At 39.8% G+C, this 69,547-nt stretch overlaps 7 protein-coding genes and 1 pseudogene across 18 annotated transcripts in view; 3 read left to right on the plus strand and 5 right to left on the minus strand.

Annotated features, from left to right (window-relative positions):
* LOC103703804 (homeobox protein knotted-1-like 6) overlaps window positions 1-6,349 on the plus strand; it is an 8,231-nt gene extending 1,882 nt beyond the window's left edge. Inside the window, exons 4-5 of the mRNA XM_008786794.4 lie at window positions 5,393-5,631; window positions 5,970-6,349. Coding sequence (XP_008785016.2) covers window positions 5,393-5,631; window positions 5,970-6,128 — 398 coding nt within the window. The 3' untranslated portion in view covers window positions 6,129-6,349. The remainder of the gene's footprint in view (window positions 1-5,392; window positions 5,632-5,969) is intronic.
* A 2,687-nt stretch (window positions 6,350-9,036) lies between these two features.
* Window positions 9,037-13,001, plus strand: LOC103703803 (2-phytyl-1,4-beta-naphthoquinone methyltransferase, chloroplastic). Of its 5 annotated transcripts, XR_005509133.1 has the most exons (9): window positions 9,037-9,238; window positions 9,306-9,373; window positions 9,546-9,636; window positions 10,697-10,785; window positions 11,115-11,248; window positions 11,335-11,396; window positions 11,718-11,817; window positions 12,372-12,539; window positions 12,677-13,001. XR_005509133.1 is itself a non-coding variant. In XM_039120428.1 (8 exons), exons 1-8 carry the CDS (start codon window positions 9,119-9,121, stop codon window positions 12,470-12,472), a joined length of 765 nt encoding a protein of 254 aa, XP_038976356.1. In that variant the 5' UTR covers window positions 9,037-9,118; the 3' UTR covers window positions 12,473-12,635. The 5 variants fall into 5 exon arrangements, 4 of the variants coding, with proteins under 4 accessions (XP_038976356.1, XP_038976357.1, XP_038976358.1 ...); XM_039120428.1 differs by lacking the exon at window positions 12,677-13,001 and having other exon boundaries at window positions 12,372-12,635; XM_039120429.1 differs by lacking the exon at window positions 12,677-13,001 and having other exon boundaries at window positions 9,309-9,373; window positions 12,372-12,635.
* Window positions 13,002-13,500: 499 nt separating this feature from the next.
* Window positions 13,501-22,347, minus strand: LOC120107237 (cysteine-rich receptor-like protein kinase 3). Its single transcript, XM_039120427.1, has 8 exons — window positions 21,617-22,347; window positions 21,073-21,452; window positions 15,797-15,901; window positions 15,562-15,701; window positions 15,274-15,481; window positions 14,945-15,179; window positions 14,513-14,669; window positions 13,501-14,260 (listed from the first exon to the last, which is right to left on the minus strand). The coding sequence occupies exons 1-8, from the start codon at window positions 22,132-22,134 to the stop codon at window positions 13,940-13,942; spliced, it is 2,064 nt and encodes a 687-aa protein (XP_038976355.1). The 5' UTR covers window positions 22,135-22,347; the 3' UTR covers window positions 13,501-13,939.
* Window positions 22,348-25,091: 2,744 nt separating this feature from the next.
* On the minus strand, window positions 25,092-31,522 carry LOC103703797 (vacuolar protein sorting-associated protein 20 homolog 2-like). Its single transcript, XM_008786787.4, has 6 exons — window positions 31,230-31,522; window positions 29,048-29,200; window positions 28,739-28,891; window positions 26,097-26,180; window positions 25,517-25,715; window positions 25,092-25,344 (listed from the first exon to the last, which is right to left on the minus strand). Exons 1-6 carry the CDS (start codon window positions 31,329-31,331, stop codon window positions 25,319-25,321), a joined length of 717 nt encoding a protein of 238 aa, XP_008785009.1. The 5' UTR covers window positions 31,332-31,522; the 3' UTR covers window positions 25,092-25,318.
* A 1,127-nt stretch (window positions 31,523-32,649) lies between these two features.
* On the minus strand, window positions 32,650-32,885 carry LOC103703799 (putative cytochrome c oxidase subunit 5C-4). Its single transcript, XM_017841959.1, has one exon. It carries the CDS (start codon window positions 32,883-32,885, stop codon window positions 32,682-32,684), a length of 204 nt encoding a protein of 67 aa, XP_017697448.1. The 3' UTR covers window positions 32,650-32,681.
* Window positions 32,886-36,551: 3,666 nt separating this feature from the next.
* LOC103703800 (NEDD8-conjugating enzyme Ubc12-like) lies at window positions 36,552-42,154 on the minus strand. 2 transcript variants are annotated; one of them, XM_008786789.4, is made up of 6 exons: window positions 42,088-42,154; window positions 40,865-40,977; window positions 40,159-40,267; window positions 39,488-39,566; window positions 39,261-39,377; window positions 36,552-37,043 (listed from the first exon to the last, which is right to left on the minus strand). In XM_008786789.4, exons 2-6 carry the CDS (start codon window positions 40,971-40,973, stop codon window positions 36,906-36,908), a joined length of 552 nt encoding a protein of 183 aa, XP_008785011.1. In that variant the 5' UTR covers window positions 40,974-40,977; window positions 42,088-42,154; the 3' UTR covers window positions 36,552-36,905. The 2 variants fall into 2 exon arrangements, with proteins under 2 accessions (XP_008785011.1, XP_026659099.1); XM_026803298.2 differs by lacking the exon at window positions 42,088-42,154 and adding an exon at window positions 41,369-41,391.
* Window positions 42,155-50,833: 8,679 nt separating this feature from the next.
* Window positions 50,834-66,620, plus strand: LOC120107243 (serine/threonine protein phosphatase 2A 55 kDa regulatory subunit B beta isoform-like). Of its 7 annotated transcripts, none has more exons than XM_039120446.1 (15): window positions 50,834-50,933; window positions 51,068-51,282; window positions 52,129-52,232; window positions 52,368-52,463; window positions 52,576-52,695; window positions 52,847-53,041; window positions 53,489-53,580; window positions 53,799-53,917; window positions 56,619-56,712; window positions 56,825-56,948; window positions 61,383-61,451; window positions 63,501-63,592; window positions 63,707-63,784; window positions 66,256-66,328; window positions 66,402-66,620. In XM_039120446.1, exons 2-15 carry the CDS (start codon window positions 51,204-51,206, stop codon window positions 66,450-66,452), a joined length of 1,386 nt encoding a protein of 461 aa, XP_038976374.1. In that variant the 5' UTR covers window positions 50,834-50,933; window positions 51,068-51,203; the 3' UTR covers window positions 66,453-66,620. The 7 variants fall into 7 exon arrangements, 6 of the variants coding, with proteins under 6 accessions (XP_038976374.1, XP_038976372.1, XP_038976373.1 ...); XM_039120444.1 differs by having other exon boundaries at window positions 50,835-50,933; window positions 56,589-56,712; window positions 61,383-61,488; window positions 63,395-63,592; XM_039120445.1 differs by having other exon boundaries at window positions 50,836-50,933; window positions 56,589-56,712.
* Window positions 66,621-68,210: 1,590 nt separating this feature from the next.
* LOC120107242 overlaps window positions 68,211-69,547 on the minus strand; it is a 6,828-nt pseudogene continuing 5,491 nt past the window's right edge.

Raw genomic sequence — 69,547 nt, forward strand, 5'->3', positions numbered from 1 at the left:
CCCTCACTGCCTGCATTGCTGCCTTCCACTTCTTTTCACCCTTCTCCTTTGCTTTGTCAGTATCGCTTTTCCTCAAAATACATACCTGCAAAGAGAGCCTGTGGTTCCATATTTTTCCTTTCTATTTTCCCCCTCTCTGGATATTTTCATACATAGGTTCCGTTGGAGTATTTGTTTTCTACTCCGATCTATTATGCAAGGTCTTCTATAAAGAGTTCGGTTTTGCCTAGGGAACAAAGGGGGTTCTTCTCCTAGTTCCGAGTTTCAACGGATTACGTCGATGTAGGGATGATGATGCCTTTGCCTGGACGTCGCGTTGGAAATTGGGGCAATGGGATCCTCGGGAAGGTGCCATCTTCCCGAGATTAATCGGCGAAGGATCGACCATCATATTCATCTATGGGCTGCAGTTAGCAAACCAAGCATCATATAGTATTTCTTCGATGAAGGCAAGAACCTCCTAGGAAGTCGTCCAATCTTCTAATTGCAATCTATTTTAACTTCCTTCGTGAATACCGGCATGGCGACAATTGCGTTAATAACACGACGCTCCAATACGGGTAGGTGGCTTTGGTTGCGCTCGTGGTCGCGAAGCGCATTACTTCACCCGGAATTGTCTTGTCTTAAGTACTACTTTGCTGCTCGACAGACTTGCATCTTTGGCCTGGGTTGGTTTTGAATCAGCTGGATTAGTTCGAACTGCTGCTGCTTTCTCGGAAAGAGCCATGGGTGACGAGTTGGAGTCTCGGTCTAAACTATCATATGCTTATTTTGCATTACCAAGGCTCGAGTACGAAGACAGATAATCAAATCTCTGATGCTCATCGCGCGGGTGGTGAGTTGTTTATTGCTAACCGAATTTTTGTCGCTGTCTTATGCAATATTTTTTTCCCCTTCCGTCTGCCATGCTTTTAGACCAGTCCTCCTTCAGCAGAGTTGTTTCTTTTAATTATTTTCTTGCCTCATGGTGATGCTTTCGCTAAGCCATTGCCTCCGGTGAATGGTTCTGTGTGGTTCGTGCAGTCGATGCTCTTCCATGTGGTGGGTAAATGTAGACGGAAAAATTGAAAACAAAACCACCTTTTCCTGCTGCCCTGCCTTTAGGTCTGGTACGCCCCGTTGTGCTTGTCTATAGTTGTTTGCCTAGACTCCCCCGACCCCGTTGTGCTTGTCTATAGTTGTTTCCCCCCCACTCCTTATTATCAGGGAATACGTACTGACTGGGAATGCTAAATTATCAGCAAAAAAAAAAAGCCTTCATGGAATCAAAAGATGTATTGCTTTGCTGCCTAAATTTTTTGATTTGATCACTCATATAACTTTTGGTGCGTTTGATAATTGCGATGTTCCAGACTTTTTTATGTGCAAGTTTCGTGCCACACGGGTGCCCCAGCTAATAAGATCGTACAAATGCTGGAAATTTCAGGTGGGTCGCTGCAGGTTTGGTCTGGTTCAGTTTTCTTAGTATACATTTCCTGTAGAAGGATGGTACTTTACGAAGTCTAGTTGTCTGAATCAAGACAGAGACTGGTTGAACCTATGAAAAATAGGTTCTATGCTAAAGCTAAAAAAAAAAAAAAGAATAGGTTCTATAGGAAGTGCGATGTCATAAACAGCAAACATGTCAAGCATTTAAATGTTGCCGCCAATGGATATTTCATGTTTCTGCGACTTTCTAATCTGTCATTTTCTATTTTATCGTCGCGGATTTTTTTTGCATTGTATCTATCTCAGATTAAAGAAGAAAGATATAAATTCTAATCAGAAAAAAAAGAAGTTACTGATAAAAAAATTAAAAATAAAATTTATGTAGAAGTCAGAATAAAATTTATGTAGAAGTCAAAGTCTGGTTTTTGTCCGGCTTTGAAAATTTGTACTTTCTTTTAATTAGGAGGAATCCAACCAAATTTTGGTCGGATTTGACTAGCTCAAAAATAGTAGAAAATTTGTTATAAAGTTATATGATACGTTAAAAATTTTGATCTCTTCTGATCAGAAAGAAAATCCGGCATAATTTAAAAAGTTATATCTTTATAAAATAGTAGAAAATTTGTTTTTTTTTTAACTAAAGGAATCTGATTCAAATAAAGAGAATCTCACTAGTTTAAGCAGAAAGTATATGCTATATATGGTTTTGGAAAAGAAGAACAAAGGGAGTTGAATGGAAAAACATAGACTCTACTTTCGATACTCTAGAATCCCAACAAGTGGATTAAAAGCAAAGAACTAAACCTTATTTTCTACCTATGATGTGTACCGCAATATATGGATCATAAACAAGCAATAAAAGCAAATGACTTGTAGGTCTGCTTTCGAAAATTGTTATTGTCATTTTATTCGAGAGAATCAAGTTTAAGAGATTGAAGGAATACCTTTTTTCTCCCCAGTAGGATCAGGTAACCACCATCTGGTTTTTGTTTTTGTTTTTTTTAATGGTTAGAATTTTCATTGGACGGGTAAACTGGGGCTAGCCCCCATGACAATACACGTTTCCTTAGCAATGAGATGTCCTAGGTTCCATGTTTGGGCTGGTGTGCCCAGGTAACTGTAGTGGAGGCGGGTTCTCTCTCGCTCGCTTGCTCGCTCGCCAAGTTCTTGGTTGTTGTAGGAGTGATCGGTTGCTTGCTGAAGTGGTGGTTGGTTTTACCTAGCTTTTCAATAGGCCTATCAAAGAGCTAGCTTGTCGATTTTGAAATACGTTCTTAGCAATAGATTGGCAATGAAAAGAACACGGAAGATCGAGATAATGATAAAAAGGCACTATAGTTCATGATGCTGCAACTTCTGTATCTAGTTCCCCGGTGAGAAAATCATCTCTTTCTAGTCTGGCTGACCTAATAGATTTGTTTCTCGTGTGGATTTGCATCAGTTACAGGCTGTGCGAGTCATGGTCTTGTCTCTGATAAAACGAAACCAAGCTAGGTGCTCGGTGCGGCTAGGTGGGCGGGGCTGGTTCTCCTATATATTCTGAACTGACGCGTTCTCTTGAAATTCTCTTGCATCTCTGTCTGTGCTGCGTGCATACATCCCATGGTCGTTTTGTCATGTTACTTTGCCTCCATAGTTCATGTTGGCATCTAATTTTCTTCAGGGTTATGGTGCACCGGATTTCTCATGTTTGCGTCCTTTCCATGTCCAGCTCATTATTTCATAGAATGCTCTTTGAATGTAATTTAGTTTAAGGTAGCTACAAAACTACAATATGGTTTTGCTTTCTCGGGGATTGGTTTCAGTCGACACGAGCATGAATCATCTAGGCACTGCAGCTTCCCCATGGCTGGGTAGTCCGAACGTAAGCTGTATCGATTAATCTAGGAAGGCTTTAACGAATTTTTTACGAATATTTTGTGTGTTGGACAAGAAATATACTTGCGCTTCAGTCTGCGGGCATTATTCACATTGCCATTTGGCCGGTGCCATATTATCCATCATGTTTGCCATTTAAGAATTATTTGCTGGTCGTATTAGCGTTATTTGGGGTTACCTTCCTTTACCTCTCCATCCGTGTTTTCTTATAAACTCTTCAAAAATAGATAATTTATGATTATTTTTTAATATTCTATATTAATTTCTTTGCAAATAATTGTTTTTTTTTATTTTTTTAATACAAATCCGATCCTACCCAGATCTTTAATTAGGTTAGTCTTCATGCTTGTTCAATAAATATATCTTAGCTCTCTTAGCTATGTGTGCATCATGTGTGTGATCTAGATAGTAGATTATGTTTTTGTCCATATAGAATTAATGTTAGTTTTTATTACTAAATTTAACTAAAAATCCGGTTTACTTCTGAATGACATCCTATTTATATCTAGATTTAGATAGAAGAAATATGGATATAACTATGGATGTCTTGTATTGTATCTATTTAAAGTAAATATGAATAGAGTTTATATTGAATTTACATCTGTATTAATTTTGAAAAATTATTGATAGTAATGATAGTATTTATTTATATCTGTATCCATTCATCGAAAATATATGGATACAAGCCGATTTTTAGCTTTATCGTTTGCAGTAGCGCTTATGTTCTCACGTGCTGTTCGTCGTGATCTAACGAAGCATTAATAGTTTGTTCCGGAGCTATGTGCGGTGCCGGTGGGAAATTAAGAGAGTGCACGATGGTGGTGGGGGAGGCCTCCGCAATTCTCGCCGGTCCTCTCCTTGACCGTGGGGCGCCCTGGCCCCTCCTGCCCGTTAAATTAAGTCTGCCGTGCCCATTAAATTCCTCGTTCGCATTGGCGTGGAGGCTGTTATAGTGCCTCTATATCTTAATTTCTTTGGTTCTGATCTCTCAGAGCCGTCGGTGCTGCATCCAGAGAATTCTATTATTAGATTTGTGTTGCGTTCGCTCTCTCTCTCTCTCTGAGGTGGACTGTCTAAGTATACCAGATTATGCGCGTCGAAATAATATTCTAGATAGGAAGCATTATTGACGCAAGGTATATTCTGATCTAATGCTCTTTCATATCTTAAACGAAAATTGTATCTGATGGCTTGATCTGCGCGCGTTGGTCCGGTTAAGAGGTGCATTCTGAAAGACCGGAAATAATTTCATAATTATTGATGAGTAATAATGGTAGGTTTTGTGATAAATTTGCTTTAATTAATTAATCTCCAGAAAGAGTTTTTTTCTTTCACGTGCGCAAGTTTTGTTGATATGGGCGCTTATGTTTGGATGGCATGTTTAAAAGTGCGTATTTTTTATAAGAGCAAACTATTCTTCACAGGGAGTGTTTTCTTATGAGACACTCACAGATAGAGAAATAGGTGAAGGGAGATACGCGATCATTAATTTCAATATGGAAGCTCTTGGCAGATGCTAGGAGACTTGCTCGAAGGGTTTTTCCATAAATGAGAGAGATTGATGTTTTATTCATATGGATCGCTGAAAATCAAAAGAAACCGGACACTGGAGAGGGACGAATGCCAGCACCGCCGCAAAAAAAAAAAAAGAAGAGGGATACAGATGAGTGTTTGCGGTGGATTCTGTCCGAGGTACGCGCTCCAATTATGGGGACCGACTATGGATGCACTATTATCTGTTTCGTACGTGGAGAGATAACATCGACAGATTTGTTTAATTTTTGCTACTTTGATGGTGGGAAAGAGTGAGGGAGGGTTCGGTGGCTGGATTGAGTGAGGTGGAGGGTTTCTCATATACCGCTTTCAAAACTCAAGGATCTGAATCCATAGTCGATCTTATATGTACAAGCGTACGTGCAGCCAAGCCAAAGATTGCCCCTCCAAACAAGTTGTTTTTCAGTTCCAAAGTCGATCTTATATATGTGTGCTTCTGTATTCAGCTGAATTGCTTCTTTTTGCATCTCATGTCGACCTAGACGATTCTTTCTTTGCCATGCTAAGCAAGTAATGTGTCTCATCCGAACAGACGAGACTGCTGGATCATCGGAGGAGGAATTCAATGGAGGGGAAGTAGAGGTTCAGGAGTTACAGTCAAAAAGTGAAGATAGAGATCTCAAGGACAAGCTTCTTCGCAAATACAGCGGTTATCTAGGCAGCTTGAAGCGGGAGTTCTCAAAGAAGAAGAAGAAAGGAAAGCTACCAAAGGAGGCACGGCGGAAGCTGCTTGACTGGTGGGAAGCGCACTACAAATGGCCATACCCAACAGTAAGTATGAGCATCTTCTTGTCAAGCACTGAAACTGAGACTGCTTAAAAACATACCTGTGGTGCAATATGGCCGTCACCAAGGAGTTGTGATGAGAAATAGGGTAACCAGCTCGCATATTTCCGAGAATATGCGGGGCCTATATGTTTAACATAATGTTGAGTTAAATATATAAGTCCTGCATATTTCTGCGGGCTTTGTTCTAAAAAAATGTGCGGCCATGTTGGAGTGCAACAGATTGGCTATTGCCAAATTTAACATGTGAAAGTACCAAAGAATTGTATCTATCGAAGCAAGGGCAATAAACTAGTTTGATCTGTTTTGCTTATAAAATTCAGGAAGCTGATAAGATTGCGCTGGCCGAATCAACGGGACTGGACCCGAAGCAGATAAATAACTGGTTCATAAATCAGCGGAAGAGACACTGGAGACCGTCTGAGAACATGCCGTTTGGTGTCATGGAAAGCCTCCCTGCACCCTTCTATGTGGATGACTGAGGCCATGTCGACTGAAAGAAAAACTGAGGTGCTTGACTCGCAACTCCACTAATTTCTCGCCGGGGATGATGTCAAGGTGGCACCATCCTCGATGATGTAATTAATGATTCCCAAAGACAATTATATATTTGACGGGGACGTTGCAACTGCATTGCAGGTTTGATTAAGATATTATATATTGATCCCAACTGGCTTAATCGCCCCTATTTTTCAGTGTTTAATATCCTCGAACCTGCCTATGGTTTGGAGGGGTCTATTGTTCTGCAGTCTCGTCTAATATTCTGGACGTTTTTCTCTTCTGATTGTCTAATTTTTGGGTATATTGTTCGCTCGTTACGCACATCAGTCAGCTCTCTGGGGTGTTATTCCACTCATTTTGAACTTAGACGGCTCTTTCAATAGGCAGCGCAGGTCCTATAAATTGGGGATATTACTATTAGTTGATTTTCTAAATTTCAGTAGACGCCTGTCGATTATTAAAGCAGCATTCGTTGAGTTGGCAGAATTCGAATTGTTGTAGCATCATCTAATCATGCTACCTCGCCCGCTTTCTCAAACCGGAAATGCAAGCGCGTCCTCGAAGGTCCTGACGCGTCTTTGAAGATGATATGAGCCGAGAGCTGATGTAACGTCTCACTAATTTCGTTCGTGCATCGACAATGCTATCACTGTCCGCGTGCATGCGGTGGACAAGCATCACTTAACTCGTATTATTATTATTATTATTATTATTATTATTATTATTATTATTATTATTATAAGAGAGAAAAGAATATGTGATTGATAATTGCATCGCGTCGTAAAATGAAGGGAAAAGTAATTATACTAGATTTTAGTGGTGGAAGTGGGGCCGTTTAATTTCTTCGATAATTAAGATCCTATAGTTAGCATTGGCTTGATGCACAGCTGCAGTTGCATGTCATCTGGAATATGTTAAATATAACTTATTTGATTTAATGACATAGATTGAACATTTGCGACCAAAGATTGAACGTTTGGAGACTGCAGAATGATGATGCGAATTGTCCTATTTTCAAGTAAAAAGCTGTCAGGTCATAATCTCAGGAAACCTATTGTGAATGAAGAGATTGCATGCGCATTAGAAGATAGATGCATGTCGGAAGCTCGGAGTTGATGGATGGTTTTTCTATTTACTTTTGTAGTTAAAATTTCCACAATGAACAAGAGCACGAGCAAACTTCGGCTGCTGGTTTTGGCTTATGAGGAGCATTGCTTAGAGGAGATCCCGGACAGTGTTTTGGCATGCTCTTTCTGATAAAGTTCTGGAGCATTATAAGAACAAAGGAGCTTGAGAATGAGCACACTGAAGGAATCTCATGAGCACATTGAAACTGATTGAAGGCGAGACATTGAAAACCTTAGCATGTTGATGAAAAACTGATTGAATTGTTTCCATCATGTGCCGCCGAGGGCAGAGATATCACTTATGAGGGCAAGACATTGAAACTTTAGCATGTTATGTAATTGGATGCCATGAATGGCAAGACTTTGTGTTTCTAGCTAGCTTGCCATTGTCAATTGGTGGTTGTGGTTTTTTGGTACGGAATTGGTGGTTGTGGTTATTTGTTGCATTTCAGTTCAGCTCAGCACATTTATTTCCATACGGTGTTATAGTCTTTTCTTGCCCCCTTTAAGCAGAGATGGCTACCATCCACATTTATGGCCAAATAGCAAACACCATCACTTAATTGAGAACATAGACTATGTTTTCAGTATGATCAGTATATTACCTCCTGTGCACGCAAACATGTACCAACAGTTCAAGCTGTAGGCTCAAATCCAGCACTTGCGTTCTCTTGAATTCGATTCAATGTAATATAGCATTATTTGTTGTTGGTTTTTACAGCTTTCTTATTGTCCTTTTTAATGAATATGAAACATATGTAAAATTTAGCATTATCTTAACAATTGGTTTCATACATTGCCCATATTTGTCAAATAAAATTTTCAGGTTTCTATATGCGTATCCTTTCTGTCCTTTTTAATGGATATGAAACATATGTAAAATTTAGCATTATTTTAACAATTGGTTTCATACATTGCCCATATTTGTTAAATAAAATTTTCAGGTTTCTATATGCGTATCCGTTGGCCAGGGGTATCATCAAACTGTCTCCAAAGGCTACTTCTCCTTGGACTACATCTGAAAAAATGAGTTGGGAGAGTAAGATTTTGTTCCTATACATATATAAAAAAAAGTCTTAAGATTTTGTTCCTAAAAAAAAAAATGTCAATGTTTAGGCCTGAGAACGTGCCAATTGGCTAAGAAGACGAAGACAGTGAAGACGAGCCTGCACCAAATTCCTTCCCAGTAGAAGTAATCTAAATTTTTGCAGGATGCCAAGCATAGGATATTGCTGCTAGTGAGCATTCCCTCGAAAAGGGATGATGTCATACCTCCAACCTGAGATCACGAGCCACGGGTCGCGGCAACGACCGCATACTCATAGAAAGCTTTCCGATAAGCATGCAAGGCGTCTCATCATGATATCATGATAAATACGCAATAAAAATAATATATATAATAACATTTAAATTCTGATTAAATAACAAAAGTAAAAATTTTAACCAAATTAATAATATGCTAAAGTCTTGCATCAACTCTAATCCATGCCTTATACGTGCTGCACTGCTTGGCGCTGTCTATGCGCACGAGGATCGATCCCTTGGAAAATTTTGTGCTTCACCTCACGTGCATATATATATATATATATATATATATCCTAGAGAGAATCCGTTTGAAAGGCTTACGTGTAAAGTCGAGAGGTGGTCCGAAGTTTCAAGACGTGTCCCTACAATTTTTTCTTCTTTTTTTTTTTGTTTTGTTTTTGCTTCTGGCCCTGACAATTATGACATGACCGCCACCTTAGAATTATATCCCATGGATGGATTTGCGGCTGCTGCGGCTCCTCTCTTCCGATAGCGTTATCAGTGTGGGTCCGTGACGAACTCCAGCCGCTTCCTTCGCCATGGCTTCTGCCGCTCCACCTCCCGCCTCCTCCTCTTGGGGGTGCGGTCGTCGACGTCGAGTCCGGTGCTCCGCCGAACGCCAGGGGCTCTTTAGCCGCATCGCTCCCGTCTACGACAACGTACGCACCACCTCCTGCGAACGCGATCTCTTTCATTTTTGTCTATTAATTCGTAAAATTATTGTAGCAGCTGAACGAGGTGCTGAGCCTCGGCCAGCATCGGATCTGGAAGAGGATGTCCGTCTCTTGGGCCGGGTAACGGCACTTACACCGCTCCCCCCCCATCTTTCCTTTCCCTTTCCGGCCTTTTTCTTTCTTTTTAATTTTTTGCTACCCCTTCTCCCCCTTTTACTAAAAAAGAAGGAGAAGACTATTTACTAGTTTTTCAAAAGAAATAGCAGTCATAATAGCAATAATCCTAATACAGAGCGAAAAGGAGCGATCGAGTTCTAGATTTGTGCTGTGGAAGCGGTGATCTGGCGTTCCTCCTGTCCCAGAAAGTCGGACCTGATGGCCAGGTGCTGCTGCTTCCGATTCTCTATTTTCTCCGCTTCCCTTTCTTTTCCTTCTTCTTCTTCTCAATTATTCTAATAATAGGTTTCGTACTAAGTTGATCCCTGATAAAGTTGCTGGGGGCGCTGGAGTTTTGCTCTGTGCTAGTTAAATCATGTACATAGCAGCTATGAGAATTTCGTTTCTTGCGCCCGAATTCGAATTCCCCCTTGGCGGCCTGGCGTTCCCCAGTAAACCCTAAGTAGCGTCCGCCTTACCATTTTGCATCACGGTCGGGTATGGAGGCTTATTTATACGATTTAGCATTGGATTGTTGCCGAGTTAAGAATTCGATTTTTTTTTTTCAAAAACAAAAAGAGGAACTTGGTGTACATTTCATTTGATACGTCGTGTTTCGTTCTTGGATGGTAGCTATGTTTTTAGGGTCTCCCTTTGTATTTATTATCTGTTCTCAATCTATTTTTGCTCTTAAGTTATTAAGACTGGGCGCCTAGAGCCCCTGGCTGCTTGTCTGCCATGTACAATCTCTTACTAACATCAGACCTGGGAGTTGTTGCACCTTTTTCATATCAAGGTACCAGCTTAACGATTCCTTTACGGACGAGGGGAGTGGAGGCCTTGCATTTGCCTTGGAAAACAATCTAATTAGCGAAGATCTTACATTTATGCACGGAACACAACGAAAAGAACCTGTATTTCTGCCCCCTGTTCATTGGAGCCTCATCCCTTCTCTGCACTCATTCCTCCATCAATCTAGCATCTCGTCATCTTTTTCTTTTTTTTTTTACCTCGGTTTACCTTGTTTACATTTCCATTCTATAGTAAAACTTTTGCATGTTTGCACCGATGACTGGATAAACTGGTGCCTTTGAAGATAGTGTGGGTGGTCATAGAGGATGCAATTGCAAATATTCCTGGTGTACTTGATATGCACTTTTGCTCTTTTCCTCTCCTTCCACTTACGTGTTCAGGAGAAGAAGAAAAAGAAAATGATAGATATTAAAAATGTTTTGAGCTGCAATTTTTTTAGTTGGCGGGTCTTATGTTTCACCACAATTCCATCAGGTGAGCGCTCTTGATTTCTCAAAAGATCAATTGTTGATTGCCACGGCTCGTCAAGATTTGTACTGGAAGGCTTGCTACAAGAACATCGAGTAAGCATCAATTAAACTGGAACAGAGAAATATTTTTGAAACCTAAAGGTTTGTAGGTCTGCTTGTTTCATTGACACCTTAGGATTCGCTTCAGTAATCTGGGTAATTTTGAGCAATCTACTCTTTACTTAATGTATGAGAGCCATTTATGGTATCTAATAAACATAGCTGAAATTTCATGGCTCGCCATAGCACTGTACACCAAGTGCTTCTACTTGGATCTTCTGAGTTACAGATAAACTCTGTATAAAGTTTTTGTCTGTAGCAGTGATAGGACATTGTTTCCTTTATATCCTTCTACTGATATCCATATGTGCTGCATGTTGCAGATGGATTGAGGGTGATGCCCTTGAGTTACCATTCGCAGATAGCAACTTTGATGCAATTACAGTTGGATATGGATTACGTAATCTGCTTGACAAACATAAAGCTATGAAGGAGATATTTCGTGTTCTAAAGCCAGGTGTCTGTATTAAATATTAGTTTCCATGAGTCTGATTGCGGCTGTAAGATTCTTATTCATCTCCTTTTTAATGATGGATTTTTCAGGCTCAAGAGTGTCTATATTAGATTTTAACAAGAGCACCTCAACTCTGATAACACAGTCTCAGGTATTTAGTTGCCATGATACCAGGACCAGTAGTGGCACCACCAATCATTTCAAAGAAATGATGTAAGAATTGACCAGGCAAAACACCTGGGACAATCACTTCCCAAGGTTTTGACCTGGAATGTCCACCAAATGTGGGAGGCGTGCAAGTGCTGCGCTATACCCCAGTTTGTATCAGGTTGACCGCTTTGAAGTGGAAGTCTTATTTCCATTAGCAATAGTGCCTGAAGTCTGAGGCACCATGTTTAGAATTTCTTGGGAGACCCGGGGATCATGCTTTTTTAACCTGGGTTAAAAAATAATATGGTCTTTTCTTGTTTAGGAATGGATGATCGACAATGTGGTTGTTCCTGTTGCAAGTAACTACGGGTTCTCGAGAGAGTACAGATACTTGAAAGCCTCAATTGCTGAATATTTAACAGGTTTATTTTCTTTCTTCAAACTTATATATTTCCGTATGCTAACATACTCCTGAATGATATAATATCAACTGCGATGAACTTGTGCACTGCACAGCTAAATCATTTCAACTGGCTCAATTTTGCTGCACAACAAAGTCAATCTAGTTGACAATGAATCCTGGACAAGTGAAACTTAGGCCACTTAATCTGTTGTTTTAGCTCCATCTAAATCTAGGAATCGGCCCCTTCATGAGATGATGTCAAACAGGCAATTGAAACTGTTATAGTATCGGTGAAAGTGAAGCTGCATATTTCTAGGCCTGTCTCATGCCTTTTTTAATGTTCCAATGCGAACGGGTAGACCCTAATTCAGTTCTCTGGAACTTTTCTGAAAGGTATATAAGTGGCTTTTATTTTCTTCGGTGTAAAACCGTTGAAGTTCCAAAATTATGAGAAATACTTTGTACTTCTTAGCATTTATATCTCCATTGCTTAAGGAATTTTGCATCCATTTTGGCCAAAAAACCTATTGCCCGTTTCTTGGTGTTATCTTACGGTTCAACTTTTGTGTGCAGGAAAAGAGTTGGAGAAGCTTGCCAAGGAAGTGGGATTTTCCGATGCTAAGCATTATGAAATTGCTGGAGGCCTCATGGGAAATTTGGTGGCAGCTCGATAGTGGACAGGACAAGCACTTCGGTGTAATTTTGGAATGCTGATTTTTAAAGAGCGTTGGTTTGTAAATAGTGAGTCCTGTAGAACAGTTTAAAACCACATGGTCGGTTGTGCATGGACCTAATCTGCTTCTGAATGCAATGCATAAATATTTTAGTTCTATGAAAGGTGATTGCTGAAATGTGATTGGTGCTTGATCACTGATCAGGTATGTTTCGGCTGCTTCTGGTAACAAGACTGAACTATTGGATGGTTGGTTGGGGATCGCTGATCGCAGAGACGCAGAACCATTTTAACTTGTCATTGCGGTCTATCCTATCAAGCCATGCCACCTTTTGATGCAATTACCATGTCGTTCGGTTAATGAAGGCTTCCGAAGGGTAATGCTTACATGTATCCACACATTCGCACGCACGAATCTACTACTTGATTGTTGTAACAAATTCACAATCCATGTAGAGTCTGACTCCATAAATCTGCTGTGTATATTGTATAGAATAAATGGAAAGGGAAAAAGACGATTAGGGAAACTAGATGCACGTCTGTCTGCCACCTTACATTCAGTCCTTTCACCAGCCACGAGAAGCAGGTCGGGCAGCTGCCCGTGACTTCATATTGCGGGTTTTTCCCCTTACAGATAATTTGCATCTGTTGTTGGAATTAGCGGCCACCAAATGGGGATGGCTGCCCGGATGTTGATGCATGCCATTTTAAAATAATGACCCATATATTTATCATGATCTTTGTCATTCCAAGTTCCTTGAAAAATTTATTGTTTTTTCATCAACAAAAAAAAAAAAGAAATTTTATTTTTTTTCCCTCAAGAACTTGCTATGTGGAAGCTGTCTCCATCGGTACAACCTCGTCGTTCCACTTCCCTGATTCAGGCATGCTATCAGCACAAGCAGTGTCATTTGTCGTCCAAAAATGTCTAATAAAGAGCACATGGCTATCGATCAATTGGAATAACTTGAGAAGTTTCAGTAGTTTGTTGAAAACGTAATGAAGCCAAACATAATTCAGATATCAATATAGCATTGTGAAGGTCCCAGCATTCAATGATTTTTATATAACATCTCAAGTTTCCAGCCAAGCTTCACAAGCCGGTCTCCCATGATCGGCCTAAATTTTACAGGTAGGTTAACAAAAGAAAGGAGAAAGTTTTTAGATTTTTGACGTTGTTAATAATTTGAAGCAGTATGACTCTTAGGTAAATGTTTCAGTAGCAAGCAAAATTTGGTGCTTCAATGGTCTCATCAATCATGATCAAAAGTTACACAGCACAACGTTGCTTAGATGCACCCTTGATTCAACTAAGACCGATGGCTCAAATCCAGAAAAAATTTGCAACCTATGCTCTGAATCTTGCCAAACTGTTCATAACTTAAGAGTAATTTGATCCCTAGCAAGGACATCAGTATCAGAAAAACCAATTGATAATCATTCAAGAAAGGATTTTCCCCCTCTTGTTTCATCTAGGCTCAAGTATACTGATTGTTGTACTGTTAATTGAAGATGCACTGGATCCATGCTGCGAGTAAATTTTCTTTGGTGCTGCTGATGCATTTTCTGTGCCATAACCGAGAAATGGTGGTGGGGTTGGTTGGGTGATGGTATCATCCTCCTTGAGCATTTTAACTACCGCTGACATTGATGGTCTCAGTTCTGCAGATAATTGCGCACAAAGCAGCCCAATGTGGAGTGCCCTAGATGCCTTCTCCAAGGGAAAATTACCTTCTAGTACTGGATCAACAGCTTCCAGCATTCTATTCGATGTATAACAATTCCAGACCTGAAAAAGGAGCCAGATATAATGTAACATCTTTCTTTCTTTTTATTTTTCTTTGCTGTCGCTGTTGTGCTTTTTCTTTTCCTTTCTTTTTTTTTCTTTTGCATGTTGCTGTTTGCTGGGTGGGGGGGGGGGGGGGGGGGGGGGGGTGGTTTCAAAAAGATAAATGACTGGTAAGATTGATGGCTTTGTTCTACTTCCAAACTACAGTTTTCTGATATGAGAAATTATGAGTATCAGGAAATAGAATATTACCATCTGTAGAACACCAAGTGGATTATTAGATTGTTCGTCTTTTCTGGAATTGTTCCTCTTTCCAGTGACAACTTCAATTAAAAGAACCCCAAAACTGAATACATCTGCCTTTTCCGTCAATTTGCCACTAGCAAGATACTCAGGAGCCATGTAGCCTCTACAAAACAAGTATTTGTAATAATTAGTACAAAAAATATGAACTGTTTACTCCTGGCTATATGCATCATCTGAAGTGAAAAGTATGAGTTCGGCACAGTAATGTTTGCAATATTCATTCAATTAGCAGCATCTAGCCAGCTCATCTGCTTCAAAAATGTAAAAGGAAGCAAAGATATCGTAGAAACTCCAAGACATGATTGAATGCTATTTCCAATGCTATAATATTAAAAAATAAGGACTGCTAACACAAGCCAAACTAGGAATTATACTTACAAGGTTCCAGCTATGGCAGTGGTGATGTGAGTTTTATCCCCTGGAAGCAATCTAACAAGCCCAAAATCAGCAATTTTGGGAGAGTAGCTCTCATCAAGCAATATATTGCTGAGTTTTATATCTCTATGCACAATCCGTAACTGTGATTCTTCATGAAGATAGGCCAAACCCTCTGCAGCCCCGACAATGATGTTGTATCTCATTTCCCAGCTAAGCAGCTGAGCATTCCTCCTATCTGTATCAAGAAAAGAAAAACCTAGCATTTTAAGATGGGATTTGATGGCGAAAAATGTCATGCACAGTTCAGCACTATCAAAATAGTATATCACCAGAAAAGTAATAACAGAGGCTCTTATTCGGAACATATTCATAAACAAGAAGGCTTTCGGGGCCAGTGATGCTGCAGCCCAACAGCTTGACAAGATTTTTATGATCAATTGTACTTATCAAATTGATTTCATTGAAGAACTTTTCCCATTGTCCTGTATGAAAAAATAACCTCTTTACTGCCACAACCCTGTCATCTAGTAAAACTCCCTGTCCAAGAAAAAGACTTGACAGTTAGAAGTGGTCCACAAAAGAAAAGTTTCCATGAAGACTTGGTCAGAGGGAATTGCCTTGAACACCGAACCAGATCCTCCCTGACCCAGCTTATTGGAACTGTCAAAATAATTTGTCGCCCTTTCAAGCATTTCATAGTTGAAGTGGAGACTGGATTTTATAACAGTAGCTGCTAAAGCACCCAGTTGCTTCCTCACTGAAATGAAAAGTTTAAGTGGCTCAAATCCCTATTTGTTTGTTAATCATTCTAAGGAATAACATAATTCACGTGTCCAGTAAAGGGAGTTTTACCTGTCCTAGTTTCAACCTTTCTCTTTCCAAAGAAAATAAGTACCATGATAAGCATCAGAATCACCACAATGGGAAAAACCACAGGTAGTTTAATGATGTGCCTGCCTGATAACAAACAGTAATTAATGAATTTAGAAAACCACAAGTGTATAATGGAAATATAGATGAAAGAATAATAGGTTTAGACAGTACCACTGCTAAAAGAAAACCACAATCTCATCCCAAAGAGCTTATAGACATATTTCAGTAGCTATAACAGTGCATGAAGTTAAAATACTGGATTTGTTGGGCAATCCAACATTTTAGTTGAGATACAATGACCACTGCAAGTACGATTGATACAAGTCGAATCACTATACTATGTATATATATAGTAATCCTGAAAACCATTGTCCTTTCCCCCAAACCCTCTTTTACCAGCATCAGAACATTCTACCGCTTAAAAAATTAGTATGACCAATTTTTCAGCCTTTTCATATCAACTCTTGCAAAATCTCCAGGGAAAAAGCCTATATTAGGATCTGTGAGTTGCAACCGTGATTCATGAAATTAGTATCATGTACCATAACTATGTCAGTCCACTCTAAACAGCATGTAGAAATGCCAGGCCCAATAGACGCTCAGCATCCTCAATAGCTAAAAATTTTATGCCCACTACATATGCAATCTTTTATTGTTGTCTCAAATCTTTTATCTTCAAAGATCATTCTATTTTTATATTGTCAAATACTTCATGTTCTCTAGCTTCAGACATGTGAAGTCCTCATACAAGCACCTTATTGAATGAGTCATCCTTGCCCAATGACCGATGTCCATGCCTTTAGGTCTAAGGACACTTCCTCACATCATAAAAATTTCCTCCATGCAACTCTCTGCAGTCCCCATAAATTCGTAACAGTATAGGTAACGAGAAATGAAGACACAGTTCAACATGAGTAACTGCATATACATCTGAGGGATAAATTCTAGCCTAAAAGGCTGATTGAAATGAAATCCTCGAACAAGATCTATTGCATTAAAAAAAAAAAAAAATCAACCCAATAATTGAAATTGAATTACCAAGATTTCACATCTATTCTAAGATTTTAAGAGTTAATTCTCATGAGCCCAGAACACATGGGTTAAATCAAGGCTCATGCAAGGTTTTCAAACCTTGAGATCTCCGCTACCTAGGAGGGTGGTTGATACTAAGATGGTTCGAGATTCAACGTTGCATGGATATGGATATGAGAACCGATCACGAACACATATCCAAGTATTTGACTCGGCAAGAGGGGAAAAGGAGATATGGAGATATGTAGGATAAATATTAAATTTTGTTGAAATATATATCTAATTGAAATTCTTTCTTTAAATATTAAAATAAATATTAAATAAATACTTTTGTTAAGGCCCTTCAGGATATATGTTTGTCATTCAATCTATCCAATTAACTTGAGAATAACATTTTTCAAAGTTATGTCAATGCTTAGATCCTTGGATAATTAATAAAAGGAAAGAACATTCACTTCTAATATAAAAATAGAGGGTCAAACTTGTTGGAAGAGCTCAACTCTCCGCCAATCCTTAAAAGCGGCAATTATATCACTTCCTAAATATCCAAGTGTCTGCTATGTATCCCACATGGTATTTTAGGAATCTAGATAACATATCCAAGATCTAGGCCAAAATTTTAGGAATCTAGGTATCAAAATTTGGCACAATAAAGTAGTTTCGAGATTAGTTACTATCTTACAAAATTAATTTGAGTATTTAATAATTAAAAATGAATTGCTATGATAAAACCTGATTAGGAAATATTGGCCGATAATTTGATATCATGTTGGATGATATATATATCAAGATAAATCTGTTTATATCAGCTGAGATAATAGGGTCCAAGGCATTGATTTTATTGTCATGATGAATGGCCAAGAATGATAAAAATCAATGCCTCAGCTGAGATGAAAACCTTGGCTATGTGATTTCCTAAAGTTTTATTCAAGAAAATATAGATGGGTCTACATTCATTGTTACTAGGTAGTGCTTCAAATTATATTATTTAAATGTTGAGTTCAAGTGGAATCTTTTAGTATCTATTTTACAAGTTACTTGGGAATTTGTATGCCCTGTGAAATAAGGTTTGTTTGTTATAGGACTATGCTAGCATAAAACCTAGGATACGCATATTTCAAATTGCATGTTGTATCTATATCTAATATGTATCACATAGAAATATACATCAGATATAGGCAGGATCAAATTTTGATAAACTGACCTAACATAGTACATGACGCCCCATATGGAGCCATGATCATACCATTCCATGTTGCTCCTTATTTGTCAATCTGAGTAGATACAGGGTACCACATCGCGTTCCATAATAATACAAAATGAGTACATCCTAATACCCCAATATTTCAAACCTTGGCTAGGATGCATATATGATAGTTATTTTATGTGTCATACTTTTTGAAAACTATAACACGACCCTTTCTGTATATATTTTGGGATGAGAGAAAGGGGTTTTCCTTTTATTTTTTTCATGAATGCTGCTCTCTTAGTAGTGACCAAGATCTGGTGAACTGTGTCGAACCGTCTAGTTTGGGGCATATCGAACCGGACCGGTCGGCCGGCACGGTTCGGAGCATCTAATCGGTTTAGTTTAGCTTTCATTTAGGAGTGAAAAGGAAAGTTCTTCACTTCCCCGCCATTCTTGTAACCGTCACCTGTAATCCGCGCAGGTGTGTCCGCACCCCCTGGAGTGAAGACATAAGTCTCCCCTTGGAATTGGCTGCTTTGCATCTCCCCTCTAGCTCTCCTGACGTTGCGAAGCCTCCTCATGCCTCTCTCTCCCTCTCTCTCTAAATTCGGAGAGTTTTCTCATTGTGAAAAACCCGTCTCTCTCTTTTTCTTTCTCAATTTCTAGAGTTTCCAAAGAGAGGAATCTAGGTCTCTCTCCCTCTCCCTCTTTGTCGATGGCTTAAAGCTCCCCGTAATGGTCCCCATCGCCCTCTCTCCCCCCATCAATGCTTCCCCTCTCTTGAAGCTCCCTCTCCTTCCTCTCCCCCTTCTCCCTCTCCCTCCCTCCTCTCTCACTCTCTCTTCCTCCTCTCCTTCTGCCTCTCCCCTTCCCCCTCCCTATTTTGGTACAATCTAACACGATATGGTACAAAATGGTATTGTATCGAACTGATTGCCGACCAGTACAAGCCCTGATACCGGTCCAGCAAACCTTGGTGATGACCATCATGTATACTCAACTTATGAATTTGAAATAATTGATCTTATTGTATAAAATAGGGATATGATTTATGGTTTTGAATAATGACCATATGATGGAGTTTATAAATATTTGTATGAGCATTCATATGTCATAATCATAAGCAAGCTATGGCTTATGGCTTTTTGGCATATGTATGAACTAATATATTTTTTTCTGGCCACATCCTAGCCACATTCAATCATTGTTTTTTTAAGATTTATCATGTTTCAGCATATCCTTGTCATGTTGTGTCCCTATCCTGAAAACACATTCAATATATGCTTCATATGTTGTCTTCTTAACAATCTGTAACACCAGAGTGACCTGCAGTAGGAATGATCAACCAATGAGGATTCAAAAGCTAACACCAAACAGTCGGGGCAATGCTTTGATGGTTATGGATATTGTGTTAATAATATAAAATAATGTAGCTAAAGATAGTGGTTCTTTGAAAATAATGAAAGCATATAATGTTGATTCCAGAACATGTCCCTAAGATTACATCACTATTCATTTTGGTTACGCAACAATACCATAACAAACTTAGAGACATAAATGCAGCTCATTTAACTTAAGATGCTACAATAAAAGAAAGATTCAATCTCTGATTTAGAATGTCTCCTCGAGAAAAAAATAATCTGATTTAGAACATGTACCGGAAAGCATAATATGCTCAAAATTGTACATCAAATAGAAATGAGTTCCCTACATACATATATGCATTTTAATATATATGTGTGCGTGTGTGTCTGCGTCTGTGTGCGTGCGCGCGCGAATATACATGTGTGTGTGTATATATACATGCATGCATGCATGCATTCTTTCTTCTTTATCCAGACACATTTCCATGTTTACAGAAATCTTTGAGAGCTATTCTTCATGTTGAATAAGCTTAGACCGCATAATAAATACTGTAGGTTTCACTACAAGCTAGCTTGCCTTCTATCATGGATGCCAAGATTCTCTGTTGCCCTGGGCTGCATTAAATTTTGATTTAACACCACTTTGTATAGAATGGTGTTAGGTTGAGTGCCACACAGAAAGTTCTCAAGCTTAGACTGTACCTTGCCAACTCCATATGAGATCATTGTTGTTTGTTAAATTCTTGAAGTGGTAAGACACAGATATGCGTGCATACACGTTTACGTTGATATTGCAAGAAAATGGCTTTATCTACTGTGAACTGAATTGCTGTTGTTCATAAGATTGCTGAAAGTAGATCAAACCACAGAATATCAGAGCATTAAAAAATTTCCCGTATTAGAATTACGCATTTACATGGATATTTCAAGAAAATGGCTTTATCAATTACGATCTAAATTTCTGTTGTTCATAAGTTTTTCAAAAAACTATATTGAACCGCACAATAGTTGAGCATTAACAATCACCTGCCAGAATCACTGATTAATAGACCATTTAAGCTTAATTAGCTGAATCGGGACTGCACGAGCAGGATTTGGTGTGGCTGTGTGGAATTGCATCCCTTCAAACAAATATATAGTAAGGAAGTACTTAAGAAGCAAATGCTGGAGTTGAGTTTTTTTGGAAGGATTCAGAAGCAGATACAGTATCCAAGGTAGAGGTGCCTGGTTACCAAGATTTTAAGTTATTCCTTCTCCGACAATCATCTCATTGTGCTGAACAATAGATCCTCCATTTCTTGAACAAAAACAAGATCCTTTAAATAAAAAGGACAAAATGAAACATTTTTTTTTCGGGAAAAAAAACTTTGCATCATCTAAGAAAGAAGCATAGGATTTTGCCAGTAGAAATTACTGTTAAAAACCAGAGTTATATGGACAAGTATGTTTCTTTGGTTCTTACCCCTTCTTTTTTCATACTTAGTAGGATAGGAATGGTCACATATGCGGTGCTTTTTAAAATCAGTATACAAAGGTTGCATGTTGTACCAGAAAAAAAAAAAGAAAAGAAAATTACAATCTTACAAACAAAATGGCAGGATATCCTTGCACAAGAGAAGTAAAATAAGCAAGGTCCATCAAAATGCATTTGCGTAAAACATCCAACTCACCTGCTACTACAACATGGATTTCAAAATCGTTGTGGAGTTGACTGATGGGGTACCTCATGTAACACCCTGATCTCAGCATACTTGCTCCCTGTTTAGGAAAGCAATGACCAATTCTCGTACCTGCATCCGGCAAACACTCTGGGCACGACCTCTTGTTCACGAACTTCCAGCACGGCCCCAACCCATGAACACTCGAATTTTCCTTTCCCACAGAAGCCGCAAAGAAGCTGTCGTTTGGCGGAGCCCGCATGCTCGATTTTCCGACGAACTTTCTGGCGGCTGTTGCGAAAGCAGTCCGGTTCCCGTTCGAATGCACGACGCTGCAGACCAGGTGGTTATCGAGTCCCGGTGCCTCTCCGAAGAAGTCGTAGTCATCGAAGCTGACGGTCGCATATACAAATCGAATGTCGAACGCCAAAATAGATGAATTGGCACCAAAAAAGAAAAGAAAAGAAAGAAAGTTGGATGCGGGAAGTATAGATAGACGAGAAGGAAGGAACACCGATTGTTGTTCCGCAACGGTTATGAGGATCAAATGGTTTACCGGAGATGACAACCATCCAAGTAAATCCGAGCGCCCCGAGTCGGTCTCTCTCCGGGGAAGCATCGGAGGATCTGGGCCTTGCACCAGGCGATGCAGCGGTGACAAGCAGGCCTGGAGAGATGCTCGGAGCACTCACCGGAAGCATAGACCCGGTCGTCGGCCGAGGTTCCCGCGACGACCCTGGCATACCGCTTCGAGGAGACCTGCGGGGCGATGGCCTCCATCGCGCTCCTCAAGTTCTTGGCGAAGGCCAGGCGGTCCGAGGGAGCCGCGGTGCGGGTGCCGCAGATGAGGGTGGCCCGCGAGGCAACCGACAGGTCGACGGAGGACAGCAGCAGCACGAGCACCAGGAACAGAACAGGGGGAGAAGCCTTTAAGATCGAAACGGGGAAGGCTTTCAACAGCGAAGGAAGAGAAAGGGTGAAGGGAATAATAATATCAAGAGCTGAGGACATTTTCGACTCAAGCAGATGGGAGCGGCAGAACCCGGAAAACCCAAGGAAAAGAAAGGAGGGCATGAAGAGGAGCGAGAAGAAACCAGAAAAAGGAGAGGTGTTTGGATGAGGACGATTTCAATTTCGAGCTGCTAGCTGAGCTCCAACTGGGATGGACAGAGGGCAGCAAAAGAGAGGCCATTAATGAGGTGAGAATTGGGTTGCCTGGGACTGGAGGAATGAATGGAAGGAAAGGTTAAGAAGAAGGAATATCGGTGTTTAAAAGGAGAGAGGACACTGCCAAAAATATATAAAAAAACTAAAAGATAATAATAATAATAATAATAATAAAAAGAATGTTTTTAATTGGACTCCTTCTGTACTAACTAAGGCCCTGTTTGGGGGAGCTTTTGGAGGGCTAGAAAGTACTTTCTGGCCCTCCAAAAGTACTTTTAGATGAAAAACTGTGTTTGGTAAATTTTTCAAAAAGCTGTTTCAGCTTTTGCGGGAAGCTGAAAACAGCTTTTGGGAGGAAGCTCCAATTTGGAGCTTTTGGGAGGAAGCTGTTTCAGCTTTTTCGGAAAGCTGTATTTTTGACAAAAATGCCCATATTAAAATAACATAATTACATAGTTTGTCCCTTTATAAACTTAAAAATCTGCTGGAGCCAAGAACCCTAGCCGTCAGACTCCCTTCCATAAGAAAAGGTATTTTTCTTTTCAATTTTGTATATATCTCTTGAACCACATTTTAGAAGAAAAAAATTTTAATCCTTTTCCATACCTTCCAAAATCAATCTATTGTTTTTTTTTTATCATCAACCTCGCGGCCCACGCTGAGGTCCTCCTCGAGCGTGGACCACGAAGAAGAGCCCCTGGACCGCGGAAAATTATTTTATGAAAAATTATGAAAAATTATTTTATACTAATAATTATAATATTTTATACCTTTATTTTTGTGTTATACTATAAATATAATATCATATTATATTATATCATAATACATTAATATGTTATGTTAAATAATTTAATATTATGTTATATTATGCAAAAATAATTTATACTAATAATTATAATATTTTATACCTTTATTTTTGTATTATACTATAAATATAATATCATATTATATTATATCATAATACATTAATATGTTATGTTAAATAATTTAATATTATGTTATATTATGAAAAATTAATTTATACTAATAATTATAATATTTTATAACTTTATTATTGTATTATACTATAAATATTATATTATATTACATTACATTATAATACATTAATATGTTATTTTAAATAATTTAATATTATGTTATATTATGGAAAATTAATTTATAATAATAATTATAATATTTTATACCTTTATTATTGTATTATACTATAAATATTGTATTATATTACATTACATTATAATACATTAATATGTTATTTTAAATAATTTAATATTATATTATATTATGAGAAATTAATTTATACTAATAATTATAATATTTTATACTTTTATTATTGTATTATACTATAAATATAATATATATTATATTATATCATCATACATTAATATGTTATGTTAAATAATTTAATATTATGTTATATTACCAAATATTAATTTACTCTAATAATTATATTACTATTATGCTATATTAACATAATATTATTTTATATTACAATAATATTATACTATATCGTATATTTATGTATTAATTTATGTTATGTTTTATTATGTTCTGTTGTATAATACTATGTAATGTCCTTTATGGTAATTTTGTCATATAAAAGTACTTTCTCAGTTTGTTTACCAAACACAAAACAAAGTACCACAGCACTTTACGAATGTAGTTACCAAACAGCAAACAGCTTTTTATAATAGCTCTACTTCAGACAGCTCTACTTCCAACGGCTCTACTTCTAACAGCTCTACTGCCAACAGCTCCCCCAAACAGGGCCTAAGTCACCTGCTTTGCCGCGTGGCTCATTCCATCCTTACTTCCTTGAAACTGCCGCTTAGGTCAATTTTAATTCCACACATGCGAGACGACACCTGGCATGCACCATGCAGCGCAGCTCTAAACGCACGCTAGGGGAGCTTTCTCCCGTCTCGCTTGACTTCCCTTGACCTATCAGGGGGAATATAAAGATAAAAAAGCAGCGACAGGTCCCGACAAAGCTTGTATCTGCCCAGCTGCTAGCCACGTGGCAAATGGGCTGGATGCGGAAAACATGCGGTCCGGTTTGATAAGCTTTCTGGCCGATGATGAAGCGGGAACCGCGTGCTGAAGTTTGAGCTGCGCACGAGCAATAGCCGCTCCCCGCAGGCACTTGCAAATCGCCAGGAGGTCTTGATGGAAGTAGGAGATGATATCCATATTTTCGACACCCCCTGATTTGGTTGATCAAGGAACACCAAGGTTTCCAACGGTGCAGATGTGCCCGAACAACATATTCCTCCGAGGCCATTTTACCGCCATCAAACAGTAAGCGCTGATGCAGTAAAATCATAGCCAGCTTTTCAGTGTCTGGTAGGTGTGTACGTGCGACAAGAGCCTCCAACACCAGTATACTAGCTAGGTTCGAACCGTGACAAGCATGCATCTCGATGGATTCGACGCTCGCGTGATGCAGTAAAATCAGATCTCTTTGCACGCGGTAACCAAATAGCCTGATCTTTCAAGCTAGGATTCATTCAACCCCATCACACAGCCTGATGTGAGGGCCAAGGCCACAGGCAACATTCCACCCTTGCCGCAAATAGAGACACGATGAAGCCTTGCTGCAAATCGGCAACATTCGGCACGTAAACACGCTTCATCATCAATTGATACATTGTCGGTCGCCTCAGGCAGGTACTCTGTGAAGTAACCTCACCACTTGCAAGTCAGCCAATCACATAGTCCGCACCACGGGGAGAACTCTTGCATAGTTGCATCTTTTGGTGATCTACTCGAAGTCACTGCGTCCTGCTGTTCTGATAGGTCTCGACAATCACAAATGCTGCTAAAAAGTAGCACCAGATCAAACTTCCAAGAGGTGAGCCCCCACGTTCAGATACAACAGCTATATTCTTTATAATTGCAAACATGATGCAACTATTTGTACAGCCAAAACAATTTAGCAAACAGGAGTCCGGGCGGAGCGGGGGACCAGGATAAAAGCTGGCTACTAAGCTGAAGAACAAACAGCTATATCATGCAGACGCACTGTACAAATCCAGGAATAAGCGCATGAAGCAAGCAGTTGAACTGTTGATCCGTTCCAAATGTAATCTGTCATTCAAGCAGGTAGTGGTTCCTCCAAAACTGCAATTTTAATCAAGGCAAGTAATCATCAGCATACCCATAAAATAAATGGTTGCGCACTGTGGGTGCGGGTGGGTGGGTCCGTCGGCGTGCGCGCGCGCGCGCGTCTCTGTGTGCGTGCGTGCGTGCGTGAGAGATAGAGAGAGAGAGAGAGAGAGAGAGAGAGAGAGACCCTTTGTCCTCGGTGCTTTAGTTGAAATGTGATCTGATACCACCGGGGTCATGGTAGGTACATCAGGAAGATCAAGAACCTCGACTTCTTCGCCTTCAAGCTGAAGTCCCACTTCTGGCTGCAGTTTAGGTATCTTTCTAGATACTTCAGTGGATGGCACTGACGAAGCAGGAACTGCTGGTAAAGACTGCAGGGTGATCTGCCAAGTTAACAGGACAAATATTGCATCAGATAAGAATGAGTTTACCGAAATGTCAAGAAATTGAGAAACAAAAATTTACCTGATTGTGGCAAGCATGATATTTTTTTAGCAGTATAAATTCATTTATATGTAAGCTCAGCAATGTTGACTAACCAGAACTTAATGATTCAGTTTGATCCTCCAGTAACTGTAGATTCAAGAAGTTGCCTATTTATTTCTAATATTTAACAAAGGCTGCCAGTATAGCCCTTCATGCCTAGAAAATAGGCTAAAACTTCTGACCTTCAACTTGTCTCAGCTGATAGTGCGTTGTATCGGAAATAACATAACATAATAAGCATTAAGAGCCGTAATTCAGAAACAAATTTACAAACATACCTCACTGTCCAAGTTCTCAAATTCCGCTAAAACATCTTCCTCATCCTCAGCAGATAAACGCTCGCCTAGAATTGCAGTTATTTCCTTGGGTAGCAAAAGGTAAGCCATAAACTTTAAAACATTAAATGGGCAAGATGAGAGTGTTCTTCAGACCACATAAATATGGCAAAGTTTGATAATGAAATTTAGCCAAACACTTCACATAGAGTGATTAGAAGTATCAAGCTTCCTCCCCAATATCTGGGATTCCCTGCTTGCATGATGCACTATTTTTTTTCCTTTTTTTTTTTTTAAAAAAAAAAAAGAAGCAGAAGCAAGAAGTGCATTAAAAAGAACCATTCGTGAATCAAGCAACAATTTCATAATATGGTAATCAGCTAATCATGGTAAAAGCTAATATATGTTTTCAGCAAGAGAAAAGGGAATGATGTAAAGAACCATAATCATTGTCTGAGCTTGCTTGCCTCTGAAGACCAATCCTATCCGTTAAATCTTATACCAACTCTGAGATTCTGTAGCAATTACCCCCTGTATTTTCATACAAGTAGAAAAGAACAATTTCCATTTTTGACTTTTTTTAATTGCTTTAGCTGGTTATAGGTTGGATAGGCTGGCATGAAATTAGCCATTACTTAATTTCTCATCATGTCCACCTGGATGCTAATTACAGTTCCAATCCAACATCCATGATTATGCAATTACATACAGGCAGCATTCTCAGTCTGCATTGGCAGTCCATGTGATCCGAGAAACCATAATCTTAAATATCCATCAAACCAGAACACACTCAACATATGGAAAGAAAAGGAAATAAAGAAAGAAAGCAAGAAAGAAGGGTAAAGACAGGACAGACAACCAGAAAAGGGTCCCATCCACGTGCAACAAGGGAGAGAAAATAGAAGAAAATAATAAGATACAAGACTAAGGAGAAGAGGTTAAAGGACAGAATTAGGCTTTATTATTGCCAGAGGAGAAGGGAAGATTTGACTGAGCATCTGCGGGGAAGTGACAAGTCAAATATAATGTTGTCATGAGTGTTAGAGGTAAAACTAGGCATTACAAAGGACAGAAGTTGGGGGCTCCAGTGCCACCATGGATTTACGGAAGGTGTGAGTGGAGGGATATGTTTAAGGTTTCGTAGGAGAGAGAAGTCAAGGGCTCCATCACCACCATGGTGAATTGGTGCTTCCAGGTGGAAGAAAATTTCAGAAATTTGTTTCTGAGACGGGTATAGGGAATGGGGGTTAGCTTTCAGTGAAGGAACGAGTTGAAATGAGGGCATTATACGAACTAGGGCATCACGGATCTTAGTTAACAAAAGCAGGAGAAAGTGGGAGAAAGTGTAGCTGTGTAGGAGCAAAGCTGGGTGTGGGAAGGCAAACCTCTCAAAAAATTTAGAACAAGAAATGTTTTGAAAGCAAGTGCAGAAGTGAGTTTCCAGGTTCCAAAGTGGGTGCAGTGCCCTAAACATTAGCTTCCCGCTACCAAGTTGTAAATTGTAGATGAAGAGTCGGTAACATACATCATAGGGCATTTAAAGCACAAATAGGTATCATAACGGTAGTATTAGCATTAAAATATGAAACATTCTTAGTGGATAAGTTTTGACTCATGCATTGCACACCCCAGCACCACAAATCTGTGCATGTGCAGACACACATGCCTCATCATGCTTTGAAAGTCTCTTCATTCTCTTCCATGATCCAGGTTGCTCGAGAAAATAATTTCACTAACACAAATAAAAATGCCGCAATTCCTTGCCACAAGAAGCATTACATGTAATACAGCCCATGTAATCATTTTACGTTACGAAAACTGGTCCTTACATGATTCTTCTTGAACCTAATCTCTTTGTTCAATAGCCATAGGTTGTAACATGAGTTATTTCGATTTACCATGTCATCACTAAATAATGATGTAAATACTTTTACAACCTCCACAGTTGTGATGTCTATCAAAATCCTAAGGACATGTTTGGATGCCAAACTAGCAGATTCCAGGATAACTCCCACATCTTTTAAAGTTACCATAGGAGGAATGGAGAATCAAGTGGCAAAATTAATGAGGCTTATAACCTGCAATCCGAAAAAAAAAAATGAATCACAAAGCCCATTTAAGAAAAGTGACTATCAGAATCCTAAAGATTCTTGGATTGTTCAACCAACTGGCCTCCAAAATCCCCAACAATATCCCTTCCATCATCTCCTCTTTGCAGCTGATTCCCATGTCATGGGAGATATGCTGCAGATATAACAGCCTACATAGAACTAAGAGCCATAACATACAGCTGTTAGGCCGATCCTGCCATGCCACATCATTCTAAAAGCAGATTTGTATAACAAAATAGACTAGCAGGATTCATGTAGCCAACCACAAATGATCGGGTTAGGGATTGTTTTTCATGATTCATGAGATAAATATATAAATAGTTCATATTTCTAGAGAGAGATCCATACCCGATTAGGTGTATTTCTAGAGAGAAATCCATATCTGATTAGGTGTATTTCTAGACAGAGATCCATATCTGATTAGGTGTATGCACATCTATTTCTACCCGCTTGTGAATGTGAAACTCCAAATGGTTCAACTTGAAGCAACACAAAAGCAAAAATAAAAAAGAAAAAAAAGTAATAAAAGCTCACATTTTGATAAGTCTTTGCATCTTCCGTATCATCCATCAACTTGCGAACATCTTCCAGATTGATCTCACTTTGTATAGCTTTGATGGCATTATTGCCTGCCTTCAAGCTTTCAAATACAACTTTCTGTTTGCTTGCCAGTTCAATATCTGCCAACTGAACTAAGTGAAAAACAGATAGATATTACTATATAATACATGAAAGAAGACAGCTACAATTAGACCATTTTCTAAGTAGTTCAAACAAAAGTACGCACCATACAAAATCCTCCACTATAACAACAAATGCATTCATTCACATGTCACTACATACTTGTTGCTCAACATTAATTAGCCAAGCATCAACTTGCTTCAATAACTCTTCCTGAGCTTTCTTCTTTTTCAGTGCAAGAAGGGCCCTGTCTTTCCTCTTCTCTCGAATCAGGTCCCTTGCAGCTTGCTTTTCAGCTTCAATGACAGCAACAAGCTGGAGTGGCAAAAAACAGAGAACCAGGATCACAGAAATGATGTTAGTAGTTTAAAAATTGTTTTAGATATTCATCAAGGGCATCTCCTATAAGTTCATCGAGCAAGGATATAGAGCAAAAAGCTTTGGAGCTCATGCAGAGTCTCAGATACCGTACAACTATATTCACTAACTTTCAGATACGAAAACCCTGAAGAGTGGTTCATCTTCCAAATTTGCTCGAGCAGAACAAGCATCATGCAAAAACAAAAGGAAACTTCAAGATCTAACAAATTCAAAAAGAAAGGTTACTTTTACCAGCATGGAGGACCTCAAGCACTCCTATCATAAAAATTAGAAACAAAAGTCTTTTGGGAAAGCATATTTCACGTGCTAAAAGCCTAAAACAGTCAATGGAGTTTTTGTCTTCGTCACTTTGGATATCCATTACCTGCTAAATAAGCTGATAAGCTATAACTTTGACCAGAGTTTATGGAAACCAAATATTTGGTGTCACAGAACCAATGGGAAGAAGACAGACACCAGTTCCCACTTTTCATGTACTAAAGTTAAGCAAAGAATTACATGTCATTGATCAGAAAAGGATTAAAATGGATTAGAAAAAGTGGCTAGTGTTTTCTTTCTTTTCTTTATTTTCTTTTTTGGCCAAGAAGACCAAAGACCATGGAGTATATCAATATGCCAGTTAGAAAGGATAGTGCTGTGGTCAATGTTGGCCGGTTAAAGGAGCTCCTCAGGCAGATCAGTAGTCCAAAGCATGCTGGCCCATTGCTAAGTTCCTAGCTTGGAAAGCCAGTCAGCAAGTTGATTGGCTTCCCAATAAACATGAGCAATATTTACATTAGAAATGGACCACAAAAGAAATAAATATCACGCAACATGAGGCTGGAGCCATGTAAGGGTCTGTAATGGTTAATCCAAGAAGTGGGTAGTCAGTTGACCTTGAACCCACAAAAACCAAAACCCATGGGTAAGCGATGTGGCATTGAACAAATGGTCCGTCCAATAACATATGTGGATGGAAATCAGAATTTAGTGGCAACAATTTGTGCAAGATCAGAATCCATGGGATACAGCAGTGCTCAAACAAGAATTCGCACAACATATTGAATGAGAAATGGAGATTAAGTGCATGATTGTGCCTGTATATGAAGAAACTGATCAGCTACAGCAGGTAAAGGATTCAAATCGGAAAGTCGCTATCATACTGCTTATACGCGAGCCATGCATTCTTGCATGCGTACATACATAGGTATGTATGTATTGTGATTGGTGGACAGTAGTTTTCCTTGGTTGCGAATAAAAACTTGAAGGTCGGGAAACAGGTATGTCATTTAAATGCCTATGAACATTTATGAATCCCTTGGTTTGGCATGAAATGTGGATGACATTGAAAGATGCTGAATCGCAAACCTAATTTATTTTTTTTTTCTTTTTCTTTTTTCTTTTTTGTTTTGGGGGTGGGATTGGAGAGCAGGGGTAGTCACCCTTTTTTTTGAAAAAAAAAGAAAGAAAAAACAAAAAAAAAAAGTGTTAGCTCCGATTGGTTAATTTATAGTAATGCTCCGTAAGAGTAGCATCTAATGGTTGAGTAGATGCATTTGCCCCTGTATTATATTAAAATATGTGCGCATTACTTCATGGAACACATCCAAAGAAGAACCAAAGTTGTAGCATCTCATTCTAGCAAGAAAGGTCAAGGAAAACATGGAGGGAAAAATTATCAATATTTGATGGTGCGGAAACAAAGTTAAAGGATGATATTAATGGCAACAGGAAGTGATTTATAGAAAACGATATGGCAATAGTTAACAGAGGCACTCCACAGATCCACATTAAGTAAGTTCCAGGAGACGCAGTTATCGAGAAAACCGAGCTGAATTAAAGGCCCTCTCGTCTCCTATTCTTCCTCAACAGATAAGAATAAGAAATCAACAATTCGGAGAAGAAGAGATATCTTGTTATTGCCACGAAAATATACACATAGATGGGTGGAAAGAAGGCAGGAAGGAGGAGGGTGCGAGGGGACCTGCTGCTGGTATTGAGCGAGCTTGCGGCGTTGGGTCTTAAGGGAGAGGATTGCTCGATCCACGTCCGTAATCTTAGGTTTCTTCACGAATAAATTCCCCATGGCCGCTCCTCCCCAAACCCTAACCCTCGTCTTTCTTAAGGGGAGAGGGTAAGGGAAATCCAACGAAGGAAGGACGGGGAAATCGCTGCCCCACTGTCTCGCCACACCGGCTTGGAGTGGAGTTGAGGAAGGAAAAGAAAGAGAGAAGAAGAGCTTCCTTTTTTTTTTCTTTTCTTTTCTTTTCTCTTCATTTCCCGCCTTTTCCTCTCTCCTTTTTTTTTTTTTTTTTTGCTGAAAAAAAAAAAAAATATGACCCGGCTGCTTGCATGCGGAAGATCAAGCGACTTGTGCCGTTAAATGGTGCTGCACCCAGAGATTATTGCGGCGGACGATATACCGACATTGCTTGGCGCTAATTTTAGCCGATCAAGAATTGCTCAGATTCTTGGTCCTCGTGCCGGTAATTTCTAGTTTTGTTGAAGCTAAGCGTCCGCAAGACTTTCAAGGGCTCGCGGTCGCACTTTGCAAATATCTCTTGGTAATATCGGAACCAGCTACGGTATTTTTCCTCAACACCGGTCATTTGAGGCAAAACTAGCATAGCTCACATCAGAGAAAGATGATACTTGTCTATAGCAGCGGTCATTTTAGAGCCTTTATGCAACATCGGCAAGTTCTAAACTGGTATTAATGTTGCGAGTTTCTAATTTCTACGTAATAACGTATCATATAATCAAGCTTGAGCTAATCCCAGCAAGCCGTGCCCCGGAACTAGCGTCATACTTTACATGCACGTACGAGAGATTATTGAAATAAGCCCCGATCAGTATTGATGCTGCAAGTGTCTAATTTATCCTTGGATGCATGTACATGCTAAGAGCTTGTTACCAACAGCTAAGCATGATTAATTACCATTAATAGAGCAACATCACAGCAACGCCCTGCATGCCTATCCATGCTACAGTGACACAAATCATTTAAACTTGATCATCAATTTTCCTGCCAGGCTGCCACTCGGTGGATTTGGCAGCGGCAGCAGGGAAATTAAGCTGCATGCAAATTTTTGCGAGTGCGGAAATAACAGCACTCGTGTTAGGAAACAAATTAAGCATCATCTGCCGGGCCCCCTTCTTAGTTCTTGGTTGGGCAGTCGTGATGAGCGATCAAACACGCAGCAACGCATCTGAAGGTCACTCCACCCCACCACGACTTGAACTAAGCAGGCCGACTTCTTGAGCTGGAATTCATCAAACATACGAGCCAAGAGCGCAAATCAAGCAAAGGTCAGCTCATGTACATACATAGAGATCAGGAGGTGCTTATATTACATATATATATATACGTATAGGATGTCATCATGCATCGTTGCAGGCCGGGAGCGTCTTTACGTGTTAGCCCAATGCACGTACGTTACTCATCAACCACTACACTAATCTCGCCCTTGTCGAGGAGGTCGTAGAACTCCCGGGTTCTCCTTTGGCTGCTCCAGTGGTACATCTTCCAAAAGAATCCGGCAGCAAGGCCAAGGCTTATCCCGTAGATCATCTCTTTGATAACGCTCGGGCTCGGCCCCTTGGAAGCGGCCTGCCCGACAATCTTACGAGCGGAAGCCATTCGCTAGCTCCTGAATACTGCTGGATCGTGATCATCAAATCGTCAGAAACAGAAGAAAAACATTGCTGATGCATTCAAATTCATACCGACCTTTCGACGCAAAGAACTCGAGGCTTCAGATAGAGCTAAAAGTAGACGACGTCTGCGCTCTGCCGGCTGGTCCCAGTCTTCCACAAGATGGACTTTCAGCTCTACATAACTTACTTTGTTCTTTTTAAAAATAAAAATAATTCATGGGTCACTTTTGCCAATTAGTTAGGTAGTTTTGAAAAGGAGAAATTCCGAAGAACTTATCAGCGGCTTAACTTGATTTTTTTTTTTTATAAAAAAAAAAATACAAACTACAAATAAGGATCAAGAAACCTTATTTGGTGGTTAATGTGAAAGAAAGGGATGCCATGTATTCATTCATGCACCAATTATAAAAAAAAACTCCCCAAAAAAACTCCATTGCAACTCCCCACTCCAAGCTGGCCAGTTTATCACCCCAAGTATGAGACTCTTCGTTCCACAAGTGGATTGTTTAGCTGTTGACTGCTGATGCGGCTCTACCAGGGTTGATTCACCAAGTTGTATACGGCTATATCATTACAATAATGGTAGGAACAGATGGCAACCGCATACATACATGCATATACCAACTATTACATTAAAGATACTAGAACCTTCTGCTATCAGATGATTTGTAAATTTAAGTCGGTTTGGACTGGAATTGGTATCCTAAGTTAATTTGGACTCAATCTCCAAGATTTGTAAAATCAAGACATACCCGACAGTATAACATTCTCAACAATTTTGGTAGTTCGTGAGGCAAGAAAGAATCTATAGAGCTTGCTTCTACAAGCAAAGTATATATACAAATTATGGAAGGCTCGAGATAGATGACTAAAAATAACTCCAAGCCTCTTAAATTTCCCATTAATAGGATGAGGAGAAAGAAACAGCGCTCTTTGTTTCACCAAATTATAAAAGGATGGTAAGCATGCTAATTAATTTGGCATTGGAATAAAGTCGGATAAAATAAATAATGCCTAGTTTTGTCAAAGAGAATGAAATAATGGCTGTGGGTCATCCAATAATGGCGATAGCAGCATCCCACCCATTGCTTATAGGGCTCGTTTGGTTCGCGGGAAGTATTTTCCCTCCTAGGAATATGATTCCTGGGAATCAGATTCCTAGGAAGAGGATACCTAGGAAAGTACTTTTGGCATGTTTGGTTAACCATGGGAAAGTGACAAATTTACAAAGTGCTTATGTTTGGTTGACCATCCACTTTCCTAGGAAAGTTATGTATAATTCCTATTATGCCCTTAATAAAAATTAGTTCTTTAATGCCTCTTTAATGCCTCTTTAATTATGAAGGGTCTTTTTGGGAAAAAAATAAAAAAGGAGTGATTCCCACCTCATGGGAAATTAACTTTCCCATGTTTCTCATGGGAAAGACTTTCCCATGAAATGTGGGAATCATATTCCCATGGGAATACAACTTTCCCATCTCTCTCCTTTGAAAACTCCAACCAAACAAGAGGCATTTCATTACTTTCCCGTTGACCACACTTTTCCCCTCCTTTTCCTGCGAACCAAACGAGCTCATAGTTTCAGTGAAGGATCGATGGAAGGTGCAGCCTTCGACGAAAGTAGAAGAATGGCACTATATAAGCATCTCACCAAATACCCGGCCGTGTGCACAGAAAGTGTAGAATGGAGGACGTTAAAAAGGCCGCCAAATAAGTAGCATTGAAAAACATGCGGTATAATCCAAGCTCCCAATTTTCTCTCAAATCTTAGCTTGAAAAATACAGCTTCGGCATTTAGCATCCAATACTGCTTCAAAACTTGGAGATCCAACTATTAGCAGATCCCAGATCGGTCAGATCCTTGATTGGATCACTGGGACCTGCCTCAACGGATGACTCAAAAATTCAATGATCTAACTTGGATGCTTGGCCAAGTTCTTGAGTGGACCAGCGATTTAACACGATCAAATCTGGACTCAGGTTTACATCTTCTGTCAGTACTAGATTTTTCCTTTTTGAGATTTAATGGAGGAAGTGGGAAACTTCGCCCTTGTTTATTGCAGGTCAGTACTAGATTTCAAAAATAAAAAAAGAAGAATAATTCAAAATTTATATTTATAACATAATTTTTTGGGGGAATTTTTTCACAATTCACTGATGTTGTTCTATATTGTGAAATATTTTCTCAGCGATTTGCGAACAAACTAAGTTGAGATGCCAAAATTCAAAAACTCCCAACAATTACAAGATAAGTGTAACTAAAACCTAATAGATGTTATGCTCAATTAAAAGAAATTTTCTTTCATCGAACCCCAGGCTCTGTTTAGTAAATTTTTCCATACAAGTAAAACAGAGAAGAAGAGAAGATCGGGTTAATATTATTGGCAGACATGACAGAATATACAAAATACAAATTGAAATGGTCGATAAAATCACGGCACATCCCAATTAAAATACGAGAACAAAGCAACGAGAAAGCACCAAAGGAGATAACCATGCTACGAGAGAGAACAAAAGAGCTTCAGTTTGCATGGCAAATGGACGTTCAAAAATAAAACGAGTAGATCACGGAAGAAGAATGTTACCTCCCAAGTCCGCCCCCTTCCCCCGCAAGATTGTTCACGGTGGTCCAGCGTCCGTCTCCATTTCAGAGTCCACCGACCGAGAAGCAGCTAGGTGGCGGAAGAGGAGGAGTGCTACAGTGGCACGTGTCAAATGTCTCATCATCTGCCGCTGACGGCGAAATAACACCGAAATCCTAAAGTATCGGATCCGCCCGATATCGAGAATACGGGACGATGTTACGTGACAGCACCTATGTTCGCCCCAATAAAATATATTAACTTTGGCTTAAACATATTTTCTTAAAAAACATTAAACATATATTACTTTGTATACAAACCGCTGTAACCAAATGATGGCGAAGCAATGGTCCATTTGCCGAAACCATTCCGAAACCACCCTTCCACGTGTTGTCCAAAAAAGCCATTTCACCCGGTGTGTTGTTTCATTGTCCTAAAGGAGCTAATATCATCAGTTGAATCCAGAAGGGGCAATGGTTGTGTCCATTCTCTACTCCGAGATATCTAGATAATAATGAGAAATGGAGGAATTTTTCAAACCAAACATGTATTCCGTAAAACTAATGGAACTACGGATTGGATGGTTGCTTATTTAGCCAGTCACTCCGATAATACCTTGTGAGTTGGTGATGGAGACTTGCCCTACGCACTCCAGTATTCTATTTTTTAATTTTATTGGATGCATCCATACTTGATCCACCTATTTTAGCCACACAAAAAAAAAAAAACATTTCACTTATATTCGGCATTAACACGCACATTGGCTTTTAAGCTACGTCAAGGTTGCGGCATGCACCTGTGCAGCATTTTCTTGGATCGATAGAAGCTTTCTGGGCAGGAATTTTTGGCTCGAACGCATGCGGTAAAATCCCTGCCACAGTAAACCTGGGGTCTTAGACAAATTTCCAAGAAGGCTTATCCCCAGATACCATGCAAATTCAGTGCCTAGAGCACAAAACATAAATCCGAACATGATCATTCCGGTGTTTTGACCATAAAATTAGCCGCCACTCAATCACCATTAATCAATTCCAACTGCCTTCAATGACGAAATATATAGATCATAATGCCGATGGAAGATCTAATGAAGAAACTGATAACAAAGATATTGTTGAGGTTACACTAATTGATGGAGTGAAATATAAGAAAAGGTTCTCAATCCATGTTCGCGAAGAGTGCCAGGCCCTTTCACAAATTTACAATATGCAGAAAACCAACTCCCAATTCAGTTTATGTTTCACACATTACAGCAGCTAATAAAACCCCTTCTTGGACGATTACATGGTTTCAAAAGGTATTTACACCCTGAAACAGATTGCAGCCCCAACACAAGGACAACAATTTATGACACAATTAAGAGCTCGAGGACCGTTAAACCGAAGATGAGCAAACACAGGCACCTCCAATCTGCCAGCATTTTGTTATGCGCACCTGGGGAAGTAGATCTGACCCACATAACCTCCAGTCATTGCCCTTCTCACATTGCTCTCAAACAACTTGGGGTTGTCACGTAGAACAGCTGCTGCATCATGATTCAAGGGGTCCTCATCATTGGGTTGCTGCATATATAATGAGAAAGGTTAAGTAAAGTAGCATTTTACTCATAAAAAACTGTGAATAAGCTCCATTCATCATATTTAAAAAAAAAAAAAACAAGCCAGCAAAGACTCCACCAATTCTTTTTAAGTGATAAATAAAATTTAGAAGAATGAACTAACGGATAAATGCAGATATAAAGAATGGAGAAGTAGGCCCTCATGTAACATCCCCATGTTGATCTAGATGCAGTACCTTCCACAGTTGATCTATAGATGTGATCAAATTCATCTATAAACGAAGAAAAGATAAAATTTGATGAAGCACCATAGTGCTAGGTTCTAACTAAGCATCAAAGCAAGATCATACAGCAATATCACATGGCAAGTGTCAAATATAGTATCAACCTTTCATATGATGGTTAGAATATGATGGCCTGCAAGTATCCTCTTCCAATAAAATCAGCATATATAGAGAGTGCCTTTACTTATGCCATAGTCATAACTCCATCCATTATGATCCACTCAGTGCGCACATTATCATCTACACTTGATCCAGGACCACAAAATCACTTCACACTCTCACCCTTTTTTTTTTTTGGTTAAAACACTCTCACCCTTAAGTGGTCCATCTTTTACTCAAATCCTCCAAAAGTTTCTCACTTGACAACAGATTCATCTGCTCTTGAACTCATTTTTGGTCCCTTCCTACTTCCCAACCCTCATACTCATCCTTCAGCTCCCAAGAAACTCCTCTATAAATTCCTGTCACTTTTTTATAACCAAAATCTTCTAAGATTGATTTGACCAAACTTTTAAAATTCCCTTGTTCAATCATCCGATATGCAGAATATATGAAGGTTCTACTAAATTTGCGGCTATTCTTGCGAAAAAAACTGAATGTAAAAATTTGGTAAATGTATAGTTGAAGTATAAATGTTATTACTTATTAGCTACATCCAAAAGCTGCAATTTGCCCAACAAAAATGTAAAACGGCTATTATTTAGAACATTTGCAATAGACATCATTGCATGTAGGCCTCTGTTATTTTCATGCTTTCTGCAGCTGAAGTTTATACAAAATATGTACCGGGGATATGAATAATTATTCCTTACATCCTTAAAACATATAAAAGTGGCCAAGTTTCCAAATTTTCTAATTCCATAACACAGACTAGACTTCAATTTTAGAAGAGTTAAAACATGCCAGACTTTTATAGAAGAAGGCACTCTAAAAACTTCTGAAAAAATCTTGACCCTAGGAACTTTCGAGGGAGGAAGAAGAGAAATACTTATAAACCAAGAAACAATGGTGGCATACAATGCATTAGACATTAGTTAATTATGAGGTTATTATTTTCAGGTATTTTCAAAATTTTAGATTTTAGTTAAATTATCCTAGATCTAAAATCTTTAGCAGCCACATGCATCTCCACATGCATTATAAGTAATAGCTGGAAATAATCCAAATGTAAAATACCATTAAAGAAAGAAATGGAGCAGAGTTAGATGGGATTGAGTTTGAAAGTGGTGCAGCCATGTGATAGTGACTCCTATTCGCCATCAATACCATAATGTATACAGTGTTAATTGTTAAAAGCTAAAGTTCTCACACATCCCTTGCTGTGTAATGACCTAACCCACCTGTAAGGCATACATATCTACGAACATCCTTTATGGTCAAGAGAACCTATTGTCACCCACCCAGTAAATATAATACCCATGATCACTTTGTTAGACTTCAATTCGGTGCTATCTGCTGTGTAGAGAAATAGGAATAAATGAAGATATTCCAAGGAATAAAAATAAAGAATCACCACATAAGCAACCAGAAGGAGAACTAACAAGAGTTGATTCAAGAATTACATAATTGGATTTTAGTGTGACAGTGTAAGCCATGATATTAACTATAAATGAATGAGAATTAATGGATGGCTGTTCCATTAGTTTGACCATGAATAGAACAGCGCTAAAAAGTCTTCAGGCAAGAAGGAAAGAAACTGGAAATATTGGCAAAAGTTATACACCAACTAATTACTATCAAGATATATCCATATGGCCAAACAAGACAACCTGAATGAAGATATATCCATATGGCCAAACAAGACTGTCGGAATGAAGTCAGTGAATATATTTATAGAATTACATATGCTGTGGCATTTATTTATATATACCATATCCGGTATCTGGACTGAGTTAGAAAATTCATGAGCACCCATACGAACGAAATGAAAGTAGTACCGTGAAAAGAAGATTCAAGCCATAGATGACAGTGTTTATGTTGAGGACAGGTTTCCAGTCTTCACGCAGAATGTTGAGGCACACATTTCCCTCCAAGTCGATATTTGGATGGTAGACCTGGATTAAACATTAATTAAATATTCTTGAAATCAGGAAGTATTTGAAGTAGTAAAAAACTGTTTTAAAACAATAAGTACAGGAACCAAGTATCAACATCAAGTTTGTACCTTTGTCTTGCACTTGACCTTCGGTGGTTCATGAGGATAAGAAGGAGAAACTTGAAAGGTAAAAACAAATGTACCGCCTCTGAAAAACAGAAGATGGTTAGGTTACATAAGAGAAACAGAGGATAAAGTCTTCAACAAAAATATGTAACAAAAATGTAGCAGGCATGTCGATAAGCCACAAAAAAAACACGGATAATTTCTCAAAACAAATTTGAAAACTTGTGGCCTCGTTGGCATTCTTGCTGTCTTTGTGTTTTCATTCCTCCATAAATTACAGAAATACCATGCAAAGAATGATGTGGAAGATAGCATTTGCAGGAAGTGTCTGCTATTCATTTCTCCTATTTTCACTCTTTCTTTTTTGAAAGCAATAATTCTTTGCTCCCAAATGGTCCGAAGATTTTACAAGCAATTTAAAAAAGCAAAAGGGTTTTATCACACATGTTGTTCAGTCTGGTTCATTTTTCTTCCTTGATTGTTGAAAGCAGAGGCAGAAAGAAAAAGCAATACAAAACAGGCCCTTAACATCTACTATTACATTCAACTTGAAACTTGAGCAAATTTAAGTTGTGGAAATTATGGAAAGTAATTATACAGATCACACAAAATGCAATTACTAAAACAAATAGGAGTTTCTAGAGATGACTGGTAACTGGAAAATGATCCCTTACTGATAATATCCTTCATCAGGTCGAATGCTGATTTCAAAGTTCATCAGATCATCCTTTCCATTGGGAAAGGATATACTAGTGGTTTTAGGTAGGTTAAGCTCACCAATATCTGCAAAATATAAAATACCAGTACCAATTATCAAAAAAAGATCCTGATCAATAATTATCAAAAGAAAAAAGAGAGAAATGCTAATGAAATAGAAATTTAAAGGTATGATAATAAAAGAATTGCATATCTAGAACACAATTCATATTGAAATAAAATAGTAAACACAAAGTCTTAAACTCTTTAGTTTTCTAACTTTATATGTTGCAATATGAGAGCTAAAATCCATGCTTCTCGTTGGATATTGCTGACAGAGAATGGAGACAATAGAACACAAATGGACGCTTAGCTAAAAACAAAAAAGAGGATTAAAAAAAATGAAATAATCGATGGCCAAGGGATTTCCTTATTCAATTATGTCCATTATTAGATTATTTAACTTCCCGTAGCCTGGTGTCTGCTCCCACCAATAAGTTATATGCAAGAATCGAGAAAAATACAAGACGATCCTTACAGCTTGGACCAAATTACAGAAAGAAGTTCTTGCAGAGTCCATCCCAGGAGGCACTAATTTCACTTGTCAAAACAGAATTAATCCTAAAGACATACGGAGCTAAAATAGCCACAACAATAGAAGATCATTTTCAAGTGCGAACAAACCTTTATGAAGGCGCAATTCCCCTGCACTTTGCTTCTTGACAGGAGCCCTTCCATTGGCATTTGCAGCGTCTTCTCTCTTCTGGCCCTTTATCTTAAAAAGATTAATCATAGTTCTACGCAGAAACATGCAACAGAAAAAAAATGAAGAAATTAGGAAATGATACACGATCGTTATACCGAAGTAAATAAAGATAGGGCAAAGCTTTTATGGTGATGCCACAAGTAGTGCCCTGACATCAAAGAATGAGTACAAAAAAGAAAATGAGCTCCAAGCTACAAGAACAAAAACACCGAAAATCTTTGAATTTCTAAGGACTTTTCATGTCCTCTTTTGTTTTCATTTTCTTGGAGCAGCACATAACAGTGCATTGGAATCAATCAAACAAAAATAATCCGAGAAGGCAAGCAGATCTGTTCTTGAAACGGGGATCTGTAGCTTGTCATTCCAGTGACAAGAGCTCAAACATTGGTAAGCAATTTGAGAGTGCACAATCTGATGCATACACTGAAAACTAGGGCATCTCACACAGAAATGAGTGGAGGGTATCAGGTGTTGAGATTTAGGGGCAGAGATTATGTTCTGGCATGCTGAGCTACTGCAAGATAACCAGCCAATTGTTTAGCTCGCTTGCTACTAATATAATACGCCAGGCGGTCGAACATAACCAGTGTCCGTAACCCTCGAAATCAAATCCTCTATTTGTAAAGATAAAAAAGATTTACAAAAATTAAAATGCTTCAATATGTTCGTGTGTCTAATCACCATCCAGGAATACAATTTCATCAAAGAAGAGCATCAATCAATCGGATAAGAACAATTGAATAGGGCATAAACCAAAGGTTATTCATAATGAGATCAGACTATCCACACAAACCAGGTCATTTCATTTTTTTCTAAAAAAGAGGAAACAAGAATTCGGCAACCATATCACATCCAAAATCCATAACAAGGGCGACACATAATTCATTTTAGAATATCTAGAATTCCAATAAGAAATTAACCATGAATCCTAACCAACCACACCAAATAATTAAGCTTGCTCGTGCAGCAAAAGGAAAGGGCAAGAAAAAGCCCTAAGATCTCCAAGGAGACACGCAATCAATCGAAAACTTAGGGAGCGGAGACGCGAGATAACATCGAAATATTACGGCCACGCGATCGCGACGAGACATTGGACTCCCGAGAGGATTGATGAGAAGAGGGGGAAAGATCGGGAGCTCACCTACTCGACTAGAACCAGAAGACGAGACCGAGAGAAGAAAGGGGGGGGGGGGGGGGGGGGGGCGGTGGGTCGTTTTAAAAGGCGATGCCCTTTTTATTCCCAGATCGCGACCGACTTTTAGCTGAGAACCCACGTCAGTCGCATATAAATTCATAAGCGAACCCATCGATCTGCCGTCGGCTTTCCTTCGAGGGGGAAAGAGAGAGGGAGCGTCTTCCTCGTTCGCCTGCCGCACCTGCACGTCAGTGACGTGATGAGTCATGCTTCTCCCACAGAATTTGTATGCGGTCAAGCGGGACCTGAGATTTTATTCCTCTTCGCATTCGGACAAGAATAGGCCTCTCTTTCGTCAAATGACGGATGTATCCTCGAGCTCTACTACTCTGCAATGATTGGTCTTTATGCCTTCGAAATGACCAAACTGCCCTTATAAATCGACCGTGAATCCGGTGGACCATCTTCTCTCTCACATCGGCGACGGCGACGGACCTGATCGACATTTTCTTAGGAAGGCGGCGCGCTTCCGGCAATGCCAAGCTGTAATGCTCTAGCTCCTGTGGGCCCCACGCCGTTGCTACCCTCCGCGGGCGCTCGGAAGCCAGCGCCGCAACTCCCGGGCTCTCTTTCGCTCCGCTAGCTCCGTGCTCAAACGCCGATCAGTGACGCCGCCCGCTGTAGCGCCATTGGGATGATGATGATGATGATGATGATTAGGAAGAGGGTTCTCAACAAGGGATTCGGCCACCGTCGAACTAACCAACCCTACCACCAGCATTAGGTCCTCTGGAAGGGGAAGCCTGGCGAGGTTGGAGGTGCAGGGCTAGAGCCTTCTGTTGGGGGGAAAAATAAACCATCCCACAAGTACAATTAAAGCACCCAAATCTAACAGCAAGCCTGAGCTCATCATGCAGGTCGAGCCGAGCTCAGAAGGCCGAGCCAAGCTCATCATGCGAGCCGAGCTCATCATGCAGGCCGAGTCGAGCTCAGAAGGCCGAGCAGAGCTCATCATGCAGGCCGAGCTCAGAAGGCCGAGCCGAGCTCAGAAGGCCGAGCAGAGCTCATCAAGCAGGCTGAGCTCCGAAGGCCGAGCCGAGCTCATCATGCAGGTCGAGCTCCGAAGGCCGAGCCGAGCTCATCATGCAGGCCGAGCTCCGAAGGCTGTCGAGCTCCGAAGGCCGAGCACAGCAGGCCGAGACCAGAAGGCTGCCGAGCTCAGAAGGCCGAGCACAGAAGGTCGAGCACAGCAGGCCGAGACCAGAAAGTTGCCGAGCACAGAAGGCTGCCGAGCTCCGAAAGCTGCCGAGCTCATGCGGGCCGAGACCAGAAGGCCGTTGAGCTCAGAAGGCCGAGCTCAGAAGGCTGCCGAGCACAGAAGTCCGAGACCAAAAGGCTGCCGAGCTCAGAAGGCCGAGCTCAAAAGGCTGCCGAGCACAAAAGGCCGAGCACAGCAGGCCGAGACCAGAAGGCTGCCGAGCTCAGAAGGCCGAGCTGACCTCAGAAGGCCGACCTCGTCGTCTATATGCTGCGGCCATGCCCTGCAGTAGCCTCACCGCACCATGCTTTACTTGCCGGCCACGCCATGACATATCAATCAGGAACCATATCCTACTACAACTGTCAACGCCTCACCATTCCCAAGAATGTACTGCACTGCGCGCCACAAGCAAGCTCTGGCTACGCGCCATCTCCTCCCATGATGGCAACGGGCCATCCACGGCAACTCATTACTTCACAGCCCACGTCCAATCGTGACGGTAACCCATTAATTCGCCCAGTCACATCACAAGTAACCCTGCCACTCTTCCTATAAAAAGGGAGGCTTCTTCCTCCAAAAGGGAGCTTCGGACTTCGAAATACAGTCCATCTCCTTCTCCAAAATTAAGCCCCCCTCTGACTTAAGCATCGGAGGGCCGGCGCCGGAAACCCCGGCCACCGGCATTTTTGCAGGTCTTCCGGAGGACGCCGCCCGCCGACGGACCACCGCCATCTGCCGTTCCAGCACCGGAGCTCCTCCTCCTCAGCCGACGGCCACCCCCGGGTCCAAATTCCAGCAACAGTTGGCACTAGAGGAAGGACATTCGACGACATTCGACGACACTTCGACGACATTCGACGCCATTCGACAACATTCGACGCCATTCGACGACACTTCGACGACATTCGACGCCATTCGACGACACTTCGACGCCATTCGACGACACTTCAACGCCATTCGACAACATTCGACGACATTCGACGATATTCGACAACATTCGACGACACTTCGACGCCATTCGACGACATTCAATGTCATTCGACGCCTCCTACGACAACACGCCCCGATCTGAGTGGGGGCACCCTTCTGAGTTGACCGCAAGCCAAAGAAGGCCGCTGAGTCGACCTGAAGCACTTCAACTCTAACTGCATGAAAGGTACATCCTGCTTGGCACGCACATCTCCTTATATATTTGGCTATATTACAGGATGATCGACGATTGGACTACTTCCTTCGCCCGAGCCAAAAAGCGGCTCGAACTCGGAAGTCGGGGGGTAGTGTTGGGAAAAAAATAGACCACCCCACAAATACAATTAAAGCACCCAAATCTAACAGCAAGCCTGAGCTCATCATGCAGGTCGAGCCGAGCTCAGAAGGCCGAGCCGAGCTCATCATGCGAGCCGAGCTCATCATGCAGGCCGAGCCGAGCTCAGAAGGCCGAGCCGAGCTCATCATGCAGGCCGAGTTCAGAAGGCCGAGCCGAGCTCATCATGCGAGCCGAGCTCATCATGCAGGCCGAGCAGAGCTCATCATGCAGGCCGAGCTCAGAAGGCCGAGCCGAGCTCATCATGCAGGCCGAGCCGAGCTCATCATGCAGGCCGAGCTCAGAAGGCTGCCGAGCTCAGAAGGCCGAGCTCAGAAGGCTGCCGAGCACAGAAGGCCGAGCACAGCAGGCCAATACCAGAAGGCTGCCGAGCTCAGAAGGTCGAGCTTAGAAGGCTGAGCATAGAAGGCTGAGCTCAGAAGGCCGAGCACAGCAGGCCGAGACCAGAAGGCTGCCGAGCTCAGAAGGCTGCCGAGCTCATGCAGACCGAGACCAGAAGGCTGCCGAGTTCAGAAGGCTACCGAGCACAGAAGGCCGAGCACAGCAGGCCGAGACCAGAAGGCTGCCGAGCTTAGAAGGCCGAGCTCAAAAGACTGCCGAGCACAAAAGGCCGAGCACAGCAAGCCGAGACCAGAAGGCTGCCGAGCTCAAAAGGCCGAGCACAGAAGGCCGAGCTGACCTCAGAAGGCCGACCTCGTCGTCTATATGCTGCGGCCATGCCCTGCAGTAGCCTCACCGCACCATGCTTTACTTGCCGGCCACGTCATGACATATCAATCAGGAACCATATCCTGCTACGACTGTTAACGCCTCATCATTCTCAAGAATGTACTGCACTGCGCGCCACAAGCAAGCTCTGGCTACGCGCCATCTCCTCCCATGATGGAAACGGGCCATCCACGGCAACTCATTACTTCACACGCCCACGTCTAATCGTGACCGTAACCCATTATTTCGCCCAGTCACATCACAGGTAACCCTGCCACTCTTCCTATAAAAAAGGAGGCTTCTTCCTCCAAAAGGGGGCTTCGGACTTCGAAATACAGTCCCTCTCCTTCTCCAAAATTAAGCCCCCCTCTGACTTAAGCATCGGAGGGCCGGCGCCGGAAACCCCGGCCACCGGCATTTTTGCAGGTCTCTCGGAGGACGCCGCCCGCCGACGGACCACCGCCACCTGCCGTTCCAGCACCGGAGCTCCTTCTCCTCAGCCGACGGCCGCCCCCGGGTCCAAATTCCAGCAACACCTTTCATCGACATGGTGTTTAATTCCATCGCCAGTAGCGGCGTAGTGCCGGCTCTACATCAAATATTCTAATTATATGGGTTTCGAGGTGAGGGAGAAATTGTGCCACTATTCTAAAGACAGCCAATGAAATGATTGCAGCACGGTATGTGTGCTCGAGAGATCAGGCGAGAGCGCAGCTAATTAATGAGTAAGCGGAGTGCTCATAGAGTACTGCAAGGAGGGCAGGAAAGGATGTCCGAGAACATAACCATGAGCTTGATTCAGAGAATGGATATTTATTTCTCTCTCTCTACGGAAAACCGCGCGCCCAGCAAGAAAAGGATCAACATGGCCGCAGGCGTGGCACACAGAGACATGGTTACCGCCTCTGCCAGACAATCTGCCAAACAAGATATGGTGGCGGAGAATACCGAAATCTAGCGGATAGAGGGCAGCGGAGGTTCTTGCATACGTTGCTTGCGCATATGCCTTCGAAAACCATGCCTTTTTCCATGCAGTGGAATTTGACGCGAAGCAACGCGTGGAGATCATGGGCTGATGCCGAGTCTAAGATGGCATAATACTCATTTTGGTGACGTGTTGCCTTTGATACAACTTATCTGGCAGATGGACACGAGGTGCCGCTTGCTCCTTTTGTGGGAGTTCGCCACCAGCCTAGATGTGCATTGCCGCTAGATGAATGTACCGTACGTGCCATTCGTGTGGGTTTTTTTTTTTTTTTTTTGGGGGGGGGGGGGGGGGGGGGGGGCTAAAAACGGCATTTCATATAGCTCAAATGCGAGTACAGCCTGTTGTCAGATCAAACGAAAGTAAAAAATACAGAGAAAGAGGTAAAACTGCCAATGACATCCAGATGAGCTCTCCGGAGTGGCGAGCTACAAATGAGGCGACCCAGTCTGCTGCTCTGTTCGTTTCTCGAAACACATAAGCTGTCTGGAAGAAGGTAAACTCCCTGGTCTGTCGACGTATCTCACCAATCAATAGGGGGTCATCCCCATATGTATCCACACCACAGATCCAGTCAACCACCGAGGAGGAATCCTCCTCAAGACACACCCTATCGGCTCCAAGAACACGCCTTGCATAGGAGATACCCTTCCAGGTTGCTCGTAACTCCGCCCCGACAACGGTCGAACCTGGGGTGCGCCGGCCCCCAGCTGCAATCAGCCTGCCAAGATGGTCTTTGATCACAAACCCCACACCTCCCAAGTCTCCATCCACCGACATACCACCATCGAAATTCACTTTGAGATGACTGGAGGACGGGGGTACCTAAGAAAGAAGGGCAAACCTGGGCGCTATCAAAGCAGTATGGGTATCCCAGATGTCCCTAGTCATTCCAAAGAAAATCAGTGTGGTCACTATGGGAACCTCCATAGCATGGATCAAAGCTCTCTCCACCACTGTTCTCGGGGATGACCTCCTACCCTCAAACAAATGGGCATTCCTGTCCAACCAAATGTGATAGGCCAAGTATGCTCTCATAATCCCCCCCTCAACGGTGCTTGGGCTCCGCATAGAGTCCCTAATCTGATGTAGTAGATCCTCTGCTGACTCCCACCCCGGTGGAGGAGAAACAAGCAACCACCTCCACACCTGCACCACCCTAGGGCATCATAAAAAAACATGGCTGATGGTTTCCTCAGTATCCAGACACAACTCGCAGCTCGAGGTAACCTGCACACCTTGTCTGGCTAATACACTCCTGGTAGGTAAGCAACCCCAGGTCACCTTCCATATGAAAAGTGCCACACGAGGGTAAATCCTCAGCCTCCAAATCCATCTCCCATCAATCTGCCGAGTGCGCTCTCTCCTAATCAATGTCTAAACATCACTGGCTCGCATCCTCGATCGCCCTGTCGGCACCCAATACTAATCTGTTTGACTCCTCCCCAGCAAGGATAGGTAGGGCAAGTATCCTCTCCGCTAGCTGCTCACCAAAGGCATCCCTAACCAGCCCCTCACTCCACCTCCTTCCTCCAGGCACCAACAAATCACTGACTCGATATCCTGCTAATATGACCGTGACCATGGTCGGCAACCGACTGATTGGTATCTCGATCATCCAACTATCCTCGAGAATATCGATGGACCTCCTATCGCCAATGGCCCACTTGATCGCCGGAAGCACTAATGGAGCTCTGGCGCATATCTCCCTTCATATGGGTGCATGATGACGGCCTGCTCGAACTCCGGTCACTAGGGCACCGTACTTGGTCCTCAACAAGGAGCACAAATAATCAGGCTCCAGCAGAAATCTCGCCGCGTGTCGCGCCGCCAAGGCCTCCCTTCTCGACACCAGTGAAATCACCCCGATCCACCCTGCATGATCGGCTGACATACTACCTCCCATACCAACAAATGGATGCCACCTCTGCCGTTGCGCTTTCCCCAAATGAAGTTTCTAAAGAGCTGCTCAAGTGATCTCAGCGACGCCACTGGAAGGATGGCGTTGGAGAGTAGATAAATCGGGATAGAACTAAGTACCGACCATGCCAACATGATCCTACCCATCATGGAAAGTGTGTGCATCTGCTATTCCTCTAGTCTATGTCTGATGCTGGTCTCGATGGAGGAACAATTCCTGTTGTGGAGGCGCTGACCTGGTAACGGGACCCCAAATATCTCAGTGGTTGTTTAAAACATGGCTTGATGCGATGTCTTCTTAAAAAAAAAAAAGGGGAAACGGAGGAAGCACATGCATGCACTCGTAATGATTGGGCATAGCATGTGCCTTAGAAGTAGTGTGTATACACTCATGCATCACATCACATGCATATAACTTTTAACAAAATAAACATACGTATTCACTTTGATTTTATTCTTGCCTCAAAATGAAGATAAAAAAACTTATCCAAGAAAACATACGCATGCAAATGAAATTGTAGAAGAAGAAAACATTAAATAAGATCATCCTTGGTCTCACATGCACCATGGATTCTCCCTAACGTTGATGGAATAACCACATGGACGGCTGCAATGGCAAGATCTGTCAAATGTTGGCTGATGATTTGCCTGCCTTATTTGGTTCCTTAATAGATCTAAATAAATTTGAATGAAATACATTACATTTTATTTTTATTTAGTTTGATTCAGCCAAATAATTTGTTGAATTTTTTTAAGTAATGTTTGGATATTTGAATAAAACTTTGATCGTGAAAACAAAAATAGTGCTCATTCACTTTCAAGTTTCAAATTTAAAAGCCATCTAGAGAAAAAGATTGAATAGTCTTATCCATTTTTTTAGAAAAGTAAAATTATTAAACATGTGTCACTCAAAGCTATTTTCGTAGTCTTACTTGAAATTGCTTTTGGAGGGCTAAAAGCACTTCTTGGGATGCTAATTTTTTTTCTTAGTTAATTTTCTGGCATTTTGTAAAAATTTCAAAACAACCTTATAAATGCTCCAAAAACTAAAAAAAAATTGCTAGAAAAAGCTTTAATATGGTGCTTTTAAGCAAAAGCTTTACTAAGCCATTTTACGAAGCCGCCCTTTTAGGCAAAAGCTCACATAAAAGACTAAAGTTCGAGTAAGAATAATTTCTCGATTAGATTATAAAAAATAATTATTATAATATAATAAAATTATACAAATATTGTTATATTTATAATAAGCAAAATTTTATTATTTTTTATATTATTTGGATTAAAATATAAAAAGAAATAATTTATAGTTAATAATTTTTTAATAATTAAATAATTGAAAGTACTATATAATTTTTTTATTCTTTTTTGATATTAAAAAATACTTTTCCATATCTAAAAGAATAAAGTTCGAGGTAACACCCTAGAATGATGGAAGCATCGTTAACTAATAACCCTTTTGTTATATTGTATGGAACAAAAATCATATGGGGGCGCCCAAAAAAATTAAGGCAAGCTTGCTATTTTGTTATATTTTTTTTCTATTGCCTATCTTAAAGAAGAAACTCAAAAGTCATGGATTTCTCTTACTAACAGAGTCATCAGTCTTGTAATTTTAAAAAGAAACCAACAAAAAAAAAAAAACTCACATGGCATCCTCTTTCTTCCTTGCCTTCAAAATATATTTTTTACCAATACATACTATATGGCCAAGTAATATATACTAAGCAATTTAGTTATTTAGCAAGCTAATACACATATTTAGATAAATCAATATATAGTTTCTAAAATACAGTATTCACTAGTATAGAACACACAATTAGATAACTTAGTAAATTAATCATTTAGCAATCCAACACATATATCTAAGCAAATTGATACATCGTTTCTAGAATATCATATTCACCAGTACATACTAAATGGCTAGTGATACATACTGTAAGCTTATTTAATACACACTCAGCAATGATCCAAAATACACCTCCAGATAAATCAATACACAGTTTTCAAAATATGTTTTTTACAAGTACACACTGTATGGTCAAGTGATACACACCAAGTAAATTAGGTATTTAGCAAGCTGATATATACCTTTAGATCGATCGAACATAGTTTTCGAAATATGGCTCGTCAGTACTGGTATACAGTTTTCTAGCTTTGTTTAATATAACAAAATATATTCTTATTATTCTTTACATTTCATAGACTTTTAAGTGCAAATATTTTTTTAAAAAAGAGAGTCTTGGAGGAGAAAAAAAAGGACTCGGATGGAGAAAGAAGATCTCATGAATGAGATAGACAGTTTGATAAGGAAGAGGATAGATGAAGGGAGCTTAGGAAGGTTTGACGAGAAAGAAAAAAAATGAGGATGATCTCTTTTGGCATATATAATTTTTTATTTTTTTAAAATAAAAAATTTGATGGATTCCGTTCGTAGGAGGAGTTTTGTTTCTATTTAATTTTTGAGTTTTTTTTTTCTTTAACATAGGTGCTCAGGACTCAGGAGACTTGGCAAAATAGGATAGGGTGGTCACTCCTCGGAAGCGCCATCACTAGTTAGAATAACCTTTTATCAATTAAGAAAAATAGCATTCTCGCCGGTTCTCTGATCACAAGCATCCGTGGTTGGAGCGAGGCCATGGTTTGATGGTCCCCAGGTCGGCAATTGAAATTCTTTTTTTATCCCGAAAACAAGGACGTGGAAAAAATAATACGAGGAAGAGGGAGCGCTGGATAATTATCATTTTTTTTTTCAAATTTCATTTACGAGAGAGATTTTATTTTTTGGCAGAGGAGAGAGAGTTTATTTGGAGGGACTCGAAGAGAGGAAAAAAGAACCAAGGAACCGTTTCCAAATTCCACCCAACTCCACGAGGTAGTTCGATTCCAGAGAGAGAGGTGGGGCGCGGGGGGGAAGGGTTGGGTCGATGAGCTCGTCGGCGGCGTTGGAGTGGAAGTTCTCTCAGGTGTTCGGCGAGCAGTCTCCCGGCGAGAAAGTTGATGATGGTCAGGGTTTCAATTTCCTCTAACTCTCCTTTCAATTCTCTGTATTTCCCTTTTTTCTCCTTTCAATTCTTTGTATTTCCCTTTTTTTATTTTAGGGGAGGGTTGTGGGAGTTGTGGTTAGTTTCTTGGAATCTTGAGGTCCTCGGATTCTTGAAGTTATGTTTCTTTCGTTCTTTCCTTGTTTGCTTCTGATGCATCTTTATCTATCTATGGAAAATTAGTTAATTTTTACTGGCAGGAAGAAGATGATGACGAGGAAAGGAAAAAGGAGTTCCTGGATTTTTTTATGACGCTTTTTATTGCGGAAGTTCACGCTTATTTATGTAAAGATGTTCTCCCCCATTTAGGCGGCAGAACTTGACTGACCGAAGTAGTTGGATTCTTGGATTACGTTGGAAATTAACTCCTTTCTGTAATATGATAAAGTGGGAGATATTTTTTAATTTTAATATGCATGCATGCAATGGGTAAAACTTATTACCTCCAGTAAATTGAAAATAGATGTTGATCATATTTAGGCCTTCCTCATAATCTATCCTCCTCATGGATTTTGCTTTACAATATTTTCCACAAGAACTATGGGAATGTAAAGCTCTTTGCAGTTGAACGTTCATGTTTGGCATCTTGACAACTCTTTTATGTTTATCTAACACTGATCTTTCTATCAGATGACATTTTTAGTGAAATGTATCATATTAAATTGGCAAAAAAGATCTTCACCAGCACGTGCAATGATTCAAAATGCATTGCAGGACTGCTTAGAACATCTTTTCCACTTTTGAGTACGCCATGTCATGTTTATCTATTTACCCTGATATTATGTTCTGATTATGCTGATTGTTTCAGTCGATTTCATATCTGCGGTTGAATTTGAGAGCAGAGGAGACTATCTTGTGGCTGGAGATCATGGGGGTCGCATTATCCTTTTTGAAAGAACAGATGGGACAAATGTAATTTCCTAATCTCTTCATGTTTTTCTTTCATTTATATCTGTGCATAGGCACCCATCCAAAAGCAGCATATGCTATACCTTTGAAATTTCTATATATATATATATAAACTGGATTTTAGGAAACAAATTTCAGCTGCATCCACGGAAAGAGTTGGAGCACATGGACTATCCTGCTACAGTGCATCCTAGATATTTTTACAAGACGGAGTTTCAAAGTCATGAACTCGAGGTATTGTTACTTACAAGTCAATGACCATTCAGTCTGTTTCCCATAATATCATAGTGCATGTCAGTATATACAGTTTGCATACGACACCCTAATGACATTTTACTCTCTGTAGTTTGATTACCTGAAGAGTTTGGAAATTGGGGAGAAGATCAACAAACTGAGATTCTGTGCTACACCCAACAATTCTCTATTTATACTTTCTACAAATGATAGGACAATTAAGCTATGGAAGGTAACAGTGATGCTCCACAGGCAAAACGCATTGTCAAAAGAATACTGTGTGTTGTAAAGTCTGATCTACTCACTTTTCACAGTTAAATCTCAATAAGACGTATATAAAAACTTTATGCAGAAATTTAATTTTTATGTGCTTCGGAAACCAGGTTTCAGAATGTAAGGTGAAGAGAGTCAAGGAAATGGAACTAAGTCCAAATGTTTCCTCAGAAAATGCACTTCTTTCTGGGAAGAGTTTTGTGGCCGGGCTTAATGAATCATCCATCCAGAATGGTTATCATCTTGAATGGATAGATAAAAAGCCTAGGAGTGTTTCTCCAGCACCTGAGGAAAGCCCTAACACGGTATGTTGACATTTATGGAAAATCTGCTGCATATGTATATGGACACTGGTTTTAATAATACCTATAATCAGCTCATGATTTGTCTGCTATCATGATTCCCGGTGTAATTTGAACCCTCCAATCTGTTTATTGAGATAATTCTTAATGGAAAGATGCTTAAATGTGTTTACCTAGTTGGACAAGGAGTTTATTGAGGCAAACTGAGCTCCAGAACCTTCGGAAACAAGCCTTGCATCAGAGTGAACTCACTGATATGCACAGCTACTAGCCATTTTCCTTTATCCATTTTGTAAATTACATTATGGGCAGAAATGAGAGAGATAGATCAGTCATATTGTTATACTATTTATTCATCCATTCATCATAAGCTGAAACAAAAAAGATAGATAAAAGGCATGGATTTTGTTGTCGTGCAGTGTAATCAATCATGATGTCATGTGTGATCAGATATTTAATGTTGGAGAGAGTTCTGTTGCAAGGTGCCGGAGGGTGTACGCACATGCTCATGATTATAATATCAATTCTATATCAAACAATAGGTAAACTTTCATACTTTCCCTTTCTCTGTGATCTGTAACTTTTTTTTTTCAGCTAGAGAATACCATATTCAATATTTATGCGCATATCATTTCTCTTATGGTTCAAGAGTAATCAACCCATTTGATGTCTTAGACAGACTGCATAGATATTTACCTCTGTAGGATCTTATACTATATTTGCAGATAATACCTGATTTGAGTTCATAATGCATGTGCAGTGATGGTGAGACATTCATATCTGCTGATGACTTCAGAATAAACTTATGGAACATGGAAGTTAGTAATCGATGCTTTAACATTGTTGACCTGAAGCCACTGGACATGGAGGATCTCATAGGTGATTTATAATGACCTTAAAGCTTATAAGAGTGTGTGCTTTCGTCTTTTAATTCCTATATTTATTTTTAATGCAACTTTCTTATCTTTATATGTTTTAAGTGGCGGAAGTGAAGGCTGGATAACTCTTGGGTTTAAATTAAACGATAATGTCTAGAATCTGCAAATTTCTGAATGTTATTCCTGCATGAGCCATTTCCTGTTTGATAGAGGCAGTGGTTAGGGATGTCAAAAGGTGGGGTGTGGTTGCATTTTCTTTCTATAACAATTGTTCTATAAGGAGACATAGTCAGATCACATGATCCAGTTGAAGGAGCAGATGAAAACCAGGTCACATAGTTCTGTTGTTGCCCTTAAAAAGGATCCTAGGTGGTTGTATGAGAGTTTATAATCAAAGATAGGCGAAGTAATATTTTACCAATTTGATTAGTCAAATTTATTGGTGATGTCTGATAATGTATTTCATTCCCATATTTTCTGCTGTTTTATTGGATGGTGATATTTGGTGCTCTTGGGAAAGTAAGTTTTGGAACTTCTTGATTCCAGAAGTTCTAAACACTTGTTTTTTGGACATTTTTAATGTTGATTTTAACTTCTCATTTAATCTAATAAGTATGCATATTTCTAGCAGAAATCAGCTTTTAAGTGAAGCATATTTTTAGCCCCTTTTTTTGTGATTGTGATTTTAACTGGACTTTTATGATGTTGAATCATTATTAAAATTAAATCATCGCTCATCAATAGTTTAGTGCCTTAATGAGTGATGAGTTTGTTGAGGTCATCTTCCTTGCAGCAATCATTTGCTAACATCTTCTGTTGTGGCAATTAATTGCAGGGTTTCTTGTCATATTGCTTTTTTCTGTCATGTTAGGAAATCTGGGGAGAGATCTAAATTTGACACTAAGTCTACATCTTTATAATTCCACTTAAGTCTCTGGATGATAGGGTAGCAAGCCTTCGAAAGTCAAAACATTCTCATATTGTAAGTTTGCTATTAAACAATAAAAGCTAGGTATTAATGCCATTCTTTTTTTTTTTTGTTCTTCTGTTTGATTATTCTCATTTTCTGAGGGAAAAAGAAGTCTTGGACTCATGAATAGATTGCTTTTTTCTGAAGGTAGGTTTTGCAACCCTAGTTCCTTTTGCTCTAGCCTTGCCACTGAGGTGGTAGCTCAGTGGAACTGGGCCTTACTTCCAATCCCGTGGTTCCGAGTTCAAAACGCGCGGGCGTCGATTAAATTATGGAGATCGGATGCTCCCTGCTCGGACACGTGGTTGGGAGGGCTTATTGGTCTTCTGGTAGCCTTGGTGGTGTCGGATGTGACGTACTCACACGGGGTTCGAATCGGAGCCCAGAGGGGTAACCGAGCCAGACCACGGGTGGGAAGGGTATGAGTAAAACCGGCCGGGGTGCCCAACACGGTCATTTCTGCCCACATCGAACATTCTCCTGGCGGAGTGGGGGCCCAGTGGGGGCTGCTACGCGGGGGTGGGCTTGTCCCTTCCTCCCCCCTTCCCCTTTTTTTACCACCAAGAAAAAAGGGGGCTGATCCATGAAAGGGACATGGCATTGGAAATAGCAACTTGCCTGGTCTTAATGTTACCATGGAATGAAGGGATATTGGCTCAAGATCAGGGTTTAGTTGTGGAGTGAGCCCCAAGGAATTTAGACAACCTCAGCTGGAAGAAGGTCATGATACTGATAAAATCAACTAGTTGGGAATTAGAGGCCAGAGAGAGAGAGAGAGAGAGAGATCCATTGTTCAAGTCAACCAAACTATCATAGTTGTAGTGGAACGTCAATAATGGATTGTCTAAAGAAGGAAGGAATGGTCAAACTTAATGATCTGCTCGTGCATGTTTGACTTGCCAATACCTAATGCAAGATCGAGGTTATTTGGAGAAAAGTCCTTCGCTTTACACATCGTAGACCTGATGATTATCCAAGGAAACTGCTTTGCTTTGTCGGTAAGAGAGTTCCTGTCCAGATCTCAAGAATATGATACTTTTTTGCCATTTGTTGGGGGAAGCGCCGGGTTTTTTTTTTTTGTTGGGTTGGGGGGGGGGGAGGTGGAGACTGACCAAGGCTTGGAGAAGGTCTCATTTTCTACAGCATAATTTTGACAGACTCATCTAGTCATCTCCTTGTATAGTAACCTTACTATTCCATTTTCTGCTCATGCAGTCATGACTTCATCATTTTTTCCCCTTTTTTGAGGGGAAGGTGGGCCTATGCCTTAACTTGTTGCTAATAAGAAAGAAATAATACAGGAAGTGCTACTACCCTAATGGATAGTAAGTAAAAGATCCCACGCAATTACAATGCTAAAGGAGAAGAGAGCTTTACTCCTCATTCTCTCACAACTTGCAGCATTATGACTCCCACACATAATCTCCCAATCAGAAATCTGGTAGATAATCTTCTGAAGTGTGCTTCATAATTGCATGCCTTCTTTCAGAAAAATTTGATGGTTCCCTTCTTTCCAAAGACTCCAGCAAACTGCAAGTATTAGCCCATCCCATCCTTCTCTAATCTCTTTCTTCTCATAGCAGACTAACGCAAATTAGTACTCATTTTTGTTCATCAGAGCACATTTCTTATTTTAAATCTCTATCTCTGAAGCCTGGCCTTACTAACTGTCTTGTGATGAACAAATTACATATTCAACCAGAGGTCATAACATCTGCCGAGTTTCATCCAGATTACTGTAATCTCTTAGCTTACAGCAGTTCAAGAGGTTTTATCCGATTGGTTGACATGCGTCAATCGGCACTATGTGACCAGAATGCAAAAATGTGAGTCTTTCGCGCCTATACATCATATATTTTGACAGTGTTCCAATCATTTTTGTGTTGCAGGTGGTATCTATTTCATGCTAAGTTTGCTAACTTGAAATTGCTACTTCAGATTACTAGATCATGAAGCTCGTGGATCTAGATCCTTCTTCACCGAGATAATTGCTTCAATTTCTGATATAAAGTTTGCAAAAGATGGAAGACATATTTTAAGTCGGGACTACATGAATCTAAAGGTTCTCTAGCCTTTCATTCTTGGTCATGAGAACAATGTCTAGTATCCTAAATAATTTGTCTATTTAATTTAGAACATGCATCTCTAATGAGCCATCTAGCATGTTATTATGCCATGTGCCTAGCCCAACTTGTGTACATGTGACTGCCTCTACCATTATGGGGCTTTTTGGTCATCCAACGACTAAAAGGGGGATGCCCTAGTATGAACAAAGAAATAATGAACTTATTAAATTTATGAAGTTCATTTTTTGGGGTCATATTATATTTTTAGTTTATTTTTCATCATCTTATGTTTTATGTAGTGGGTGCTAATTTTGTAAGGGTTTGTTATCATTTTGGGAGCTTGCACATGTGTTAATCACTTATATATACATCAGCCCACTTCCTTTCGATACAATCCACTTTGTAATTTGAGCCATAAGATTTCCCACCATAATTTATAATAAGCCAATGTCCTTTCATCTTTCTAGATTCATCCTTTTATTTTCCTAGACACTTCATGATAGCTCTTTGCATTTCCATATACTACTATAAATTTGTGTCTGTGTGCAATCTTGTATGTGCTAGAGTTTAGGGCATGTTTGGTTGGAGGGAGTTGGGCTCTGGAATGGGAATGAGTGACTCCCATTCTAGCCGTTTGGTTAGGGAGAGTCTCATTTCCATTTCAATTTTGGGGGGCATGAGAATGCCCCAATTACCCAAAACCCAATCTCGCCTTTCTCCTAATATTCAAATTCCATTCCGATTTTGATTTTGATTCCAGTTACAAATCAAACACGTCGGAGAATATAGCCATTCTGATTTTCATTCCAATCCATTTTAATTCTGATTTCAATTCCAATTTCGGTCACAAACCAAACACACCCTTAGTATAAGAACCTCTTGTATATATTTGTCTTGTGAATCTTGTCACTTAGATTTTTTTTGTTCCAAAATATATTAATGAAACATTAAGAAGCTTTTCTCTTTGCCCCCAAATTTGTAATTATTCTTTTTCTACTTTCGATTGGAGTTGGGCTAGTGGACTTTGTGTTCGCTATTTGAGGAGGGGACTTTCGAGCTTGTTGGTGATCGTCCTTTTTCACGGAAGCTCATCTAACAATTTAACTCTTTTCTTTTCTTTTTTTGTCCTTTCTTCTTTTCAATCTTATTTCTTCTTCTTCTTTCCTTTTTTATACTAGTTATGTACTTTTTTTGAGGCAGAATTATGTTTTTCGCTGCTAGATCTGCATTCTAGAGGTTGATCTACAAGAGAGATATTCTATACCTGAATTCTTGAAACCTTACATTATTTAGATTATGCCATGACCACTGATTGTAATGAGTCCAAGGTTCGCCGAACCAGTACCAGAGGTTGGACCAGTCGACGACTGGTTCGATACGGTATGAGTCTGTACTGTGCCATTCTAGGACATATTGAGAACAGGGAGAGGGAGGGAGGGGGGAGAAAAGAAGAGAGGAAGAGAGGAGGAGGAAGGGGTGGGTCGAGGGTTAAACCCTAAACCTAACCCTAGCGGAGCGAGAGAGGGAGAGGGAGGGAGGAGGGAGGAAGGGGGAGAGCCGAGGGAAACCATAATTCTAACCCTAGCGGAGAGTGAGAGAAAGAGGGGGGGTTATAATTGTACTGGTGGGTTGGGGGGGGGGGTTGGCCTTTCTCCGAGCTCTCAAAATGAATCGTTTTGGTTCCTCCTCAGTTTGGTGCATCTCAAACCAGGCTGTTTGGGGTAGTACAGCCAAACATGATAATGACCATTGCTGTCCAAAGTAAACATTTTGGTTGGATGATTAATGGGATAGTGTACTGTATAGGCAGATTGATGGATGGACTTGGATGGCAAAGATCCATCCTGATTGATTGAAATCATAGTATAACATGAATTATTGTAATATGTAGGACTCTCATCTCGAGATATGTTTTATTTGTAATAGCACTATGTTCTCGTCATCCAAAATTCTCAAAATACTGAAATTGAGTATCCCTAAGAGAATTGAGTGCTTGTCTTCCATTGTGGCGATGATGCACATGTCTTAATCTTAAATGATGCTTAGTTACACAAATTGTTAAAAGTGAAAGTTCTACAGCATTTTTGGAGGACAATAGGAAATCAATTATTGTTTTTAAGTTTGTTCAATATCATAACTAAGATTCAAGGGAGTTTCAAGCAAATAATTCAAAGCATACAAGGAATAAAGTGCTTCACATGCAGATACATGATTAATAATGAAAAAAAAGAATATCAAACAAACTGTTTTTAAAAAATGAAACAAACGAGAAATAGTATGTATTCAATTTATTCTACTATATAATGTCAACTCCTGCGATATGTCTGTGTGTGGGGCTTGTTTGGCCGTCCATATTTTCCAATAGTTCTTTTTCCCCTCTTGTGCATTTTCTCTCCCCCTAGCCCCAATTTTACTCTCCAACCAAAAGATCAAAGATTCAAGCCCCTCTTCTAGCATTTATTTATTTATATTAAAATTAAAAAAATAAAGATTTGAGTCATTTTAGCATTTTTTTAATTTATTATATATAATTAAAAAATAAAATTATGCGTGCATGTCACATTCTAGTACAGAAATAATTGCAAGAAAAAGCTAATAGAGAAAATGACATTTATTATAAGAAAATACAAGAAAGATAATTATATGGCTCGAAAATATGAATAAGGACTAAGAAAAGGGCTTACATGATAGCTTAAGTATGCGATTGATCATACCGAACATCAATAGAAAAAAATATAAATGCAAAAGAAAAATAGGAATCCTCTTTTCGACTCTAACTCTCCACTTCAGTCCTTGCTTTTCTTTTTGTTACTTTAATACTAGTTGTTTCAGCTTCAGCCATGCGGATTTTCAATATTTCTTTTTATTTCTCATCAAACGAATGACATCTTCTTCTATTCATATTTTTTTTGGCTTGCATGATATATAAAATTCTTAAAAATTTCTTGTAATTCCTATCAATTTCTATGTATCCGCTTTCCTTGTATGTATTTGTTGTAATCTAAATACTAAACATTAGTTTTAATTCACTCCATTTTTTTTAATCAAAAGAATCACATTATTTATTAACTGTGTAGTTGCTCCTATATGCTTTGAAATTTTTTCTTGAGACTCTCTTGCTTCTTTACATAATATTAGATAATCTTGTTCAAGATATGCAATGTTTACAAAGACCAACTCTGTAACAACCATGCATGAAAATCTAGCCAAGGCTCAATCGTGGAAACTTATGTAGGAAGTTGTAACAACTTGCATGCAGACATGCCCAGGGTCTGCTACACTGACTTGTACTATCCTGCACCGATAAGGTACTAGTACTCGAGGTTCAGTTTAGTATATGAGTCGAACTGTCGAACCGAATCGTATATGTTCGAATCAAGAGGAATCACCACTTACTGGTACCAATCCATACCACCCGGTCCTACGTGGTACCATGGTTGGGAGAGAAAAAAAGTTGGGAGTTTGTCTTAATACAGGGGTATATAATACCATGCTGACCATATAACACTAAGTCGGTAACGTACCGATGCGGTTCCAAGTCCAGATTGTATACCTTGGACATGACACTATCATGTAATATGATTCTTGTTTGTTCGAAATCTATTATTAAGCTTTCTGTTTTGCACCTCCTTGAGTCAAATTAACCTTAGTAGAAGCCTTTTCTATGGTCATTACCCTTCTCTCGTACTACTTCTGGAATTAATTTTTATGACACATGCTACCAATAATAACTAGAACTCTATGAATAACTTGAACTATGCATTTCATTTCTTGATGACCAAGAAGACACCACAAACACATGAGAATTAGTTTCAAGGTTCATGGCTATTTAAATGACATTAAGTTTTCATAGAACGCCATTAGGACATGAGCTTTTAGAATAACTATCCGCCCTCCACCCGACCCACCTACCACCCTTTTTTTTCTTTGTCCCAGCAACATATTAACATTATTTTACATGATAATTTCTCACCAAAAATCCCATGCACTATGGATTTCATTTGTTTCCTTTTGAAATTATTCTAACTTTGATATCTTGTGCTTTGTATATGCTTTTTACATTAGTTTGGTCTTACCCCCAACCCAATTTTTTTTTTTACACATGCATGCCAAGGTGTGTGTTATTACCGCTGATATCTTGCTTTAATTTGGTGGTTTAATATAATTGCTAGTGGAGGGCAGGCCTTGGCGCAATAGCAAGGTTGCTTCATTGTGACCTAGATGTTATTGGTTCCAAATATGGAAACAGCCTCTTTGCACACGGGGGTAGACTGCGTACATTTTACCCTCCTTAGATCCTGCAGTGGCGGGAGCCTTATACACTTGGATGCTCTTTTTATTATAATTGTTAGTGCATAAATATATGTCATCAATGAAATTGTAAACTAAAATGTTCCTATTAACTTGGTTATCTTTTCTACTATATGCAGTTGTGGGACTTGCACATGGAAAGCTCTCCTATTGCAATTTTTAAGATAAATGAGTATCTTCGCCCCAAGGTACTTCAATTTCTTCTTCGCGGCTTGTATGGTCAAGGTGCCCTACCTTTTGAAAAATATGTCTGTTTGTTTGTGTATGTACCTGCATGCATGCTCGTGCATGCTTGCTCATGCATGTGTTTATAAGCTAGCATGCACGCATGTGTATTTGTGTATAAGGACATGACCTTGATTGCAATCTATTGTAAATTTTTCATTACTGATGCAAGATGTGCCACCTTGGTGAGAGTTTGTAAGTTGTTGTTTAGATGTTGATGCGGATACTTGATCATTTTGTGAAGGAATTCGGTGCTTAAACTCTCTCTGTGTTAACTCTTTATTTGATTTTCAATGAATGGCTTGCTTCTTATAGAAAAAGTATCATTTAGAGTAAAACATGGTGACTTAAATTTGATTGCTTTCTCCTGTTTAATTAAGAAACATTTCGCAAGTAGGAGAAGGAATATATCATTCTCTTGGATCAATTCCTTCATATTACATATATCAACCTTTTTGCATTTGAGATCAAAAATATTATTTATGTTTGATATTAGAGCAAACACAGAAAGGATGACAGACACCAAGGTGAATGAGAAGCAAGGTCGCTACAAAAGTACCTTTCTTAGGGGATCCTTATGATGAAAGGCATCCTTCACATGAAGCTATTGTGAAACCACTGCCTAATGACAATTTTTGGCTACACCACACTTACCTTCACAACCAGAACGAACTGTGATTTATTATCAACGTTGTGTTTCTGTTGAAGTTGCGAGTCAGTAATCAAGTTGTAACATGCAATCTAACCATCTGAATTGAATTTTTATCTTGTAAATCCACTTTCTAGAAAATGTGGGTCTTTCATATGAGAAGAGGAACTAGATCCTGAATTTGCATGAGTGCAGATGCATGAGCTTCATAGCCATAGTGTTTTGCCACTAACACCAGAAACGTCTTGTATTTGTTGTATATTGGGGTTGGTTGGATTCAAGGGAATACTGAAATCTCAAGAGAATGCTTTAATGGCAGTGAACTAAGAACTGCAAATTTACCTTGTGATATGTGGCAATGCATGTAGGTTCGTGATGTTTAGAGATCCAGGCTACTGGTAGATGGACATGCACATAGTACATGCATGGACACGATCAACCTAGTGCTTGAAAAGGACTTGAGTAGTGGGAGGCCAAATGAGAGTGAGACTATGAAGACAGCTTGAGGAGAGCAACTTAATTTAGTAAATGTCATATTTTTACACAGCTGGACATTTAATTATTTTTTTAACTATTGTTATGTGGAAGTGTCCCCTTACTGTATATTGTACTGTTAGGAGTTGTGGACACTTTGGGACACTTGACCTCTTTGAGAAACCTGAGACCTGCATTCACTGCAGCTGATGTCTAAAGAATTTAAAATATCTTAGCTCGTTCTAAATCTGTTTAGTTCGTTTTGTAGCTCCTGTAGCTAAGATCTGTCTTCACCCTCATCCAAATTTTACTGTCTCTAGAATACCATCAGATGATGCTGATCCCGGTCCTGATAACTCGTAAAAAAAATCTAGTATCCCTTTTGGGCTACACAGAGCTCAGAGGGTTGTTTTGGTATGTACCTCTGAAAATGCCTGCTTCTGATCATCTTGTTATTTCTGAACTAGGAAACATCCCATTCATAGACAATGAGCACTTTTCTTGGAAGACATGTTCTTGTTGCTCTTAATTATGCTCTCCATTTCCAGAGATCAAAAAACTGGCATTTGTAGTTAGTTTGTCGCATTTAGTGCTTACGAGGATCTGGAGAATCCACAGTGGTAATTGAGCAGGCACAAACTTGTTGCGGCAGTTTTACTTTTCTGAGGAAGAGAGGATATATCATGCATTCGTTGCACTTTGATTAGCTAAAGTCCATAGGTTTCCTCTGTGAAGTATCTTCTTTTTCTTATGTGCCCCTGGGCTTCCATTGTCATTACTCAGGTAATAGAAGCTTGGGTTATCTAGTCCAGTTGCTCTTTGTGGTTTCAGTGCCCTGCTCAAGCAGAAACGTGCTTGTGATTGACAATGTACTTTATGGCTTCTCCAGCTATCTGTGTTATATAATCATGATGCTATTTTCGACAAGTTTGAGTGCTGCATTAGCAGGGATGGACATCACTTCGCAAGTGGATCTTACAGGTTTCTCTTTGAATATAAATACAATCATAATGGCAGCATCATCCTATTTTTGGTTGCATTTTGCCTTGATTGTTGCACTCATGTTTTTCTCTTCCACTTTTATATTGATATCAGCAATATTTTCAAAGTTTTCTCTCATGATGGTGGGCAAGATGATGGAATTACATTGGAAGCTAGCAGAAACCCAAACAGGTGCGTTAAATCAGGCTATGATTTATGAAAATATCAAGAACTGATGGAAATTGGAAATCTGCTGTTTAAAATGTTATAGTGTAATTATGATTTTCAGTCATGCCCAATAACCACTCTGACATGCCCATGGACTTAAGATTTTTATCATATTTTCTTATAAAAATCTTAAGTATAGTAAAATTATTAAACTTGAAGAGTTAGCTAAGAAGAACTTGGGAACTGGGACGTATTCCATGATCATACCTCTTGGTCTAGCAATAAGAGATTATGGATCCAAATCTTAGATAATGCATCCCCAAATACTAGAACTTGTTAAATTATAGTACAAGTTGGTCTTCTTTACTATGTCCGTTTAATACTAATAAAAGATATATAAAAAAACAAAGAGTAGAAAAAATGAAGAGTAAGCAATGCCAAAGAAAGGAGAAGAGGAGTGACCCTCTCTTCAAGTGGAAAAGTTTGATATAACTCATCAGCCATACTATGAAACTTTAGGAGAGGGTAATTGAGCACATAGGTGTGATTCAATTTGGTTTCATGCTAGGAAGATCGACTATGGATGCTATTTTTCTCATTCAGAGGTTAATGGAGAAATACAGAGAAAAGAGACAAGATCTTCATATATTTTTTATTTGATTTAGAGAGCATATGATAGAGTCCAAGAGAAGTCTTGTGGTGGGTTTTAGAGAAGAAATGAATTTTCTTTAGTTATATTGATGTGATTAAAGACATGTACAATGGAACAATTATTAGTGTAAGAACTATCGAACGTAGTACTTGTCAGTTTCCAATCACAATAGATTTACACCAAGGATCTACTCTAAATTCCCTTTTTTTTGCACTAGTTATAGATGAGCTTATTAGGCATATTTAGAACGGTATTCTTTAATGCATGCTATTGCGGATAATATAAGTTTTAGTAGATGGAACTATGATTGGAGTTAATTATAAGTTGGAATTATGAAGGAGTGCATTAGAATGTAAAGATTTCGGTTAAGTAGGACCAAGATAGAATACATGAAATATAGTATTAGTGAAAATTGAGGATCATGAAGTTCCTAAGAGTGATTATTTTCAAGATTTAGGATCAATTATCCATAAGGACTGGAGATTGAAGAGGATATTATCCATAGGATTAAAATAGGATGATTCAAATGGAGAAGTGCAACTAGGATATACTGTAAGCATAGGATACTTGGCAAGTTGGAAAAGTTTTATAGGACAACTATACAATTAGTTGGAAAAGTTTTACGGTATAGAATGTTGGACAGTTAAAAAATAATATGTGCATAGAATGTGTGTGGCCAAAATGAGAATGTTGAGATGGATGTATGGTAATAAAAAAAAGATAGAGCAAGAAATGAAGTCATTCATAAAAAGATAGAGATAGTTCCAATTGAGGACAAGTTGAGAGGACTTAGATGGTTTGGACATGTACAACATTGGCTAGGAGATGCACCAATAAGGAGTGATTTCATATATGTAGAGTAAAAGAGAGGTAGAGTTAAAACGAAAATCATATGGGATAAAATAGTATGGAATGACGGAAAGTATGGCCCTAAATAGAGCTGAATAGAGGAAAAAGGATTCATGTAGCCGACCTGAACTTGTTTGGGATTAAGGCTTAGTTGAGTTGACTAGAGTTGTAATTATGATATACACTTGCACATGTTCCCCACATTGTTTGCTAAACAGACTTCTTTGCAAATTGATGGTTAGTATTATTTGAAGATGAATGTCAATGCAATGCGAGGGACCATCCAAGATCAAACCTAAAACCTATCTCCAGTGCATGGATGAAGGAAAGGAGTACCACTGAACCAAAGTCCTGTTGGCCTTTTATACTTAGTGTTGTTACTACTCTTTGTCATGTCTTCCTCCATGTTTGGTAAAAGACAACTGAAACTCACAATTTGCACATGCATTCTAATTTTTCAACAGGCATCCGAGGTAAATGCAGATGCATGCAGATTAATAAATTGTCCATCTAAACTAAATATTTGAAGGAACTAGAGTGGTTAGTATGCTTTCTGTCATTTACCTACCTTGATTGTTAAACAGCAACTAGATGGAAAAAAGGGCACTAATTTGCAAGTAGCATATGTATCTTTCTAATCAGAAAAAGTTATGGAGCACCTTCCCAAATGGTACCAAAATGATGAAGCAATTTTCCAGCAACAAATTCATTACTCTTCACTTGTATTGCTAAGTAGGTTATGCTCTCACTTTGTATTGTGAGATTTTTAATCTCAAATATCAATCCTGCTAGGTAGTGCAATATTGTGTGTGGGCATGTAGAAATTGATACACAAGGATCATCGGTGTTGGTCCACTTGCATATATTCGAAACTGTCAAAAGGGCATGAGCCACCTTATCTATCAGATACATTGATATGGTTTAGCTAATGTGAGATGGTGTGCAGAACCATAAAAAAGTTGACTTACTAACAGTAACATTCACATCATATCAGGGTATCACATTGTCGAACTGCCACAAGAACTGCAGGATTGCTAGCAGCTTTGCCTGTGGACTCAACCGAAGAGGTTTTAGATACTCTACTAATATTTTCCATTTCCTTGGGCTGCTTTGAATAACTTTTTTTAACTGCCATGACAGGACATGACAATACAGGTTCTGATGCTAGTGATGAGATCCCTTGCAACTTGAAATCCAAACTGATCCATTTGGCCTGGCATCCTACAACAAGCTTAATTGCCTGTGCTACTAAATGTAGCTTATACATGTACTATGCATAGATCATTTCATTTATTTATTTACTTAATGTATGCTGTGACAGTTGGGGGCAAAAAAGCACAGAGATTCAATGTCTAGTTATATCCAACTCTGCCAGCCACCCCACTAACACTCTAACAGTGGCATGGCCAAGGGAAGGCAAAGGCAAAAAAGAGAGGAAAAAGATAAGGAGGATGAGAAAAAAGAATAAGAAAATGCCGCTATGAAGATAAGCAGTTATTTGGAATGAACCTGCTACAATAATTAGATATTATGGTTTCAAGGCGCATATTTTTTAATCCCATCAAGGAGCGGAAGTTATTTCGGAGAAGGGAGAAGGTTTGCTGTATTGGTGGATACTACGCATACCAATATTAAACCGATACTCGGTGCTATTAAACCGATACTCGGTGCTGAAGGTGTATTTAGTGTAGGCACATTGAACTTAGCCTCATACCGGGTATATAGACATTGTTTTAACATACTATCAGTACAAGGTTAGGTTCGGTATCGAGATTGCAAACTTCATTTTAGAGTTGGAGTACTATCAGGTTCATGAATTAATCTACATTATTAAGAGCTAGAAAGACTGAGATGTTAAGATGTGTTGCGGCTCATTATGAACAAAAAACAGGAAACAGAATTATTTCCAGTTTTATGTCCTCTAGGTGGTCAATTGCTGGAACTGTTGCATGAACTGTTTGATGAGATAACATTGTGTTGTGGCATCATGAGTCTATGCTCGTGCATGTGTTGAATTCTTCAAAGTTTTATGCTCTTGGTTTAAAGGTAATGATGTACCAGTCTGTCCTAATTGAGTCTTTCAGGTTTTTCCCCTTGAGATTCGTCTGCTCTAAAGGAATTCTCATGTCATTCCCGCTGCGTCACCTTCATGCAAAAACCAGGTTTTACTAAGTGGAACTTGTTTGGAGTCTGGTTAATCACATTGTTGGTTGTTCTGATATCAGGGTGCTATTGAGAAGAACCTTAATTATATTAGAGTTACCCATTCTAGATAAAAAGCTTGGTGGTAAAAGGGTATCGTTGGGAGGGTTCTCTTGCTTTTTCTTATGATTTTCCAACAAATTCTTGTGAAAAATCTTGTGGTATATCCAACATAGAGAAGATGAATCGTGTATGGTGATGATTTAACATGGGAATTAGCATCTCTTGTTCGGTGGGCTATAAGTACAACTGAGATTGCATTTTCATAATTGACCGCTCACGGTTAGGAACCACTCGGCTATTGCGGTTATGGTACTTTGGAAAGGAGAGTGCGCTGGGAAAGGCATGACCTGCTTGTTTGATAGGCGGACCGGTATGATAATTGAGGCAATTCTCCTTGGAGTTTCACCTGTGAAAGATCCATTGCAACCCATCGCTTATCCCACACAGGATTAGATCATCCATCATGGTATAAGGTCATCCATCATGATATCTACAGGTGTACCGTTGCCATGAAGTGTAATTACCTATATCAAGAATCATTCCAGATTGAAGCTAGGCTACCGTCTTAAATCGTTTGCTTCTAATCTTAAAAGCATGGGGAAACCTGGCCCAGGCCCTAGCTACAGAGACGCTGAAGGATTAAACGTACGTTGGAAGGTTATTAGTAGCAATTTCCAACCATTTTGCCGCCTCCGTGCGGTCAACTTAGAGACCTTAATATGAGTGCGTGAATCTGTAAAGAAGTCAAAAGACTATACCTTCGACGGTATGAATGCAGATGCCTGTAAGCTTCTACAGCCTTTCCGGTAGAATTTACATCGGCTCCCTCAAAGTGCAAAATGAGTAACTGAATTTGGGCGTGTTTTTACCATTCCACACAGGAGGAAGAAGAAGAGAGCCTGTGAGGAATGCCATTATCTGGTAGAAAGTTGCTTTCTAATAAGCAGCAGATCTATCCAGTCATCAATCACAGAAATGAGAAGACACTCTTGAACCCAAGGAAAGACACTTCCCTCCGATCACCTGGTGGTTCAAACGAACGGTGCTGCTGGACATCTGGCCTATTATGAACTGGATCTAGTTCTATAGGGGAGGCACTCTTGCAGCCCGCCGTTTCGACACCCTCCAGCAGGTCATCGTAGGTGAGCGATCCCCCATTCGAGTCACCTGTAAATTTGCTGGAAAACTCTCTGACCGAAATGTTGCTTGAGCTTCCGGTGATTTTCTTGCAGCTTCCCTTTGTCTCGAGTGAAAAGTTAATTTCTTTAGTGAGCTTTGGAGAGGCATCGGCAGGTTCAGAATCTATCAGAATCACATTCTGCTCGAAATGGTTTGCTTGAGGAGTCCCTTTTCTTGTCAGGATCAGTGGCTGGTGCGAAGAATCCATTGCCTCTGACGTCAAAAGAGTTGGAAAATTTTTAGACTTCTTGCGAATGTGGTCGAATATCATGTCCTCGCTCTGGATTTTGTTCTCAATTTCTCCGGGTTTAGGAGCGAACAACTCTTGCACAGATAAAAACAAGTGGTGAAGTCGTGCCAAAGGAAATGGGAAAGATAAACATGATGAGAAACAATTATTATCTCAGGTTCACCCAGACGAAATATTAGAAATCCAAAACAATATTCAATGGTCTACCGAGGCTTAGAGGGACTTTGTACACATACCTTCATCAGTTTCTTCCTGTAGGAGATCAAAGCTGGGTCTGCCGTGCATTGGTACCAAATATATCAACATAACAAAAAGGAGGTTGGAAGTGATTATAAGAAAACAGATTCCTAACAGGCCTGCATTTTCTAAACTACAGGTAAGCAACCTATCACAAATTGAGATGGAAAAACCAATTACACTGAAGACTGGACCCTGTCTGAGTTGCTTAAAAACTGAGTATCCCCGGCTGTGGCTTGAGGTCCGTTCTTGTCATCATCTTCTATGACATAAATATCTTTGGGGAGGGAATAAGAAATTGTCGTTGCTTTACTTCCATGCTCATGTGTCTTAGTAAAACTGGATTCCCTGGTAATTACAAACTTTTCATGGACATCGAGACCGACTTCAAGGTACAACCAAAGAGCAAGTCGAA

The sequence above is a fragment of the Phoenix dactylifera genome, unplaced genomic scaffold, assembly GCF_009389715.1.
Source record: "Phoenix dactylifera cultivar Barhee BC4 unplaced genomic scaffold, palm_55x_up_171113_PBpolish2nd_filt_p 000804F, whole genome shotgun sequence".
NCBI lineage: Eukaryota > Viridiplantae > Streptophyta > Magnoliopsida > Arecales > Arecaceae > Phoenix > Phoenix dactylifera.

What these genes read in the sequence shown, in the direction of transcription:
- LOC103703799 (XM_017841959.1), bottom strand. Translation starts at nt 32,885, where the DNA reads ATGGCTTCCGCTCGTAAGATTGTCGGGCAGGCCGCTTCCAAGGGGCCG.
- LOC120107243 (XM_039120444.1), top strand. Translation starts at nt 51,204, where the DNA reads ATGAGCTCGTCGGCGGCGTTGGAGTGGAAGTTCTCTCAGGTGTTCGGC. An exon ending in GGACAATTAAGCTATGGAAG is followed by an intron (nt 52,696 to 52,846) that starts GTAACAGTGATG and finishes TTCGGAAACCAG; the next exon opens with GTTTCAGAATGTAAGGTGAA. An exon ending in TGTGACCAGAATGCAAAAAT is followed by an intron (nt 56,713 to 56,824) that starts GTGAGTCTTTCG and finishes TTGCTACTTCAG; the next exon opens with ATTACTAGATCATGAAGCTC.
- LOC103703800 (XM_008786789.4), bottom strand. Translation starts at nt 40,973, where the DNA reads ATGATTAATCTTTTTAAGATAAAGGGCCAGAAGAGAGAAGACGCTGCA. An exon ending in GGAATTGCGCCTTCATAAAG is followed by an intron (nt 40,268 to 40,864) that starts GTTTGTTCGCAC and finishes TATATTTTGCAG; the next exon opens with ATATTGGTGAGCTTAACCTA. An exon ending in CCTGATGAAGGATATTATCA is followed by an intron (nt 39,567 to 40,158) that starts GTAAGGGATCAT and finishes TCTGTTTTTCAG; the next exon opens with AGGCGGTACATTTGTTTTTA.
- LOC103703803 (XM_039120428.1), top strand. Translation starts at nt 9,119, where the DNA reads ATGGCTTCTGCCGCTCCACCTCCCGCCTCCTCCTCTTGGGGGTGCGGT. An exon ending in GCTTGCTACAAGAACATCGA is followed by an intron (nt 10,786 to 11,114) that starts GTAAGCATCAAT and finishes TGCATGTTGCAG; the next exon opens with ATGGATTGAGGGTGATGCCC. An exon ending in AATTGCTGAATATTTAACAG is followed by an intron (nt 11,818 to 12,371) that starts GTTTATTTTCTT and finishes TTTTGTGTGCAG; the next exon opens with GAAAAGAGTTGGAGAAGCTT.
- LOC120107237 (XM_039120427.1), bottom strand. Translation starts at nt 22,134, where the DNA reads ATGCCCTCCTTTCTTTTCCTTGGGTTTTCCGGGTTCTGCCGCTCCCAT. An exon ending in AAAGGTTGAAACTAGGACAG is followed by an intron (nt 15,702 to 15,796) that starts GTAAAACTCCCT and finishes TTTTCATTTCAG; the next exon opens with TGAGGAAGCAACTGGGTGCT. An exon ending in CACTTGGTGTTCTACAGATG is followed by an intron (nt 14,261 to 14,512) that starts GTAATATTCTAT and finishes CTCCTTTTTCAG; the next exon opens with GTCTGGAATTGTTATACATC.
- LOC103703797 (XM_008786787.4), bottom strand. Translation starts at nt 31,331, where the DNA reads ATGGGGAATTTATTCGTGAAGAAACCTAAGATTACGGACGTGGATCGA. An exon ending in TAATTAATGTTGAGCAACAA is followed by an intron (nt 28,892 to 29,047) that starts GTATGTAGTGAC and finishes CACTTAGTTCAG; the next exon opens with TTGGCAGATATTGAACTGGC. An exon ending in TTGAGAACTTGGACAGTGAG is followed by an intron (nt 25,716 to 26,096) that starts GTATGTTTGTAA and finishes TTAACTTGGCAG; the next exon opens with ATCACCCTGCAGTCTTTACC.